This window comes from Vombatus ursinus, unplaced genomic scaffold (genome assembly GCF_900497805.2).
Source record: "Vombatus ursinus unplaced genomic scaffold, bare-nosed wombat genome assembly UNPS02014792.1, whole genome shotgun sequence".
In the NCBI taxonomy this organism is placed as follows: Eukaryota; Metazoa; Chordata; class Mammalia; order Diprotodontia; family Vombatidae; genus Vombatus; species Vombatus ursinus.
In genome coordinates, this window is record NW_020954570.1 from 3,564,348 (window position 1) to 3,636,436 (window position 72,089).

The 72,089-nt window shown below is 34.5% G+C and overlaps 1 pseudogene; it reads right to left on the reverse strand.

Moving 5' to 3' along the window:
- Positions 1 to 7,314: 7,314 nt before the first annotated feature.
- Positions 7,315 to 33,489, reverse strand: LOC114048293 (annotated as a pseudogene).
- Between the last annotated feature and the right edge of the window lie 38,600 nt (positions 33,490 to 72,089).

Consider the following 72,089-nt stretch of genomic DNA (forward strand, 5'->3'; position numbering starts at 1 on the left):
ATGTACAAAAATTTACTGATAAAAGCAACTCCTTAAAAAGTAGAATTTGCCAAATGGAAAAGGAGATACAAAAATTCACAGAAGAAAAGAACTCTTTAAAAAGTAAAATTGGCCAAAGGGAAAAGGAGATACCAAAGTTAAAAAAAAGAAAATGATCACTTAAGTTCCACTTCTGGGAGCCAAGATGGTGGAGTAAGAAGTAAGTTGCTCTTACTGTCCCTTCTTAACCTCTGAAAGCCCAGAAAATATCACCCCAGGAAAAACCTGAAACAAGTGAACCAGCAGAAAGATGGGGTGCAGCAGTCCAGTAGCTTAGCCCAGGTAGCTTGAGGGATTGATGGGAAAGGCTCCTTTTGCCCTGGGGGAAGGGGAGCAGTATAGAATGGGAGTCATCCCAGCAAGCTAGTAGAAAGTCCCACCTCAGCATAACACCTAAACCCCAGGTGATGGAGCAACCAAACACCAACTCCCGAGTGCTTCAGTATGGGCAGGGGAACCAGTGGAAACCAGATAGGAAAATCACCATGTGCCTTGGTGTTCTATAGCAGTCAAGTCTCCCAGTGCCTCGCAAAACTCTGGGAAGTGCTCCAAGGGGGAAAGCCCCAGGCAGAGAAACATCCTGCAGCAGTGAAACATCCATCTGAAAAGAGCCAAAGAAAGTGAAAGGAAGGAAAGGAAAGGCTGGGGTAAGCAGGCAATATCCAGGGACCAGACTACCCAATCTTATTCCTAGAGTTCCAGTGTTGCTGATTCTAGCCCAACACCAGGTAACCTGCCTGAACCCTACAGCCTCCAATGGCCAGCAGTTGAGGCCCCAGCACACAAATCCAGTGACCAGGCCCTGGGCTCCTAGAACAAGAAGCTTGGTTCAGTGACCCCTGCTCCCCAGCAGGAGAGCTCAATTTTTTTAAAGGCCAGGAAATAAGCAAATGCCATGAGCAAAAAGAAATGTACCATAGATTCTTACTATGGGGACAGTGAAGATCAAGGCAGAAATTCTGAAGAGGACAACATTGTCAACAAAGTCCCATCTGGAACCTCAAAAGGGAATATGAAGTCCAAAAAGCCTTCTTGGAAGAGCTCAAGAAGGATTTTAAAAGTCAAATAAGAGAGGTAGAAGAAAAATTGGGAAGAGAAATGAGAGGTATGCAAGAGAGAGTCAATAGCTTAGAAAGGGAAGGACAAAAATTAACTGTTGAAAGCAAGTCCTTAAAAAATACAATTGGCCAAATGGAAAAAAAATTACACAGAAGAAAACAACTCCTGAAGAAGCAGAATTGGCCAAAAGGAAACAGAACAAAAACTCACTGAAGAGAAGAATTCTTTTAAAAAATAAAATGGGTCAAATGGGAAAGGAGGTACAAAATCTAATAGAAGAAAACACTTTGTTAAAAATCAGAATTGGGCAAATGGAAGCCAATAACTGTATGAGAGAGAGAGATAATCAGTCAAACAGAAATAAAAGAATGAAAAAATAGATGAAAACATAAAATACCTCATTGGTAAAAGAGCTGACCTGGAAAAAAAAAGTTAAGGGATGAGAAAGAAGATTGTACTGGGAGAAGAAGGAAGGGAGAAGTAGAATGGAGTAAACTATCTTACAAGAAGAGGTACACAAGACCTATTACAACAGAGGGAGCAATGGGAGGAGATGGATACCTTGAACATTACTATCATTGAAATTGTCTCAAAGAGAATAAAATATAATATATTTGAATATAGAAATCTCTCTCACCATGAAGGAAAGTAGGAGAAGAGGGGGATAAGAGAGTGGGTGAACAGATAGAAGGGAAAGCAAATTGGGGTAGGTGGTGGTTGGAAGTAAAACACAGGTTAGGAAGAACAGTGTGAAAGGAGAAAGAGAGAGAATTATAAATGGAAAAATAAAATGGAAGGACTGGTATTCATAAATGTGAATATGAATGGGATGAACTCATCCATAAAAAGGAAGCAGATAGTAGAGTGGATTAAAAACCAGAATTTTACAACATGTTCTTTACAAGAAACACATTTGAAGCACACAAACACACATAGAATAAAAGTAAGGAGCAGGAACAAAATCCATTATGCTTCAGCGGAAGAAAAAAAAAGCAGAGGTAGCAATCATGATCTCAGACAAGGTAAAAGCAAAAATAAATCACATAAAGAAGGAAAGAAACTACATTTTGCTAAAAGATACTATAGACAATAAAGTAATGTCTATACTAAACATGTACACATGAAATGGTATAATATTCAAATTTTTAAGGGAGAAAAATCATTAACAGGAGGAAATAGATAGTAATAATGCCAATATGCCAAAACCTATGAGATGCAGCCAAAACATGATGTTAAATAAAACATAAGGTTAAATTTATATCCCTAAATGCTTAAATCACTCAGAAAGTGAAAGAGCAGTTCAATGAACTGAGCATGTAACAACAGCAGCAACAACAACAACAACAACTGCATTAAAACTGAGAAAAAGAGCAAATTAAAATTCTCCAATAAAACACCAAACATTGAAGTAATGGACAAAAATAAAAGCTGCTTTATTGGAAAAAAAACCCAAAAACAAAAATGTATGGATAAATCCTTGGTTAATTTAATTAAAACAAAAAGAAAGAAGAAATCAAATTGAAAGAGGTGAATTTACCACCCATACAGAAAAACAATAAACAATTATTTGGAAATATTTTGCCCAATTATGCGACAATGAATCTGACAATATGAGTGAAATGTATGAATATTTACAAAAGATATAAATTTCTCACATTAAAAAGAAGAAATACAACACTTAAGTAACCCAACCTTAGAAAAAAAGATATTGAACAAGCCATCAATGAACTTCCTTAAAAAAAAAATCACCAGGGCCAGTGAACTTGTGTTCACAAGTGAATTCTATCAAATTTTTAATGAAAAGTTATTTCAAATACTATAAAAAACTATTTGAAAAAAATAAGTAAAGGAAGATTCCTACCAAATTTCTCTTTTCCTCTTTTTTAAAATTATTTTTAGTTTTCAACGTTCACTTCCATAAGATTTTGATTTGTAAATTTCCTCCCCCTCTCTCTCCTTTTCTGACCCCAAAATGACATACAGTCTAATATAGGCTCTACTTATCCATTCTTATTAAACATATTTTCACATTAATCATGAAGTAAAGAAGAATTAGAACTAATGAGAGGAACCACAAGAAAGAAGAAACAAAACAAAATAACAAAAGAAAAGGAGAGCAAAGAGTGTACTTCCATCTGCATTCAGACTCCTAAGGTTTTTCTGTGTTTCTGTCATGAGTCTTTTGGAGGTTTTTTAGATCCTTGCATTGCTGAGAAGAGCTAAGTCTATCAAAGTCAGTCATCATATAATGTGGCTGTTGCTACATACAGTGTTCCCCTAGTTCAGATCACATCACTCAGCTTCAGGGCATATAAGTCTTCCCAATTTTTTCTAAAGTCAGCCTGCTCATTATTTCTTATGACACAATAGTATTCCATTACATTCATATATCACAACTCATTCAGCAATGCCCCAGTGGATGGATATCCCCTCAATTTCTAATTCTTTGCCCCCCAAAAAAGAGTTGCTATAAATATTTTTGTACATTTGGATGCTTTTTCTCATTTTTATGATTTCTTTAGGATATAGACCTAGTCATGGTATTTCTGGGTCAGAGGGTATGGGGTCAAAAATATTTTATAGCCCCTTGGGCATAGTTCCAAATTGCCCTCCAGAATGGTAGGTTCAGTTCACAACTCCACCAACAATGCAATAATGCTCCAATTTTCCCACATCTTCTCCACCTTTAAAGTTTTCCTGTTTTGTCATGTTGGCCAATCTGTGATGAGATAGTTCAGAGTTGTTTTGATTTGCCTTTCTCTAATCAATTTTAATTTAGAACATTTTTGTATGACTACAGATAGCTTTAATTTCTTCCTCTGAAAACTACCTGTTCATATCTTTTGACCATTTACCAATTGGGGAATGACTTGTATTCTTATAAATTTGACTCAGTTCTCTGTATATTTTAGAAATGAGGCCTTTATCAGAGATACTGACTGTAAAAATTGGTTCCAAGCTTTCTGCTTCCCTTCTAATCTTGGTTACATTGGCTTTGTGCAAAAACCTTTCAATTTAATGTAATCAAAATCATCCATTTTGCATTTCATAATGTTCTCTATCTCTTGTTTGGTCATAAAGTCTTCCCTTCTCCATAGATCTGACAGGTAGACTGATCCTTTCTCTCCTACATTGCCAATAGTATCAGCTTTTATATCTAAATCATGTCCCCATGTTGACTTTATCTTGGTATAGGGTATACCACATTTTTTTATGACACATATTGATACTGATACATAAATCAGGAAAAGCCAAAAGAGAGAAAGGAAACAAAAGACCAATTTACCTAATTAATAACAAAGCAAAAAATTTAAGAAAAATACTAGCAAGGAGATTACAACAATATAGCACAAGAATTGTACACTATGAACAGGAAGGATTTATTTCAAGAATTCAGGGCTGGTTCAATATTAGGAAAACTATCAGCATAATTGACCATATCGATAACTAAACCAACAGAAATCATATGATTATCTCAATAACCCCAGAAAAAGTTTTTGTGTCAAAATAAAACACCCATTACTATCAAAAAAAAAACACTAGAGAGCATAAGACTAATTGAAACTTTCCTTAAAATGATAAGAGCTATTTATGTAAAGACATCAGCAAACATTATCTGTCAGGGGATAAGCTAGAAGGCTTCCCAGTAAGATCAGGAGTAAAGCAAGGATGTCCTTAATCACCACTATTATTCAATATTGTACTAGAAATATTAGATACAGCAATTAAAGAAGAAAAAGAAATTGAAAGAATTAGAATGGACAATGAGGAAACAAAACTATCACTCTGCAGATGATATCATAGAATATTTAGATAAACCTAGAGAATCAACTGAAAAAAAAACTAGTCAAAATAATTAACTTTAGCAAAATTGCAGGATACAAAATAAATCCACATAAATCATCAGAATTTTTTACATATTACCAAAAAAAAAAACCCAGTAGCAAAAGATAGAAAGAGAAATTCAATTTAAAATAACTGTAGACAATATGAAATACTTGGGAGTCTCCCTGCCAAGACAAAGCTAGGAAGAATATGAACACAATTGCAAAACACTTTTCACACAAATAAAATCAGATCTAAACAATTAGAAAAATATCACTTACTTATGGGTAGACTGAACCAATATAATAAAAAGACAATAAATACTACCTAAATTAAGTTATTTATGCAGTGCCATACCAAACTACCTAAAACTATTTTATAGAGTTAGAAAAAAATAATAAAATTTGTGTAGAAGAACAAAAATCTAGATTACCAAGGGAATTAATGAAAAAAATTAAAATAATATGGCCTAGTTGTACCATATTTCAAACAATATTATAAAGTGATAATCATCAAAACTATTTGGTATTGGCTAAGAAATACAGTGGTGGATTAGTGAAATAAATTAGATACACAAAGCACAATGGTAAATGATAATAGTAATTTAGTCTTTAATAAACCCAAAGACCCCAGTTTCTGGCATAAGACCTCAATATTTAACAAAAACTAGAAAAACAGGATGGTGGAAACTAGGTATAGACCAACATCTTACAAGATAAGGTCAAAATAAGATACGTGATTTAGACATAAAGGGTGATACTGTTTGCAAAGTAGGAGAGCAAAGTAGTTTCTGTCAAATCTATGGAGAAGTGAAGAGTTTTTTACCTAACAATAGATAGAGATCAATACAAAATGTAAAAATAGATCATTTTGATCACATTAAATTAAAAAGTTAAAAAATTAAATGACGCATATACATACATACACACATATATAGAAATACATAGAAATATGTATTTATATTTATGTGTAAATATATAGAGAGAAATATATGAGGATACAAATAATTCTTCAATTGATAAATAGTAAAAGGATATGACCAGGCAGTTTCAGATAAAAAAGAATCAAAGCTATCTATAATCATATTAAAAAGAACACTAAACCACTACTGATTAAAATAAGTCAAATTAAAACACTGCCAAGGTACCACCTAATACCTATCAGATTGTCTAATATGACAGAAAAGAAAAATAATAAATGTTTGAGATTATGTGGGAAGACTGAGACACCAACTACCATCTCACCACCACCAGTCAGAGAGCATTTGACACTGGCCCAGGCTTCAGCCTCAAATTGTAAACTCCACATCATGCCACAGAATGAAACAAACCCTGACTAAGTTGCAGTCCAGCTATGACTATAAGCACATGTGGACAGGAAGGTTGTAGTGGCTACAGGATTTGCCTCTCCACTGCCTGTCAGCTTCCATGGAAACACATTCACCTGAGGGCCAAGAGGATAGGATGTCCAAAAGAACTGGGAGCTTCATTCTGGGAACCTGTGTGTTTTGTTCCAGGTATACCATATTATATTAGTAAACTTAAATTACAAGCAATAATAAGACTTTGGCCTGAGGAGTGAGGATCACATCTTTCTATAAAATTTAAAAAAAAAAGAAACAAAACATGGGTTTTGTGACAACAGCTATTTTTCTTCTTAAACCTGATATTTATTCAATCATTTGAAGCTTTATGCATTCCAAGTTAATCTAGATAAATAACCATCTACGAGAAATATTGCAAATGGTACATTGGAGAAGAAATTTGATTAGATAAACTTTCAGGCAAATTTCCAATTGAATTTTAGTGCCAATAAACTTTTTTCTTAAATACACTCTGGAAAAAACTATATTTTAATATTTTATTTTTTGTAAATGTATATTTAAAGACAATTTTTAACATTCATGTTTAAAAAATTTGAGTTCCAAATTCTCTCTCTCTCTCTCTCTCTCCTCTGCCTCCCCTCTCCCTTAGACAGTAAGCAGTTTGATATGGGTTATTCATGTGCAATTCTGTAAAATGTATTTCCATATTACTCAGCTTATGAAAGAAGACAGACAAAATACAAAAAAAAATAAAGTGAAAAATAGTATTATTTATCTGGATTCAAATTTCATTAGTTCTTTTTCTGTATATGGATAACATTTTTCATCATGATACTTTGAAATTGTCTGGGATCATTGTATATAATCAAGTCAAGAGTAACCAAATCATTCACAGTTGACCATTACAAAATATTGCTGTTACTATGTACATTGTTTTCCTGATTCTGCTTACTTCACTTTGCATCAGTTCATGTAGATCTTTCTAGGTTTTTCTGAAATCATCCTGTTCATCATTTATTTTTTTTAATTAGTATTTTCCCAATTACATATATAGACAATTTTTAATGTCATTCCCCAGTCTGGCTGTAGCCAAGTCCTCCTTCTGGAGGACAGAGGCTGGTGCCTTGCTTAACTTTCTACTCCTTGCTCTTGGCCAGCCACATCAGAAAACATGGAAAAGTTGATTGGAAAAGAGGTTTCTAGAAGTACTCATGCTTCAGGCCCTCTTGTGCATTGATCCTCTGTCAGGGATAATAGATTAAGAATTCATTTATCAGGTATAAGCACTGGTCATAAAGGAGACCCCTAATCTTTTCTGCAAGTTATTATAGAGATCTTCTGTCAAAGTCATTTTCTTCACTGCTTGTTGTTCAATCAGGTCAAATCTTCTCACTTGGAGTTCTCAGGTTATTAAGAATTTTGTTTGTCTGGTTAATCTCCAATTTCCCTGGAAATAATGAGTCCTGAGTTACCAGGTTTCTGAAAATACACCCCACTGGCCATGTGTTTCACAGTGGAATATTCCTTTGCTCCTGGGGTCCATTACCATAAGGTTACCACCACTTGCATGTAAGCTTTTAACAGGGAGCTATATTCTCTGGCTAGCCCCAGATGACCAACTTGTAAAATGTCCATGTGACTGAGAAGGAGGTTGGAAGTTCTCAGGTCTTGGTGGAGGTTCCCAAGTGGCATGAATATGTTTCACCACTCCATGCCCTCCCTGCAGGAGCTGGGTAATCAATGTCTTTACTTCCCCTTACAGGAAGGATTCCTTCATGGTGCTCCACATAATTCATCATTATATAGATCATGTCCATGTTGCTGCCTGCCACAGTTTCCCAGAAAGTGACAATGTTTGGGTGCTGAGCTTTTGGAATGGTATTTGTTGCCCTGAGGGAGGTAATTGGGAAGCCTTTCTCATTTTCCATTTTAAACCATTGCAGAGCCACAATTTCATATTTTTTTTTTGTTCTTTGCTCTGTATACCACATCATACATGCATTCTTCGATCCTGTTCAGACACTGGAATTCTTCAGGCAGGCAGGTATTTGGGGAGCTCCTGCTTCAGCTGGATGGGAGCTAAGGCTGGAGAGTCAGGGACATAACCTCCTTCCATCATGGTGTTGGATTGCTGAGTCCCCTCTCCCACTTCTTTTTTACCTTCTTTATTTTCTCTCTTCCTCCTCAACTCCCTCCCCAAAACAGCAATCTAGGTTTATATAATCCATAAACATATAAGTTTATAGGTTATGTATGTGCAATCATGTAAAACATTTCCATATTAGTCATATTGTGAAAGAAAAAAAAAGAACAAAAGAAAACACAGAAAGAAAGAAAAAAAAGATGAAAACAGTATGCTTGCAAACATTCCTGATAAAAAGAACAGACCTAAACAGAAAATTTGACTTGCTGAATCAAGAAGCAAAAGAGACATAAAAAAGTAAATGGGAAAGAAAAAAAAATATTAAGTTATTCAATAAGATTAAGCTGTTTACATCTGTTAAATGGACAGAACTAGTCTCTAACCTGTGGATAGCTGCAACTAAACAAAGCAGGCTAGAGACAAGAGAGTCAGGAATCAAAGAGAAGTTTAATTTCAAAGTGAGAGAAATGGCTTACAAGCAAGGACACATGTGTTGAAGACCCATGTCTAGTGGGAGAGGGACCTGCTTTGGTGTGGCTAAATCTCAGTACTTGTACTCACTTGCACAGTGAGCTGTGATACAACACATAAAACAAGTTTGATTGAGAGCAGGATTTCATGACCAGAAGATGGATACAACAGGTGCTTTTTCAAGTTCAGAGAAAACCTGGTGCTGGTCAAAGCAACACAATAATTATGTGATTTTGCCAGAGGGTAGGATCACTCAGAGGGTGAAAAGAAAGGATTATTGTTATGCCAAGCTCAGGATACAGCTTGCTTGCTGTTTTTATTTTTCTTTTTGGCCTATTTCTTCTTTCACAACACAACTAATATGGAAATATAACTTACATGATTGCACATATATAATCTGTATCAAATTTCTTTTTGTTTTAGGTTTCTTTTAAATGAATTAAATTAAATTAAAAGTTTCTTTTAATGAATGTTAACATTATCTTTGTAATAGGAAAAAATAAAATTCAATTCAAAAAACAAATTCCTCTGTTATCTTTTAAGTGAGGGAGATCTATGCCCAAAGTAGAAGGTTCAGCATCCATCCATACTCCTGTCTGGCATCCCCCTTTCATACTGGTTACAGTTGGGACAAGCCTTAAAGGGGAATACACTACAGTATAATACTTATATGTTGCAGCCCCTCCATAATAGATTGCCAATAGAACACTGCTATTTTTTTATTCACTGTGTATATGTGTTTTGAATTTATGCTTTAGTATCAGTCATCCATAGTGCTTCATGTTTGCTTAAATGAACATATTCATTCCATAGTTAAAACACATTCTACATAGAATTCTTTGAGAGAAATGTTTGAATCTTCAGATCAAGAAAATATTCTAAAACTACACAACTTTGGTTTTAAATGGAGATTCACTTGAAAAATCATTTACATACATTTATTTTGTTACATACAATCTTACTTATCACTGGGTACCAGGGACTGAAATATCAATGCCACTGATCTAATCTGAACCATTAAGATGGTGTCTGGAAACTCTTAATATGCTTGATCCAATCAAAACTCTTAATTTTAACATCACCAAGGTTTATTTTCAATATGAATTTTAGATTTCAACATTTGATATAAAATGGTATTGAAAAATTGTCACCACTGTCTTCGCACTAAATTTAGTGGGATTCATAAATTTAGCACAAAATTATGTGAACTTGGAACCATAATATTTTAAAAGGGTTAGGATTTATTAAAACATTTCAATCAGCTAACACAGTACTTCCCCGTACCTCTTATACAATGCCATGAAATATCAAAGGGATTTACCTTCTCATTGATTCATGCAATAAGTTCACTGTAAAAATTGGACTCACTGTTTATTCAATTTCATAATCATGCAAGAAAAGTTAGATCTACATTGCATACCTTACATTAAATTACATTAAATTACATTAAATATTTCAAGCAAAAATAGTCATTAGACACACACACATTTATACACACACAATAGAAAAAAACATTTATAAGAAGGTTATACCATTTTTTTGCTGGTAGGACATTGCTCAAAGGTAAACATAAAATATGTATTTTCAATATTGATAGAAATAACTTTAATTTATATAGTCCCTTAAAGTTACAAAGTGCTATACATATTCTGTCTTTTGAGCCTTACAAGAATTCTGTGAGGTATTTTAAAAAGTAATAACAAAACCCAGTTAGTTTAAATTACTTGTTCAATTATATACAAGGACAATCAGAACCAAAGTCCACATTTTCCTCCCTTCTCTGCCTCTCCCCATGTGATGTTATATGCCCTCTTCATAGTCACATATAGCCAAAGCATTAATAATTTTGTTAGAATTACTTAGATGTATTTGGTGATAGATACATCTCAGCACAGTCGTGGTATCATTTCTACAGAATCATAGGCATAGGGATGGAAAGTTTGGTGTGACTTTAGGTGTTATCCAACACACAGATAAGGAAGGAAAGGCTTGAAGATATTAATTGATTTTTCCAAGTTCAGACAATTAGTGAATAGCAGAGAAGGGATTTTAAATCTTGATGCCCTGATTCTAAATGTAGTACTCATTCCACTCTACCACCTTGTCATCTGTATGTTAATTTTTAATTCATAAATTCTTTCAGCTGGATCCTAGTAATGGTAGCAATTTTTCAGTAAATAAATTGACTAAATAATTATTCAAGTTTATTTAGCTCTTAGAAGTTTAAAAGATACTTTCTTCCTAGCAACAGTAGGAGTTGAGGAGTGAGCCATATGGCATTGTGGTCATCATATTAGAGTCAAAAGACCTGGATTCAAATCTGGCTATAGATATTTGCTAGCTATGTGACTCTGGGTAAGTCGCTTAATCTTTCTCTGTCTCATTTTCCTAATTTGTATGGGTATGATCTCCTACAGCATAAGCCTATTGGGAGAATCAAGTTTAATAACATTTCTCAAAGGACTTTGAGAAATTAAGGGCTTTATGTAGATGTGAGCAAGTATTATTATTATTATTATTATTATTATTTTATCCCCAGTCTTCAGTGGTTTGTCTTTTTCAATTTAACTTTTAATAGCCTGCTAATCAATTCATTTTGAAATATAACTTTTACTTAAATTTGCTTTTTTTCAAAGAACAAACATTGATTTCTCTCCCCCCCAAACACCTCCCTTTAGAACTGGGGAAAAAAAAGAAAAACAAAACTTTTGTAAGAAATAGCATATTTAATTTTTTTTTCAAATTGGACAAATATGACTTATTCTTCCTGTTGAGTTTACCACCTCTCTCTCTCAGAATATGGATAATTTTTTTCATCAGTGAACAAATCACATTTTATGAATGTAGTGTAATGCTACTGTTCCATAAGAAATATCAAAAGGGCTGGTTAGAGATAAACATGATAAGGCTTGTATTCACTGTATGATCCACAGAGCTAAGTGATAAGATTAAGAAGAAGAGAATATACAAATACATCTAAAGACAAACAACTTTTAAAAACTTAAGCACTCTGCAATGAAGTGGTATTTTCAAAAGTCAAGAGAATATTTTTATTTCCCAAATCCTGTGTCATTAAATATCGTAGTTGAGATTTGAACCCAAGTGTCCTCATTCTGTGTCTTGCACACCTTCAACCCATCATTAGCAAGATCAATAATCACCTTGGTTTTGTACAACATATGTCACATAATATTTTAAACTTTTGAGGTGATTCTTATTAATCATTAATCTGTCAAACTTTTATGTAAATAGGAATACCTGGAGAGTACATATTATGCCAGTTATGCTTACTTTCTATAGGGACTAGGGCAACCTCATACAAATGCTTATTAAATTTGTTTTCTAGTGACATTAATGATGTTGCATGATGATTGAATAGTTATCACTCTGGATGTTTCTGTCATAGAATCTTATATGAACTTTTTTTTTAATCTTATACGACCTTAACATAAACATGGGAGACACTTTAAATCTTTTAAAGATATACTTTGTTTGACCATATAAAACAATTAAGATTTGCTTTGTGATCTGCAAAGAAATATAGTAGGTTTTATGTTGCTTGCACCTTAGTAAATAGTATAACCATGAATCACACTGGGGTTGTTGTTTGTCTTTTGTTTTTGAAGAGGATGAATGCCATCATGGGGGTAATGTCTTGACTTGTACAAATTGTATTTAAGTGAGGCAGAGTGGCACAAAGCTGTCAGCTCCCTCTCTCTTCCAGAGTCATAGAAATTCTGTGATAAGACAGAAGTCAGTACTACCGGTAATATCCTAGAATATAGTGGATGACCTTGATGTCTTTGATGTCTGACCAAGCTCTAAGTGCTCCAGAGCTCTAAGTGCTCCAGAGCACCTTCTTCTGCTGCCTTAATGGCCATTGTAATAAACTATTCTCATCTTCCCATTCCACCAGGAGAAGTCTTTACCTGCTTGAAGTAGACATCACTGCAATTCTCTGATGTTTTTGAGGTCTTTGGGTTATGCTCAACCTTCTTTATCCTGCCTGTCAAGATAGTTCACTAGAATGTAGCTGCTGTACATCCTACAGTTCCTTGGACCTGCAGGTGAGATTTGGGTGAAGGTGAACACCAAAGGTGGATAAACAGCCATGAAAAGGGCTCAGCAAGTCATCACACCAGTGATGTTAGTTCTTCCTGAATACCCTATCACACTGGGATATGAGTATAGAGTACATAGTTTTTTAGAAGCTATGATAAGAAGTGGAAAAAATACAGATTACTATGAAAGTCCTATTCAATGACTGCTGGGTCATGTAGCTAACAAGTTAGAATACTAGACATTTTCTATGACCTTTACACCTCCTCAAACCTCTTCAAAATAGGAATGTGCACAAGATATAAAACAATTTTAGCTGTCTCTCTAGTCTAAGGCATCAAGAATCTTAATAATTAATTTTAAAATAAAAGAGGGACATTCATTAAAAAGAGACATTTGTAGCATTACTACAAAGTAAATCAGACCAGACTAGATTATTTACTTTGCAAAAGTGACAGGTAATAGAAATAAAGGAAAGATAATCAAATAGAACTACTAAGGAAGGTACCAATAATGCAATAAATTACAGTGGATAAAAGGAGGGGGGAATCTAGAAAGATACCTATAGAGTTAACAGCATAACAGAGGAGTCATTCTGACATATCTTCCAAAATGCACAAGAAAAAAAGCAGAAATCAAATAGAAGGGATGGTACAGGGTAAGGCATGAAATAACAGCATGGACTAAACTTCAAAATACCCTGACTGTAGGTGAATCAGTGTTTTTGACCATTTAACTTAGAAAAAAATAAAAGAGAAGAATGAGATGACTAGATAAACAAAAAAGAAATTACAAACAAAACTAAGGAAAGGGGTGAACCATTAGCCTACTTGTCTGAAAAGAAGACAGAAAATCAAATCAACAAAATAGCAAACAAGTCACAACAAAATGAGAAGAATTAAAATAATTTTCAGAATGTAGTATGAACAGTAATGTGCTGATGAAAATGAGAACATGAAATAGAGTATATTCAAAATGTAAAGTACCCAAATTAATAAAATACCAAAAGAAATCTGAAATAATACAACTCAGAATAAAAAGTCAAACTACATGTCTTGGAACGTCAAAAGAAAACAAAATGAAATTTCATGGTCCTTATGAATTCACAAGACCACTTAAAAAATAGCACTAGTACTGCACAATTTGTTGTAAAAAAGTGGGAAATAATGTATTCTATCTGATCTATTTAAAAGACAAATATAGACCCAATATCTAAATAAAGGAAGGTGAAATCACACAAGAAGACCTCTAGACCAATGTCATTAATGAATATTATTTTTTTAATTCTTGTTAAATAAACTACAGTAATTGATTGAAGAAATTATTCATTTTGACTTAGTTGGTAGAATTTAAAAGATGATTCAACATTAGGAAAATAATCAACATAATAATTTCAAACTCTTGCATGTTGATAAGTTTTTTTATTTTTTTCTACAAAATATTATCATGCTCTCTCCGATTGAAGAGAGAGAGGGATAGTGGGGGGAATCTTGGTGATATAAATGAAAAAAAATTATCGATTAAAAATGAAGCATTATTTGAAAATAAAGAAAAAAAGGAAAAGAAAGTCATTGATAAATTTGTTCTCTTCTTGGGCACTTTTATTCATAAAGCATCTGTGTGTTTATTTTTCATAATAGGTTTCCTTTTGTAAATAGTTTCTGCCTAATTTGTAATTATTTTTATATTTGACATATATTTGATACTAATTTTTAAAGAAAAGGCATATATAAACCAAAAAAGACAATAAAAATTCACTCTTAAAGTATTTCCTTATACAATGATTTTCCCAGATAAAAATTAAATATAAAATAGTATAACTGAGACAATTACATATATCTCTGTGTTTTATTCTATATTTTTGTATAGTATGCAATGTATATGCATATATGTATAGATGTGTACAACTATGTATGCATATATATTGCATCACACACACGCTCATATATATGGGGGCTTGTTCTGAACATTCCCAGGTCACAACATTGAGGAATGCTGCTTATATGAGTTCCCCCACCACATGGGTAGGAGTAGCCTCCTTTGGATACATTCTAAGGACAGGTTATATCACTAAAAACTGTTCAGTCTGGGAAAATCTTTCTTTTTCTCGAGTTCTCTTTTCTGTTACTCCCAAAGAGTCAATGTCATAATTCACTCACAGAACCTGCATTGTAAACTATACCAGTGAATGAAAAGGATGGCTTCCTTTGTTCACTGATCTCTCTTTTACCCCACTGATGACAAGAAATAGGTCTGGGATTTCTTTTTCTGTTCTGTTTTGTTTGTCAAATGCAAGGGTTAATGTCCACTAGAACCAGGAATTTTAACCAAGGAAACCTTGGAGATAAGATTCCACGGAGAAGTACGAAAAAGCCTGGGTGCTTGGGACTTGGGGTCAAGAGTGCTTTAGAGTTGTATTTAGGACTATACTTAACAGGCAATAACCTAAGCTATGAACCTAATTCCTTTTTTCTTTCCAGAACTAAGATGGTTTAAGGAAGGAGGAGGATTATGTCTCTTGTGTATTGTAGAGTGCTTTTTAATAATTTTGAAGTAAATACTTCTTTGGAAAAGCTAATCTTATGATTAGTGATTATATAGAATTGAAGTAAATTGGATAAACTTCTACACTTGAGAAAACACTATTTCAGGGAGCCAGAGCCATTGGTGGAGAGGCTGCATATCTCCAATTCCCTTACATTTACTGGATAACCTTGGAGGAAGGATGACATGTAACATACGGGACCTTCAAGAAGTGGGGGCTAGAATAGACAGTATTATATATGTACAAAATTACATAACTATACACAAACATTTAAATAATATATAATCTCTCTCCAACTCTCATTCTCTATCTCTTTCTCTCTGTTTCTGTCTCTGTCTTTGTTTCTCTGTCTCTGTCTCTGTTTCTCTCTCTCACACACACACACACACACACACACACACATAGACACACCGAGGTTGAGAGATAGAGGGGTACATTTCTACATTTCATATGAACAAAAAAGAGAAATATGTTCACATAGGGCAGCCAGAATGTATGCTGACCTAGATAAGCTTGAAGATGAATAAGCAAACAAACAAAAAAGAGCTTAACCATGAAAAGATGCAATGGTGGCAGGGAAGACCAAGACACAAACTCAGAAGAAGACAAAAATGTGAAAACAACTACAAGCAAAGGCTCAAAGAAAAATGCTAATTAGGCACAAGCCAAACGAGAATTCCTGAAATTATTAAAGAAAGAATTTACTGATAAGGAAAAAAAATTTGGGAAAATAAATGATTGATGCAAGAAAATTATGAAAAGAGAAATAACACCTTGGTAAAAGAGGTACAAAAATACTGAGAAAATAACATTTAAAAAAACAGAGTTGGCCTAAATGATCAAAGAGGCATAAAGATTATTAAAGGAAAAAAAATCTTTAAAAGACAGAATTAGCCAAATGGAGAAAAGAGATACAAAAATCTCACTGAAGAAAATTGTTCCTTAAAAATTAGAATTGGATAAGTGGAAGCTTTTGACTCTATGAGACACCGAGAAAAAATGAAAAAAATAAATAGAAGAAAATGTGGAATACCTTATTGGAAAAAAAAAAAAAAACAACTGAACTGAAAATGGATCAAGAAGTGATAACTTAAGAATTGTTGGACTACCAGAAAGCCATCATCAAATAAAGAACTAAGTAACCATGTTTCATGAAATTATAACAGAAAACTGTACCAGGTAAGATCTTAAATCCAAAGGGTAAAATAGAAATTGAAAGAATACAACAATTGCCTGCTGAAAGTGATCCCAAAATGTAAATTCCCAGGAATATCATAGCCAAATTTCAGATACCCTAGGTTAAGGAGAAAATATTGAAAACATCTAGAAAGAAAAAAAATTCAAATATCTTGGAGCCACATTCATGATCATATGAGTTTTAGTGGCTTTAATGTTAAAAGATCAGAAGACTTGGCACATGATATACCAGAAGACAAAGTAGCTAGGCTTACAACCAAGAATAACCTACCCAGCAAAACTAAGTATAATCCAGTAGGGGGTAGAATTTATCTGTTCATATGTATATGTATATATGTATGTATGTGTGTGTTTATAAAATGAAATAAAAGATTATTAAGTATTCCTGATGAAAAGACCACAGGTGTTTCTGTGCAATATTTCTCACATGCTTTCAGAAGAAATACATGAAATCCCACTCTTTAGTCTGCAACTTCACTATTACCTTATTATTTCACATTGAATTCAAAGGATACCAAAATGTATGTTCCATACACTCATTATATTCATTATGCTTCATACATATTTATTTATTGTACTTCCATATACTCATTATTTTTATTATGCTTCAGCTGATGCAAAAATTTCAGAGGTAGCAATCATGATTGTAGGCAAAGTTAAGGTTAAAACAGATTTAATTAAAGAGATAAACAGGGAAACTATAACATGATTAAAGATACCATAGATAATGAAGTAATAGCAATACTAACCTATACGCACCAAATGCTATAGCACCTAAATTTTAAAATGAAAAGCTAAATGAATTTTAGATACCAATAAGTACCAAAACCATAATAGTGGGGAAATCCAACCTACTCCTCTCAGAACTAGATAAATCCAAACAAAAAACATATAAAAAAGTCAAGGAGATAAGCTAGATATGATAGATCTCCAAAAAAGAAGAAAATGAGAATAGAAAGGAATATACTTTTTTCTAAGTGGCACATGGTACCTTTATAAAAGTTAACCACATGTTAAGGCATAAAAATTTTGTTGTTTTGTTTTTGCACATAATATTTTTCCCAATTACATATAAAAATAGTTTTCAACATTCATTATTGTAAGATTTTGAGTTCCAAAGTTTTCTCCTACTCACCCTTTACTCTTCACCCACAAGATAGCAAACAATTTGATACAGGTTATACATGTACAATCATGTTAAGAATGTTTCCACATTAATCATATTGTGAAAGAAGAATCAGAACAAAAGAAACAAATAGAAAACAGAAAATACACACAAAAACTAAAAAGTGAAAATAATTTACTTCAATCTGCATTCAGACTCCATAGTTCTTTCTCTGAATGTGGATAGCATTTTTAATCACAAGTCTTTTGGAATTATCTTGAATCATTGTATTGATCAGAAGAGCTAAGTCTAGCATAGTTTATTGTCACATAATGTTGCTGTTACCATGTAAAATGTTCCTGTGGTTCTGCTCACTTCACTCAGCATCAGTTGATGTCAAGGTTCTTTATAATTCTGAGAAGATGATTGAGTAGGTCAGAAAATTCCAAGCTCCCAAGATTTCCTCCATGAACAAGACAAAAGAGCACCTCAGGGTCAACATATAGCAGCAAAAATAAATAAGAGTTGGGGCAGAACAGTGATCCCCCTGGGACAACTGGAGAAGATACAAAGAAATATCCCAGGACAAAGGTTTGACCTGAGTGAAGTGTAAACACTTCCAGGCTAGCTCTACTGAAACAGTAAGCAATGAGCCCTGCAGCAAGCTGGGTGAGGAGATAGCCTGAACCTCAGTCACAGAAACTTTTACTTCCTGGACTGTGTGAGGGATCAGATGGCTGAGCAAGGGAAGTCTGAGGGAGCCTCTGCTAACAAGGAACACTAGGCCCAGCTGTACTTTGGAGAGGTAGTGCCAGATGAGAAAGAACCAATAGATATCTAATGAGCAGTTAGTGGAGAAGCAGTGGGGGATGGGGACACTGAGGGGCACTTACTATGGGTACTTGCAGGAGAGCTAAACTCTTGGTATTGACTATAGGTCACAAGGAAGAGTTGAAGGTCATAGCCACTGAAGGGTTCTCAGGGAGCAAGAAAAATTTGAGAATAGTGTGCCAGGGTCTGTAGCTATGGCTTGGTGGGGGGAGAGAAGTACACAGGTTGGGCCCAGGATAAAGCTTAAAAATAGCAGTAAGAAGGATCTTAGGCCAGAGGCACCATCCCCCACACCTCAGGATTAGAGGTGATTATAATAATTAGCTTCTAATTATTTTTAAAAGAATGAACAGGCAAAAGAGAAGGAACGCAACCATAGACAGTTATTATGGAAATGGAAGTGACTGGGGTTCATATTCAGAGGAGGATACTGAAGAAAAAACCCTCCTAACTTAAAGTGTAATGTCAAATGGTCATCTACCCAAAAAGAATTCATAGAATTCAAAAAGACTTCAAAAATCAAATAAGAGAGATTGAGGGAATTAAAAAAAATTCCAAGAGAAATAAGATTATGAAAAGAAAGTCAACCAATGGAAAAGGAGATTCAGAATCTTTAGAAAAAAACTCCTTGAAAATTAGAATTGGGCAAGACAAATCCAGTGAAGTTATAAGAGACCAAGAAATAATAAAACAAAATGTAAAGAATGAAAAAAAAGCGAGAGAGTGTGTGTGAAACATCTTATAAGAAAAACAATTGATCTGGAGAACACAGCAAGTAAAGAAAACATAATAATAATTGGACTATTTGAAAGCTACAATCAAGAAAGAAAAAGAATCTTGATACAATAATACAAGAAATAATTAAAGAAAATTGTCTTGAAGTGGTAGAACAAAGAGGGGACAGGAGAAATAGAAAAAAAAATCTACTGATCACCACGTGAAAGAAATCCTCAGAGGAAAACTTACAGGAATATCAGAGCCAAATCTGAATCCCTTAGATTAAGGAGAAAATATTATTAGCAACAAGAAAAAAATCAAATATGGTGGAGCCATAATTAGAATTACATAAAAACTATCACTGGCTACACTAAAAGATTGTAGGTCTTAGAACACTATATATTGAAGAATAAAAGAACTGGAGTTATGGCTGAAAATAACATATCCAGCAAAGTTAAGTATAATTCTGAACAACAACAACAATAACAACAACAAATGGACATTCAACGAATTGACAGACTTTCAGGACTTTAGTGCAAAAAGACCAGAATTAAATAGAAAATATGACGTATAAGATCCAAGAGAAATATTAGGTAAATATAAATGACCAATTACAGAGGACTCATTAAGGGCAAATTGTTTACTTTTAATGAGTGAAAATGTAAACCCTATGTCTAAGATTGTTATTAATTTGGTAGTTTGAAAAAAAAGAGTGGAATAGAGCTGAGTATGATGTGTTTCTAAAAAGTAAAATGATGTAGGAAAAGGTAAAAAAGGGTAATTATCACACACAAATGAGGTATGAAAGGAAGAACTAATACAGAGGAATTGGATGGAGGAGGAGACCAGGTAGTTCTGGAAACCCACTCTCATCATATATATACATACATACATATATACATATACACACAAACACACACAAGTGTGTGTGTGTGTATTTAGAAGGGTATAAAAATCTAAATTCAGAAAGAAATAAAAAAGTAAGAGAGGATAAGGTGGAGGGAGAGGATAAGGTAGGGATTCTTGAAGGGGAGGGCAAAGTAGCAGGGAGAAAAAAAGTAGAGGAGTGTGGGAGGATATGAATAGGTTGAGATTGATAGTGAAGAAAATAGGAAGGAGGAAAATATATAAGTAATTATACTTTAGAATTAGAATGGGATGAATTTAACCACAAAATGGAAACTGGTAGCAGATTAAAATTTTGAATTCAACAATATGTTACATTTAAGAAATGCTATAAAAGTTAGAGATACACAAAAACACACATAATAAAGTCTAAAAGTCAAATTTATTTTGTAAAAAAAAAAAAAGCTGGGATAGTAACCCTGATCTTAGATAACAGTTAAACATAAAATCAGTTTTGCTCGAAAGAGAAAAAAGACAAACTACACTATGTGTCAGTCATATTAATCAGTAGTTTTAGACCACATAAAAATAGCTAGATAACATAAAAAAAAATGAGTATGCTTGCCAAAACAGACACAGGAGCTATACAACTATAAACACAAAATACCTTTTACACAAAAAAAGTTATATCTAAATAATTGAGTAATATTTATTGTGCATGGGTAGGTAAAGCTAACAATGGTTAAAAATGACATTTTTACCTAACTAATCTAATTATGTAATACTATTCCAATTAAATTACTAAAATATGTCTTACTGAGTCAGGAAAAAAATTATAACAGGGTTCATTTGGAAGAACAGAGGGTCAGAACTTCAAGGAAATCAAGGGGAAAAGATGTGAAGGAACTAGATTCAGTAATATCAGACTTTAAACCATGTTATAAGTTGAGAGCAGTGTTGAAGTGTAAAATGAATAACTTTGATTATTTTAAATTAAAATTTTTCTGTGTAAATAAAACCTATGTAGCCAAGAATAGAGAGGATATAGAAAAATTAGGGAAAAAAAACTCTCATAAACAATCTACCAGATAGAATGTGATTGGGTTGGAATATTTTTGTGGGATAGGAAATGAAGAGCTAGTAGATTTAGAAAAATAGGGAAAGACTTGGACTTATAAAAAAAAGATGCTATTTACCTTCAGAAAAACAGTTATAAGTGGAAATAAGCATAATATGCTCTTGTGTATAAGCATTTGAGTGTACATGTGTATTTCTGTGTATGTTTATTTTGTATTTCTGAAAGAATCCACCAATCACCTCCTGAAAGATATCCCCAAAGGAAAACTCCTAGGAATATTGTAGCCAAATTCCAGAATTCACAGGTCAAGGAGAAAATATTGCAGGCAACTAGAAAGAAACAATTCAAGTATTGTGGAAACACCATCAGGATACACAAGATTTAATAGCTTTTACATTAAGGGTCCGGAGGGCATGGAGTACAATATTCTGGAGGGCAAAGGCGATAGGATTACAACCAAGAATCACTTGGTTGTAACACAGCAAAACTGAGTACAATCCTTCAGGGTAAAAAATGGTCATTCAATGAAATAGAGGACTTTCAAGCATTTCTGTGGAAAAGACCAGAGCTGAATAGAAAATTTGACCTTCAAATACAAGACTCAAGTGAAACATGGAACAGGTAAACAGGAAAGAGAAATCATAAGAGACTTATTAAGGTTGAACTGTTTACATTCCTGCAGGGAAAGATGATATTTGTAACTCATGAGTCCTTTTTCAGTATTAGGGTAGTGGGAGGGAAAAAATTATATGTATGTATAGATAGAGAGCACAGGATGAGTTAAAGATGATGGGGTGATATCTGGAAAATAAAATTAAGGGATGAGAGAGGATTATACTGGGAGAAGGAGAAAGGGAGAAGTAGAATGGGGTAAATTATCTCACATGAAACATTCAAGAAAAGGTTTTTACAGTGGAGGGGAAATGGGGGAAGGTGAGAGGGAATGAATGAATCTTATTCTCCTAGGATTTGGCTTAAGGAGGGAATAACATACACAGTGGGGTATGGACATCTCTCTTACCCTACAGGAAAATAAGGGGGGAGGGACACAAAAGATCAGGGGGTTGCTAGAGGAAAGGGCAGGTTGGGGGAGGGGGTAATCAAAAGCAAAAACTTCTGAGAAGGGACAGGGTCAAAAGAGAGATAGAACAAATGGGGGGGTAGGATAGGATGAAGGGAAATTTACTTAGTTTTTCACAACATGACTACTATGGAAGTGTTTTGCATGACTACACATCTATATCCTGTTTCAAGATGCTTGCTTTTTCAATGAGGGTGGGTAGGGAGGGAGGAAGGGAGAAAATTTGTAACCCAAAGTTTTGAAAACACATGTTAAAAATAAAAATTAAAAAAGCCCCTCTCTATTCTGACTTAAAAAAAAAGAAAGTAGATGGGTAACTCTACAGAATTATTCTCCTTGAATAAAATAAAGGAATTCTCCCTTCTCCACTCTATCATGTACTTTTATTCCAAATCACAATGATAATCAACCACTATACACCATTCACTATCCATCACTATCAAAGACCTTATGGTATCAAGGATTCAGAATATAAAAAAAAAATTAAAAAAAGAAAATAGTTGAACATTCTACACATTATGTATCTAATTTATTTTAAACATGTTTGATATTTTTTGGTTTTATATCACAGTATTTTATAAATATGCTTAGACACACACAAACACAAAAAAGGGAGCCTACTCCTGTAACAAAGAAAACCATCCAACCAAAATCAATGGACACATTAACCACATAGGACAGTGGCAACATTCCACACCTTGAAGTTTCTCCCCTCGCCAATGACACAAGTGCATTTCCTCATCAAACAAACAATAACTCAACAAACATTTAACATTTACCACATCTCAGACACTGCTCACTAGAGATAAAAAGAAAAACAAAACATTCCCTAATCTTAAGCTCCCATTCTACTGGGGAAGACAAAATATACATGTACTATATACATCCAACATATGTGTGTATATATATGTATATTTATATATGCACAAACATCTTTATATATATATATACACACATATGCACACATATGTACATAAAAGAAAAATACAAAATATTTGTATTTTAAAATGGGAATACACAAACAATTGGAAGACCAAGAAATACCTCCTGCACAAAGTGGGGCTTGAATCATCTTCATGAAGGAAGCCAAGGACTCTAACAGGTAGAAATGAGGAAAGAGACCATTCCAGAAATGGGATGGGAGGTTAGTCAGTTCAAAGGTGAAGACATGCAAGATATCATAATGCTTGAAGAATACTAAGAAGGATAGTATGGGTGCATCATGTTGGGGTGGGGGTGGAGGGAGCATGACTCTACTAAGCACCTACTCTGCGTTAGGTACTGCATTCACAATTACAGCAATTCTGAGAGGTAGATGCTATTATGATTCCAATTTTACAGGTGAGGAAACTGAGGTGCAATATGTGACTTACTTAGGATCAACTGTCTAAAGGCAAATTTAATTCTGGTCTTCCTGATTCCAGGCTCAGTGCTCTATCTACTTTGCCTTTTAGTTGCTACACTGCATGCCAACAGATAAGAATATTGGAATTATAGGAAGAGTTTGGAATGTGAACAGATTTAAATGCCAAGAAAGCAATTTATATTTCATCCAATAGTAATGAAGAACCAATACTTATCGAATGGGAAGGGGTGACATGTTCTGTCACACACTTTAAGAAAATAATTTTGAAATCTGTGTGGATGGATTGAAGAAGGGTGGTACTGAAAGTTCATAGAACACATCTATTTCATCAAACACTTTTTTCATAGAACAATAGTGTAGCTTAGAGTTCATGTGGGCTTCAACTAGAGTGATGACTATGAGTGTAGAAAGAAAAGAAATATAAAAACCATTTTGATATGGTAATGTCAAGGGGTCAGCAAATTATGTCCTAAGGCAATGGGCTGGATTTGGACCAAAAGGCTGTTGTTTGTTCTCAACAGTGATGAGGAAGTTGAGAAGAATGATGAGATTGGAGGTAAATAAAATAAGTTATGCTCTGGAGGAAAGATAATGAGTTCTAATTTGGAAAACATGAATTTGATGATTTTGCAGGACATGCAGTTGTAAATATCCAATAGGCAGAAGACAGAATATGGGGGAGGGTAAATATGCCATGTAAGAAGACTAGAAATATAAGAAGAGGCCAGGTTATGAATGGCTTTGAATGCTAAACAGTGTATCGTATATTTGTACCTGGGGTTTATAGGGAGCCAATGAAGCTTATTTATATGATCAGACATGCTTTAAGAAGATCGATTTCATAAGCTGACTATAGGATGGATAGACATAAGTGAAGAGAAACTTGAGACTAGGTAGAAGTGACAAAGGAAAGGAGACATGTACATGAGATGCAATAAAGGTAGAATTGAAAGTACTTGGTAACAGATTCTATGGTGGGTGTAGTTTATAGAGTGCCTTTCTTTGTATCCCCAGTGCTTAGCACAGTGACTAAGAGTTAATAAATGCCATCCTGACACAGAAGCCTGTGGTTGTGTAAGATATTGTAGTTCAGGGTATGGGTTGAAACTTAAAGTACTTAATTCTCTGAAATGTTTCCACTTACATTTTACGGTGTTTAATGCCTCCTCTCTTTTGATTATCTCTAATTTACCCAGCATATGTGGGTGGGTCTGGGCATCAGTGTGTATGAGCACACATATGTATATGTGTGTATGTATGTCTATATGTGAAATTAGGCCTTGGGATTAATGAAATGGTAGAGTAGTTGTTTTCAGCATAACCTCATCAAACTAATACATTTTTTTAAAAAAAAAAGTAAATAAACCAAATACGTAGTAATAGTAATTAAAGTTGAATTGACAAGATAAGTCAACAGTCATTAATTAATTTTTTTATTGTTCAGTCAATTTTCAGTCATGTCCAACCCTTTATGACTTCATTTTACATTTTCTTGGCAAAGATATTGAAGTGGTTTGCCATTTCCTTTTGCAGCTCATTTGACGGATGAGGAAACTGAGGCAAAAAAGGTTAAGTGACTTGTCCAGGGTTACACAGCTAGGAAGTGTCTGGAGTAAAATTTGAAATCAAGAAGATGTGTCTTCCTGATGCCAGACACAGCACTCTAACCACTTCACCATCTAGCTTCCTAGCCACCTAAGTATTTACTAAATACCTACCTACATACACACACACCCCTTTATATACACATATATATTATTATTATAAAATATATTATTGTATTATGTATCATATTTCAATATAATGTAGTCATATCATATCATATCATGTCATACCATATCATATTATGTTTCTCCCATTAGACTATGAGATCATTGAAAGTAGGGACTATCCTTTTCCTTTGAATGTTTAGTGCTTGGTAGGTGGCTGATACATTGTTTTTGTTGTCATTTTTTAGTCTTGTCTGATTCTTCACAAGACAATTTGGAGTTTTCTTGGCAATAATAATGGACTAGTTTGCCATTTCCTTCTTCAGTTCATATTACAGATGAGGAAACTGATGCAACTAGGGTAAAGTGACTTGTCCAGGATCATGCAGCTAGTAAGTGTATGTTTTGTTTTGTTTGCTTTTTGGTGAGGCAATCAGGGTTAAGAGACTTGCCCAGAGTCACACAACTAGTGAGTGTTATTTGTCTGAGGCCTGATTTGAACTCAGGTCCTCCTAACTCTGAGGCCAGAGCTCTATCCACTGTGCCACCTAGTTGCCCCTTAGCTAGTAAATGTCTGAAGCCAAATTTGAACTCAGGTCCTCCTGTCTCTGGCACTCTATCCATTGTGCCACCTAACTTCCCTGCCTGATATATAGTAGGTGTTTAAATGATTATTGACTTGACTTATTTTGTTGATTCAACTTTAATTGCTATGTATTTGCCTATTTGATGTATTCCCTACTTTTGAGGTTATTAGATTGGCAAAATGATGCTGAAAGCCTCTACTCTACCATCTCATTAATTACGAGACCTGTCCATCTAATTTCTTTCCTGGGGAAGTTGTGATGATCATTGCTTTCATAAATTGCTTCCAAAATGTTTATATACTCAGTTTACTGAAAGTATAGCTATGGGAAAATTTATAGGAGATATAAAAAGAGCAGAGAATAAAGCCACATGTGTTAGGGAAGGTATACATTATGCAAAAGATAAATAGACCAAAGAAAAATAAAATGAGTTCTGTAGCAAAACATGACCAATACATGAGAATGCATCTGTGTTCTTAAAGTAAGTATAAGGCTGCTGTCCCAAAAGCCAAATCTTTCCTGACTTGGACTTAGTAGAGCAGTATGGTTTTTTTTTTGGTTTTTGTTCATCATCATCATCATCATCATCATCATCATCATCATCATCATCATCAATAACATCAGTAACATCAAAGAAAATAGCAAGTGGTCCTTATGCTGAAACACCAAGGTGCTTCAGATCCTAGAGTGCCACTGTTCTGTAATCTGACTGCAATTAGAATGGTAGCTGTGGGATGCTGGAAAGAACCCTGAGTTTTTGGGCATAATGTTTGGATTTGAGTTCTGGTTTGAAATTGTGACTGTGAGTAGATGAACTGAACTCTTTAAGCTTCATTTTTAACTGAAAAAAAATCTTTTTAATAATTTCCTCACATGATTGTGAGGAATGCAGTCTAGAAAATTTGTACTATTACTATTATGCCTTCCAATGATCTCTCTGGAGATATTTTTGGGTATGGGATCCAGTCTCCTTTTATGTATGTTAGTCACATTGTGCATGTGTGTGTGCATGTGTGTGTGCAGTGTGTGTGTGTTTGTATGTTTTGTTTCATCTGAGGATGAATTCATTTCACTTTCTGTCATCAGAGAATGTCTCCTGTAAATAGGTAATAATCCCATAACTTCATCTATCACTGTGAGATCCTGGATATAGCACATATTCCCTGCATAATGCAAAGGGCTGAGTAATTTTTTTTGAAATTATATTTCCAACTACCACTAGAGTTCTTCACATACGTAGGTAAAAGATCTTACCTTACAATCCTCATCAAAATAAAGCCTCTCAAAGTCTGAAAACAACCCACCTATTTCTTTGTTAACATTCTCAGTTTGTTAAATCTTCTATTTTCTCCCCAATTCCCTAATTAAATGTGACTTTAGCCCCCTAAAGATATCTTCTTGTTTTTAACTTTCTCCGTTACTCAGTCATTACTTTTGCTCCCACGGCTAGAAATTTTGAAATCATTCTTCATTTTGAACTTTTCTTTTACCCCATCTCTTGCTCCTCCCATGTACATTTATTTCCCTTATCTACTTATCATTACCTTTGAAACATTGCCCGGAATTGTCCTACCTTTACCTTCTATCTTCTGAATCTTTATGCATTAATCACCTCATCCTCTGCTATTGTACTTCTCTCTTTTATGGTCTTCCTAAATTCCAGTTCTATATACTTCAAAGACACCACAGGGTCATGATTTTCCTTTTCTTCCTCTTATTTAAGAATAACTTCTTTCAGCATTATACAATGAACACAGTAACTACATAAAAGATCTATTTTTGTTATATAGGAAAGTTTATAAGATAGAAGAGTTATAGAGATAACAATAAGAATGAAAAAGAAGAAATGGAATAAGACAACTGAAAATAAACTTAAAAATGACATAGGAAAGAAGTAATTAAAATAAACAAATGATAAAGCCAAATACAATAGAAATAAATATACATTATAATATACTGTATATGCAGTATATTATACTACATTGTATGCAAGAGGAAAGCACATAAGAGGAAAAAATGTAGGAAGACTGGTCAAAATGTAATTGAAATATATGCAATGAATATGAAATGAAAAATATATATGCCTGCTTTTGTGCACTTCTGACTTCATTAGTGTAAGGAGCTCTTCCCATTTTTGAAACTCCTTCAACTAGTAGAGTTGAAGGGCCACTCTTCTGTACTGTATCTCCTAATATTCTGGAAGGGGAATTGCAATGCTAAATGACTTGCCAATAATCACATAGCTTAGCTATGTCAAAGACACATATAATAACAAAAAACTCTAAAGAAAAATTAAGTTGAGGAAGAGATAATTGATATAGGCTGTGAAAAGATCTTTTGTACTTGGAGTGCAATAGTTGGTACAATAGCTAGGGTAGACTGCATAGAAATTCTATCACGGCCAACACATCCAAATCTTACAATAATTCTCAGAAATGGAAAAGGTTTCCTTCCTTCTGGAGGCATCCATGCAACATATAGGCTTTAGTAAAGCATGAAAAGCTATTGCTACAAGGGGGGGGGCAGCTAGGTGGCACAGTGGATAGAGCTCCGGCCTTGGAGTCAGGAGGACCCGAGTTCAAATCTGGCCTCAGATACATAACGGTTACTAGCTGTGTGACCCTGGTCAAGTCACTTAACCCCATTGCCTAACAAAAAAACAGAAAAGCTATTACTACACATGTATACATGCATATGGATAAGCTTTGATAACAATGTGAGTTCCTAAAAAGTGTGTGTAAAGGAACTTAATAGAAACTTTCACATGATGTTGCTTCTGTCATGCATAATTCATGAAGAATTCAGAAAGAAGAATGAGCACATTGACTTGACATTTTGTTTTGGATTTTTCTGACTTTTAATTTATTCTTTTGGAAAATTGCTTCTTTTATGCTCTATTGATATTGTTGGAGTAAGCTTTAAGTGTTATCCAGATTTCCTTGTTCAATTTGAAATTATATTTTATATGTAAATTTTACCCTGCATTGTTTGTTCTGTGGTTTGTTTTTAATCATCATTTTTCAGAGAAACTGGTTCAGAATCCAAGCAATAATTATACCTCAGTGATTCTATAAGATAATGAACTATATTTGCAACACAATATTTTTCCTTAAATCCATGGATATTATTATCATATGTAATTTCAAAGACTTTTAGAAGGTTTTTGTGTAACTGAATTAAATATAGTTTAATTAAATTAAAGTAAATTAAATTACTCATTAGCAATAATAACTTTAAGCTTCAGATTGCATTTGAATCAGAAAAAAAGATTTGAATACCTGGCTTAACAGCTCTAATGTGGTACAAAATTAATTAGCATTATACATATTTTATTTCTTTTCAGTAGATGCATAGATGGGATAACATAACTAAAAAGATAAGGCCTCTGGAAAAAAAATCATTTTACATTTACTAATTAAAGAAGGTATTTGCTATTGTGAGCAATAGAACTAAAACAAAATTACTTTTAAAAACTTTTCATTCTCCTAGATGCAGTAAGGATGAAATCATAAGTTATCTGACAACATTGTTTTGTTGGAGGTCAAATAATTTTCATTGTAATGAAAGCTGCACAGGTATAAGTGATAATGGTCTTAATCTCAGTAATGTTTTTCTGTGAGAACCAGTTTATATGATTAAAAAATACATATATGTTATAGCTATGTGTATTACTTTATCATTTGACATATATCTAATGTCACTTTTTAAAATTTTCATTTAGGGTTTTTGTCTTTATGTCATAATTATTTCTGGAAATTTACTCCTTTTGCCTTCCAAAATGAACTTCTTATAACAAATAAAAATACTTAAGCAAGAAACACCCATTAGACAAACTGTGTAGCAATATATAAAATATTTTATTCTTATAATCTCCCAAATCCTTTCTGAGAGAGGGAGATACGTTTCATCATTTTTCCTGAACCAGTACAAGTTTTTATATCTACTAAGAATTTGGTTTTCTTTTCAGTGATATTTATAGTGTAAAAATTATAGGGTTTATTTTTCTTTTGTATTTTTTCACAAATTTCCCTCTACATCAATTAATAAGAATTCCTGACATTTCTCTCAATAGCCTTTTCATTCTACATCAAGTCATAAAAATCCTCCCATTTTCTCTGAATTCCCCCTATTTCTCGTTTCCTACTACTTGATAAAGTTGCATCACATTCATATTCTATATTTAATTTTTTCCCCCAGGCATTTTCTAACTGTTGGTCAACCACTTTTTTTTCAATTCTTTACTAATACCAAAAATGTTGCTATGAATATTTTGAGGATATGTTTGATGTTTATTTTTACCTTTGACCTCTTTGGGAGTACATGGAAAGTTGTGCAAGTAATGACCTGGAGCAACAGGTAAGAGCAGATTAGTTTTTTTTTTCCCCCTAATCTTAATTTCCTTTTTTTCTTTTTTAGGGAGGGGATTGGGGCAAAGTGACTTGCCCAGAATCACACAGATAGTAAGTGTCTGAGGTTATATTTGAACTGAAGTCCTCATGACTCAAAGGCTCTATCCACAATGCCATCTACTTGCCCCTTCCAACTCTTAATGTCTAAACAGAATTATGGGATCAATGAACAGCTCCATTAATAGTACTTAATGTGATTTGTTCCCCAGGGCCCCCTTCCCATTGATTTTGTGTTTTGCTCCAAATTTACAGGATATAAGATGAAATCTTAGAAGTTTGTTTTTTTTAATCTTTGTTTCTGTAGGACAAAATATAATGGTTTTGTCCTGCTTTATTCCATACTCAAACACAAAGGATGCACTTAAGGAATGTTTGCTCTAGTAGATTGGAATGCCTCTGTCTGTGTGTGTGTGCGTGAGTGTGTGATGAAGAGAAAGATAGAAAGAGAGAGAGACAGAGACACACAGAGAGAGAGAGAGAGAGAGAGTAACAGACAGAGATGCAAAGAAAAAGAGAGAGAAATGGAAGAGAGAGATGTAGATGATACTTTGGTGTTAGCATTGATAATTAAAGCTTGAATATTTTAAGGAGGAAAAGTCCCTCAATATTTTTGATACATTAATCTTGAGAATATCCCTGTGGTATTTTGGAATGGTATAACAACAGGGAAAGCAATCAAAGCAAGAGGAAAAGGTCCTTTATAAACAATAATATTTATTGCCACTCTTTTTGAGGTGACAAAAAACAAACATACTTGGAAATAAAAAATTATCTATTAATTGAGGAATGTCTGAACAAATTTTGATATATGAATGTGGTAGAATATTTTTTTGCTGTAGAAAGGAAATACATGATTTCAAAGAAATTTCTTTTCTTCCATATTTCTACTCTAGTTCTCTTATATATAGAATCTCCCAGGAAAACATATTTGGAAAATTCAGGCTGGTAACTTTTACTTTCCTAGCTGATTTTCAGTTCCCTGTCTATAACTTTAAGGAAAAGGCAAACCAGTATGACTCACTTAGCAGAACCCCTTGTATGCCTTTAAAAAAACATGTAAGAAGCCTTCAGATGCCAATACTGCAGATTGAGGAAGGAACTCCTAGAAATCTCCCAAATTCCACTCAAAACAACCTTGAAAAATGTCTCAGAACCAATTCTTATTGGGGAAGCAACTTACCAGCTTAGTACGAGAAAGGTCTGTCTCACTGGGGTAGGAGGGGAGCCCAATAAACAAGCAGCAGTATCAGTGTCAGCAGGCTGCACAGTAGGAAACCTGTAGCTAGGCTCTGAGCCCCAGGGAAAGCCACCAGTAAGGCCTCACACACACACAAGCCAGCAGCCCCAGAGGCAAACCAGCAGTTCTAGACCAGTAGCACAGCAAGGGTCAATCCCAATTGCTAATCCTAATACTCTGGCATAGCCAATCGTTAGACTCTGCCCCCAGGGCAAGCCACCAGGGTCCCCTCTCCCCAACCACAGCAAGCTGCAAGGAGGCATCACCTCCATAGGAAGATTCAGTGAGGCCTTGATCCCAATATAAACCAAAAGAAAGACCCCTGCCCTTCTTGTGTAAGCCAGCAGCTAGACCCTGAGGCCCAGTGAAAGTAAGCAGCAGGGTCCCAAGCTACAGCACATGAACTTTGGGACAGTGCAGGAACAGAGGTCAAATCTTTCATAAAAACACAAAGTCACAAAATAGGCAGAAAAAAATGAGAAAAAAAAACTTGGCTGTAGAAAGTTACTATGGTGACAGGGAGAATCAAGGCATAAGTTTAAAAGAGGACAGTAGTGTCAAAATGGTTAAATGTAAAGCCTCAAAAGAAAAAGTAAATTGGTGTCAGGCCCACAAAGAACTGCTGGAAGAGCTAAATCAGATAGTCTGACACTTTTTAAAAATCTCTCCTGGATCTATTTTCCTGGTCAGTTGTTTTTCCCATGAAATATTTCACATTGTCTTCTATATTTTTTTCATTCTTTTCATTTTGTTTTATTGCTTCTTGATTTCTCATAATGTCATTATCTTCTATTTGCTCAATTCTAATTTGTAAGAAATTATTGTCTTCAGTGAGTTTTTGTATCTCCTTTTCCATTTGACCAATTTTACTTTTTAAGGAGTTCTTCTCTTCAGTGAATTTTTGTGCCTCTTTTTTTTCCACTTGACCAATTCTGCTTTTTAAAGGATTCTTTTCCTCATTGACTTTTTGGACCTCTTTTACCATTTATCCTAATCTGTTTTTTAAGGTGTTATTTTCTTCAGCATTTTTTGTGTCTTTTTTACCAAGTTGTTGACAAATCTTTCATGATTTTCTTACAACTCTCTCATTTCTCTTCCAAATTTTTCCTCTACCTTAAAATACTTTTTGAGCTCTTCCATGGCCTGAGACCAATTCATATTTTTCTTGGAGGCTTTGGATTTAAGAACTTTGACTTTACTCTTTTCTTCTTAGTTTGTGTTTTTATCTTCCTTGTTACCATAATAACTTTCTATGATCAGAATTGTTTTCCATTCTTTGCTCATTTTCCCAGCCTATTAGTTGACTTTTAACTTTCTGTCAAAGTTGGACTTTTCTTCCAGGATGGGGGCACAGTGTTTCAAGCTTCAGGGAGTTTTGTAGCTGTTTTCAGAGATGTATCCTGTGACTTGCAAGTTTTCAGTTTTTTAAAGGTGAAAAAATGATATAAGGAGAAGTGTTTACTACTCTCCTGGCCTGTGCTCCGGTCTGTGAGTGACAACTAACACTCTTTTTCTGCCCTGAAACTATAAGAAGGGCCTGCACTCCACTGTGGCCACAAGCTGTGATGTGTTAGTGCTCCTTCTCATCCTATGATTGCCACCCAGCATTGAGAACCAGATCTGAGTTGTGGTCAAAGTAATAAAGTCCTGCCTTCAGTGCTAGCAAAGAGACCCCTGTAATCTTCTTCTGACCAGTTGTTCAACCCCTTTATAGTCTGTGGGCTGTGAGCTCTGTAAGCTGCTCCTGCCATGGCTAAGTCAGTGGCTCCCAAGGCCTACTTCTGGTTTGCTGGCACTGGAGCAGTGCTGACATGGCCCTGGTTGGACTCTGCTCCACCCTCACTGTGGTGTGACAGACCATTCTTGCTAGTCTTCTCAGTTGTCTGTGGGCTGAGAGGTCTGAAAACTGTGACTTCTGCCATTAATTCAATTGCCCTGAGGCCTGGCCCTGGTTTGCAGCAGTCCATTCTGTGCTGGTACAACCTATACTTTTCTTTTTTTTTATTTTTTAGTGAGGCAATCAGGGTTAAGTGACTTGCCCAAGGTCACACAGCTAGTATGTGTCAAGTGTTTGGTCTGAGGCCGGATTTGAACTCAGGTCCTCCTGACTTCAGGGCCGGTGCTCTGTCCACTGTACCACCTAGCTGCCCCCAACCTACACTTTTCTATGCTCCTCTCTCACCCTGGTGCAACAGTTGTTACAAGCCAATCTTCTAAGATGTCTTGGGCTGGAAAACTGTTTCACTCCATATTTTGTGTGTTCTGCCACTCTAAAATTTGTTTACAGTAATTGTTTCAAGGTATTTGGAAGAGTTAAGGGGAGAGGTCATGTGAGTCACTGTTTTTTACTCTGCCATCTTTACTCCCCTTAAAGCTATTATTGAACAAAAAAGGCCTGGACATCATCCTTCAAGAAATTATCAATGAAAACTATGGTATCCTAGGACCAAAGGGTAAAATAGAAATGGAAAGAATCTACCGGTCACCACCTGAAAAAGATCCCAAAATGAAAACTCTAGAAATATGATAGCCAAACTCCAGTGTTCCCAGGTCAAGGAAAAAGTACTGCATGCAGCAATAAAGAAACAAGGCAAACATCATGGAGTTAGAGTCAAGAATACACAGAATTCAACATCTTCTACATTAAAGAACCAGAGGGTTTGGGATATGATATTCCAGAAGGTAAATTAATTAGGATTACAGCCAAGAATGATATGCCCAGACAAACTGAGTATAACTCCTCAGAGGGAAAATGGATATTTAATGAAATAGAGGATTTTTAAGCATTTTTAATTAAAAGACCAGAGCTAAATTAAAAAAAGGAAACTATGTCTTCCTAAAGGTACTATAGACAATGAATTAATAGCAATACTAAACATATATGCACCAAATAGTATAGCATTCAAATTGTTAAGAAGTTAAATGAGTTACAGAAGGAAATAGACAATAAAATTATACTAGTGTGGGACCTCAAATTACTCTCTCAAAACTAGATAAATCTAACCACAAAATAAACAAGAAACAAGTTAAGGAGGTGAATAGAATTTGAGAAAAGATACATATGATAGCCTCTGGAAAAAAAATGAATGGCAATAGAAAAAAAAATCTTTTCCTCAATAAGTACATGGCACCTACAAAAAAAATGACTATTTATTAGGTCATAAAAACATCACAAAAAATGCAGAAAAGCAGAAATATTAAATGCATCCTCTTCAGATTATGATGTATAAAAAATGCATTTAATAAAGGGCATCGTTAGATTAAAATTAATTGAACACTAAATAATCTCATCCTAAAGAATGATTGGGTCTAAGAACAAATCATAGAAACTAAGAGTAATTTCATCAAAGAAAATGAGAAAAATGAGACAACATACAAAAATTTGTGGAATGCAGCCAAAACAGTACTTACGGGAAAATTTATATCTCTAAAAATTTACATTAATAAAACAAATTTACAACCCCCCAATTAAACACCAAATTGGAAATCCAGAAAACCTGAGAAGAGATTAATAAAGTGGAAAATAAGAAAACTATTGAACTAATAAATAAATTTAGTACTTCATTTTATGGGGGAGGGAACTTAGATAAATGATTGGCAAATTTAACTTTAAAAAGGAAAAGTAAAAAAAAAAACCAAAAATTGATTACCAGGATCAAAAATGAGAGAGATGAATTCACCACCAATGAGGAGGAAATTAAAATAATTATTAAGAGCTATTTTGCCAAATTATATGCCAATAAATCTGACAATCTAAGTGAAATAGGTAAATATTTACAAAAAAATATATAAATTGCTCATGTTGATAGAAGAGGAAATAGAATACTTAAACCCATTTTAGAAAAAAAAGAAATTGAACAAACCATCAATGAACTCCCTAAGAACAAATCCCTAGGGCCAGCCAGATGAATTCATAAATAAATTCTGCAAAACATTGAAAGAATAATTAATCCTAATACTAGATAAACTATTTGGGAAAAAAAATCAAAGAAGGAATCTGACACAAATATGGTGCTGATACCAAACCCAAGAAGGGTGAAAAAAAGAGAAATAAAACTAAAGAACAATTTCCCTAATGAATATTGATGCAATGATTTTGAGTAAAATACTAGCAACAAGATTGCAGCAATGTATGACAAGGATAATACATTATTGCCAGTAGAGATTTATACCAGGAATACAGAGCTGATTCAGTGTTACGGAAACTATCAACATCATTGGTCATATCAATAATAAAATTAATAAAAATCTTATGATTATTTCAATAGATGCAGAAAAAGCTTTTGACAAAACATAGCAGGCATTTATATGAAAAACACTAGAAAGGATAAGTATAAATGAAGCTTTCCTGAAACTTATAAATCATATTTACACAAAACTATCAGCAAGTATTCTTTTTAATGTGGATGAGCTAAAATCCTTACCCATAAGATCAGGAGTAAAGCAAGGATGCCCATTGTCACCACTATTATTGAATATTTTTACTAGAAATGCTAGCTATAGCAATGAGAAGAAAAATAAATTGAAGGAAATAGATTAGGCAAGGAGGAAACAAAATTATCAGTCTTTGCAAATGATATGATGAGAATCCTAGAGAATCAACTAAAAAACTAGTTGAAATAATTAACAACTTTAGCAAAGTTGCAGGATACAAAATAAACCCACATATAAAGTCATATCATCTTCACTTAAATAATTCAAGTCAAAGGATATCTTGTGTGTAACACTGGCTAACCCACCTAATACTGCTGTGAAGTTGGATGGATGATGACAGTATCTGTAAAATAAAAAGCTTACCCCAAATGTATTTAAGACCTGTACTTAAAGTATTATGTTTCTCCTGGATAGCCAGGCTTTGTGAATTGTACCCAAAAAAGTAATCATAGAATTTTAGACATAGAAGATAGGAAAAGATACCTAGCATTCTGTTTACCAACCGTTCTGTATTAGAAGAATACACACAGACACACACACAGACACACACAGACACATACACACATGAATATATGTGCATATATACACATGCACACATTTATATATGCATGCATTTACACATACACATATATGTACTAATATATGTATATATATATATATATGCACAACTGCTTCAATTTTATGAATATGAATTGTGTATTTCTCTTAACCTTCTTTTCTTCTGTTTAGTCTCTCTTTTAGTCCTGTCCGTCCTCAAACGTCTATTTTGCTTCTATTTCCTCCCTTAATCTGTCCTCCCTTTTATCATTCTCCCACTTTATTTGGTCCCTTTCCCTTCCTATTTACTTATTGGGTAAGTTATATTTCTATACACAACTGACAGATAGATGGATAGATAGATAGACAGATAAATAGATAGACAGATAGTCAGTCTATCCACTTTGTACCAATTCTAAGGAATTAGGTTCAAACACTGCCTGCCACCTCCTTCATTTCACCTTCCATTTTAAAAACACTTCCCTGTGTGAGTCTTAAATGTGAAAAAAAATTCCCATTCTACCTTTCTCATTTTCCTTCTCCCACTGAATTCCTCTTTATTATGTCTTAATATTTTGGAAGTCATTCCAACATAATTGATTCACTCCCATGTCCTTTGTCTATATACACTCCTTAATTGCCCTAATGACTATAAAGTTCTTAGAAGTTAGAAATATAACCTTTCCATATAAGAATGCAAACAGCTAAATCTCATTGAGTTCCTTATGTTTATTCATTCAAGTTTAACTGTTTATGCTTCTCTTGAGTCTTTGTGTTTGAATGTTTAATTTTCCTTTCACTTCTGGGTTGTTGGTTTTTTTTTTTCATCAGCAATGCTTAAAAGCAGGGGTAACAATCCTGATCTCACACAAAGTGAAAACAAAAATAGACCTAATTGAAAAAGATAATGAAGGAAACTACATATTGCTAAAAATTATCATAAAGAATGAAGTAATATCAATACTAAACATATATTCACCAAGTGGTAGAGCATCCAAATTCTTAGAGAAGTTGAGTGAGTTACAGGAAGAAATAGACAGCAAAACTGTATTAGTGGAGGACCTCAATCTCCCCCTTTAAGAATTAGATAAATGTAACCACAAAATAAAAAAAGAAAGAAGTTAAGGATGTGAATAGAATATTGAAAAAGTTTGATATGGTAGACCTCTGGAGAAAATTGAATGGGAATAGAAAATAATATATCTTTTTCTCAGTAGTGTTTGGCACCTAGAGAAAAACTGAACATGTATTGAGCATAAAAACCTTACAATGAAATGCAGAAAGGCAGAAATATTAACGGCATTTTTTTCAGATCATGATGCATAAAAATTAGGTGTAAAAAAGCCATCAAAAGATAGACTAAAATTAAATAGAAACTAAACAATCTGATACTATACAATGAGTGGGTCAAACAACAAATCATACAAACAATCATTCATTTCATCAAAGAGAATGTCAATAATGAGGCAACATACTAAAACTTATGGGATAGAGTCAAAGCAGTTCTTAGGGGAAATTTTATATCTCTAAATGCTTACATGAATAAAATAGATAAAGAGAAGATCAATGAACTGGAAATGCAACTGAAAAAGCTAAAAAAAGGAACAAACTAAAGACCGCCTCTTCTCAAAAAAAAAAAAAAAACAGATTAGAAATTTTGAAAATCAAAGGAGAGATCAATAGAATTGAAAGTAAAAAAAAAAACCTATTGATCTAATAAAGAAAACTAAAGCTAGTTTTATGAGGAAACTAATAAAATAGATAAGCCTTTGCTTAATTTGTTTAAAGAAAAGAAAAAGGAAAACCAAATTACTAGTGTCAAAATTGAAAAAGGTGAATTCACCACCAATGAAGAGAAAATTTTTAAAAAGTAATTAGGGACTATTTTGACCAATCGTATGTCACAAAATCTGACAATCTAAGTGAAATTTTATTTTAAAATGTTGCATCAATATTCATTAAAGAAATTGGTCTATAACTTTCTATATCTATTTTGGCTCTTCCTGGTTTAGGCATCAGTAACATATCTGTGTCCCCTTCTATTTTCCTGTAGGGCAGGATAGATTTCTATACCCCATTTCCTGTATTTGTTATTTCCCAGTTGCATGTGAAAACATTTTTTTTTAAACATGTGTTTCAAAACTTCGGGTTCCAAATTTTCTCCCTTCCTCCCTCCCCACCCACCCTCATTGAAAAGGCAAGCAACTTAATATAAGTTATACATGTGTAGTTATGTAAAATGTTTCCATAGTAGACATGCTATGAAAAATTAACTCTATTTCCCTTAATCCTATCCTGCCCCCCCCCACTTATTCTATTCTTTCTTTTGACTCTGTTTCCCTCCAACTACCCTAATACTGACAAAGGTCTCATGAGTCACAAATATCATCTTTCCATGCAGGAATATAAACAGTTCAACCTTAATAAGTCGATTATGATTTCTCTTTCCTGTTTACCTCTTCATGTTCCACTTGAGTCTTGTATTGGAAAGTCAAATTTTCTATTCAGCTCTGGTCTTTTCATCAAGAATGCTTGAAAGTCCTCTATGTCACTGAATGAACATTTTTTCCCCTGAAGGATTATACTCAGTTTTGCTTGGTAGGTGATTCTTGGTTGTAATCCTATCTCCTTTGTTCTCTGGAATATTATATTCCATGCCCTGCGATCCCTTAATGTAGAAGCTGCTAAATCTTGTGTTATCCTGATTGTGTTTCCACAATACTTGAATTGTTTCTTTCTGGCTGCTTGCAATATTTTCTCCTTGACCTGGGAACTCTGGAATTTGGCTACAATATTCCTAGGAGTTTTCCTTTAGGGATCTCTTTCAGGAGGAGATTAGTGGATTCTTTCAATTTCTATTTTCCCCTCTGGTTCTAGAATATCAGGGCAGTTTTCCTTGATAATTTCTTGAAAGATGATGTCTAGGCTCTTTTTTTGATCATGGCTTTCAGATAGTCCAATAATGTTTAAATTCTCTCTTCTGGATCTATTTTCCAGGTCAGTTGTTTTTCCGATGAGATATTTCACATTGTTTTCTAATTTTTCATTCTTTCAGATTTGTTTTACAGTGTCTTGATTTCTTATAAAGTCACTAGCTTCCAATTGCTCTATTCTAATTTTTAAGGAAGTATTTTCTTCAGTAAGGTTTTGGACTTCCTTTTCCACTTGGCCAATTTTGCTTTTTAGGGCATTCTTCTCCTCATTGGCTTTTTGGACCTCTTTTGCCATTTGGGCTAGGCTATTTTTTAAGGTGTTATTTTCTTCAGTATTTTTTTGGGTCTCCTTTAGCAAGCTGTTGACTTGTTTTTCATGATTTTCTTGCATTACTCTCATTTCTCTTCCCAGTTTTTCCTCTACTTCTCTTACTTGCTTCTCAAAATCCCTTTTGAGCTCTTCCAAGCCCTGGGACTGATTCATATTTTTCTTGGAGGTTTTGGATGTAGGAGGTTTGACTTTGTTGTCTTCTTCTGGTTGTATGTTTTGATCTTCTTTGTCACCAAAGTAAGGTAAAATAGTCTGACTCTTTTTGTGTTGCTTACTCATGATCCCAGTCAATTACTTGAGTTTTAAACTCTTTGTTAAGGTAAGAGTCTGCTTCCAATGTGGAAAATGTACTATCCCAAGCTTTGGGGGTTTGTATAGATGTTTTCAGAGGTACTTCTAGGGACCTGAAAAGTGTCAGTTCTTCCAAGATGGTATGATAAGGGACGGAGTGTTTCCTCTCCACTGCCACAACAAGCTCCACCAGGCCAGCACTCCTTCTCGCCCCAGGACCACCCCTCAGACCTGCGAACCATATCCAAGCACAGGCACAGCAAGAGATTCCTGCCTCAGTACTGGCAGAGAGATCACTACAATCCCCCTCTTATCAGCCACTCAATTCCACCTCAGTCTGTGGGCCAGGAGCTCAGGAGGTAGCTGCTGCCCCCGAGGCTGCTCTCAGGACTTGTGGCTGAGACCTAGCTCCTCTCTCACCACAGTCACAGACTTTTCCCACTGACCTTCTAAGTTGTCTTTCTCTTTCATGGGTTGAGAAGTCTGGAAACTGCCACAGCTTCCCGTGATTCAGTCCTCTGAGGCCTTCTCCAGGTTCGCTGCAGCCTGCCCGCCCAGGCCAAACTGCACTCCTCACTCTGACCAGCATGATATACCTTTCTGATCAACCATCCAGTCTGTCTTTGGCTGGAAATTTGTTTCATTCTGTCTTTTTGTGGATTCTGCTGCTTTAGAATTTGTTTAGTGCAATTTTTACAGGTATTTGGAGGGGGTTGGGACAAAGCTGAAGCAAGTCACTGCTTTTACTCTGCCATCTTGGCTCTGCCTCTCCGCTATTTTTCTGTAGAAAGCTCATTGATGGTTTGTTCAATTTCTTTTTCTATAATGGGGTATTTAAGCATTTCATTTCTAAGCTGAAGTAAAAGAAGCAAGGATAGCAATCCTGGTCTCAGACAAATTAAAAGAAAAATGGACCTAATTAAAAGAGATAAGGGAATGAACTACATCTTGCTAAAAAGGTACCATAGACAATGAAGCAATATCAATACTAAACATATATGTACCAAGTGGTATAGCATCCAAATTCTTAAAGGAGAAGTTAAGTGAGTTACAGAAAGATATAAACAGCAAAATTATACTATTGAAGGACCTAAACTTTCCTCTCTTAGAACTCAATAAATTCAACCAAAAATAAATAAGAAAGAAACTAAAGAGGTAAATAGAATATTAGAAAATTTAGATATGACAGGTCTTTGGCATGATTTAGACATAAAGGATGACATCATAAGCAAATTACAAGATCAAGCAGTAGTCTACCTGTCAAATCTATGGAAAGGGAAGAAATTCATGATCAAAAAAAGATAGAGACTGTTACAAAATGTAAAATTGATAATTTTGATTACATTAAATTAAAAAACTTTTGGACAAATAAAACTGATGCAAGTAAGATTAAAAGGAAAGCAGAAAGCTAGGAAACAATTGTTATAATTAGTTTCTCTGATAAAGGTCTCATTTCTCAAATATATAGAGAACTCAGTCAAATTTATAAGAATATAAGCCATTCCCCAATTGACAAGTAGTCAAAGGACCGAATAGGCATCAAAGCTATCTATAGGATTGTGAAGAAGTTCTCTAAATCACTCTTGATTAGGGAAAGGCAAATTAAAACAACTCTGAGGTACCATCTCACAACTAGATTGACTAATATGATAAAAAAAAAGAAAATGATAAATGCTGGAGAGAATGTGGGAACATTGGGACTACTGGTGGAGTTGTGAATGGATCTAACCATTTTGTAGAGCAATTTGGAACTATGTCCAAGGGCAACCAAACTGTGCATACCCTTTGATCCTGCCATACCAATACTAGTTCTGTATCCCAAAGAGTTCATAAAAAGGGGAAAATTTCCAAATGTAGAAAAATATTTATAGCAGCCCTTTTATCATGCCCAAGAATTAATAATTATGTCTATCAATTGAGGAATGGCTGAACAAGGTGTGGTTTATGAATGTAATGAGATACTATTTTTCAATAAGAAATCTGAATAGGCAGATTTCAGAAAAGCCTGGAAAGATTTATAAAAATTGATGCAAAATGAAATGAGCAGAATCAGGAAAACATTGTACACAATATGAGCAATATTGTGTGATGATCAACTATGCATGACTCAATTCTTCTCAGAAACAGAATGATGCAAGACAAATACAAAAGACTCCTGAAGGAAACTCTTCTCCATATCAAGATAAAGAACTGTTGTACTCTGATTGGAGATTGAAACTTTTTCAATTACTTTACTTATTTTATTCTTTCTCATTTTTTTCTTTTGATCTATTTCTTCTTTCACAACTGTGACTAATGTGGAAAACTTTTTACATGATACCATATATATACATTACGTGAAACTGCCTACCATTTTCTGAAGAGGGGAGAGAAGGGAGGGAGAAAAATTTGGAACTCAAATCTTGTCAAAATGAATGCTAAAACTTTTCTTGACATGTAACTGGGGAAAAAATAGAATACTACTAAAAATATCTCCCTCCCTCCTCTCCTCCACTCATTGAGAAGGCAAACAATTTGGCATAGGTTATCCATGTGTAGTCATGCAAAACACATTTCCATGTAAGTCATTCTGTAAAGGAAAACATAGACAAAAGAAACCAAGAAAATTAATGAAAGAAAAGAAATAGTATCTTTGATCTTCATTCAGGCTCTACCAGTTCTTTCTCCGGAGACAGACAGCACCTTTCATCATAAGTCCTACAGAACTGTCTTGGGTCATTGCATTGTTGAAATTAGCTGTTATACATAGTAGATCATCATACTATATTGCTGTTACTGTGTACAGTGAACTCTTTTCTGGTTCTGTTCATTGCACTTTGAATCAGTTTGTGTAAATCTTTCCATGTCTTTTTTTTCTGATAGTATCCTGCTCATCATTTTTGAAAGCACAATAGTACTCCATCACAAATATTTACAACTTGTTCAGCCATTTCCCAATTGATGGACATTCCCTCAATTTTCAATTCTTTGCCACCACTAAAAGCCTTGCTATAAACATTTTTGTCCTTTTCTTTTTTAAAAAATCTCATTAGGATAAAGATCTAGTATTGGTATGGCCTAGTCAAAGGGTGTGCATGGTTTTATAGCCCCTTTCTCATAGTTCCAAATTGTTTTCCAGAATGGTTGAATCAATATACTGTGAGGGATTGTCTGATGTTGGCTACGTGCCACATGGGGGTTGTGGCAAGATGGGGCAGGGACAAGATATTAGGAAGTAACTGGAGCTCAAGCTCCCGAGGCAGGGGGCTGTGCCATGTGGAGTTGTGGTGAACTGAGGTAGGAACAGGATACGGGGAAGTAGCCGGAGCATGTGCTCCTGAGGCAGGGGGCTGTGCCACGTGGGAGTGGGATGGCAGAGAACGAGCTCCCTTTGTCTAGTCCTCTCCCTAGGTGCAGCGCTAACCCTAGACGTCTCCTTCCTGTATCTGGGCCTAGCTTCCTTTGTCACGTCTTCTCCCTAGGTGCAGTGCTAACCCCAGATGTCTCCTTCCGGTATCTGATCCTACAATCATTCACTGGTAGGCAGTCTGAGGAGGAGGGGCTAGGAAGTTATATAGGTGCAGTAGGGGTCGGAGCTCGCTCTCTCTTGCTCCTGCTCTCTTGCTCTTGCTTTCTTGCTTGGCCTTGCTGTGATGGCCTCTGAATAAAGTTCGAGTGTTTGCACCTCCTGATCGGCTCATCTCTGTGTTTATCCGGGTGGGCTCCAAAGACTGGTAAGTATGACCTTGGCAGCCTGCTCCTTATAGGAGGAGAGTGCACGGCGCAACCGGCACAGTATACAATTTCAACAATGGTAAATTGGTATTTTAGTTTTCTCACTTCTCCTCCAACATTTGTCATTTTTTTCCCATTGTATTAGCCAATCTGACAGTATTAATGCAGTAGCTCAGAGTTGATTTTGCATTTGTCTCATCGATAGTGATTTACAGCATTTTTATGACTATAGATAGCTTTTATCATTTTGTCTGAAAACTGCCTGTTCATATCCTTTGACCCTTTATCATTTGAGAAATGGCTCTTATTTCTATAAATTTAACTCAGTTTTCTATGTTTGAGAAATTATGTCTTTATCAGAGAAACTCACTGTAAAAAGTTTTTTTTTTCCTACAGTAATGATTACCAACTATATATTTCCTTCCATCTTATTTTTCCTTATTTATTCTACTCTTTCTCTTCTTTTACCCTGTCTATTCTCTGAAGTGTTTTGTTTTTGACTCTTACCTCCCCCAAACTGCCCTCCCTTCCTTCAGCTCTCCAATCTTTTCTCCTGTCTCCTTCCCTTCCTACTTTCCTGTATGTTAAGATAGATTTCTATAGCCAACTGAGTGCATATATTGTTCCCTCTTTGAGCCAATTCTGATGAGAGTAGGGTTCATGCAATCCCTTCCCCACTTCCTCCATTTCCTCCTCCATTGTAAAATCTCTTTCAGGCCTCTTTTATGTCAGATAATTTATCTCATTCTACCTCTCTCTTCCCCTGCTTCCAGTGTGTTTGTCTTTCTCATACCTTAACTTTATTTTTTTAGATAATCATGCCATCACATTCAACCCACAATTAAGATGCTATTTTCTTTAATATTTTTTGTGTCTCCTTTACCAAGCTGTTGACTCTTTTGATGATTTTCTTGAATCACTCATTTCTCTTCCCAATTTTTCTTCTACCTCTCTTATTTTATTTCTTTTAAATCCTTTTGGAGCTCTTCCAGTAATACTTTTTTATAGGCCTGAGACCAATTCACATTTTTTCTTTGAGGCTTTGCATGCAGCTGTTTTGATTTTGTTGTCTTTTTTTTTTTAGTTTATATTTTGATCTTCCTTGTCAGTCAAGGAAATTTTCTACAGTCAGATTCTTTTTGGTGTTGTTTGCTCATTTTTCCAGCTTGCTTCTCAACTTTTAATTTTATGTTAAAATTTGGCTTAGTTCTCAGGGTAAGAGGGGCACTATCTCAAGATTCATGTTTTTCATGCTGCTATTTTCATTGTTATTTTGGGGGGTTTATAAGTTTTCAGTTCTTCCAAGATGATATGATCTAAGGAGAGGTGTGGTCACTTTTCTCCTGGCCCATTCTCTGTACACATGCCCTCTTTTGTAACCTGCAGCTGCACATTCTAGGGCACTAATTCTCCTCCTCACCTTGGCATTGGGACTGGGAACTGTATATTTGCAATGTGACAGAGTCTTGTCTTCAGTGTCAACTAAGGGTGTCCAGTAATCGCCTTACCAATTGCCCAACCCCCTTATTGTCAGTGGGCTGAAAGCTTCCAAAACTGCAACTGTGGCTGATTCAGTCTCACACATACACACACACACACATGCATACCACACCAAGGCCCACTACTGGCTTTTGGAGCTTGCCCTGCTTCTAGCTTTCTAGGTTTGGCCTGTGCTGGACTACACCACAAACTCTCCCCAGTGACATGGACCTTTCCTGCTGATCTATGTTATCCTGGTCTGGAAAATTGCTTCACCCCCATCCTTTTGTTGGTTCTGCCATTATAGAAGTCATTTTGAAGTGTTACTTTAAATTTTTTTTTGTACTGGAATTTGAGAGAGCTCAGGCAATTAGCTACTCTACCATCTTGGTTCTGTCCCTGGCTAACCCATCTCTTAATAATACCTAGTTCTACTTGTACAAATAAAGAGTTTTCATTCAGCCAAGAGAGAGTAAATATTCAAATGATCATCTAGAGGATTTCAACTGGCAGCAGAATACTCTGAAGGAGCATGTGATGTTGCCATACTCAAGTGATCCATAAACAAATCCTTGAAGTAGCATGAAGATAAATGGCCAAGAAGTAAATGAATTGGAATAAAAAAGGTCCAAATGGATGGTTTAAAAATATTTGGAGGCTATAGGTAGATGATTTTTTGTTTTAATAATGCTTGAGAAGTTACCAAATGTTTTTAAAGGTCAGCAGATGGACATCACAAATTTTTTTTTCCAATATGCTCAGACATCCCATTAACATCAATGATGTCACTTTCTCAAGGAGTCAGCATGTCATTTCCAGTGTGTTGGATTTATATCAACTTCTGCATTAATACCAACTAAGCCTTTTATAATTTTAGTGTTAGTTATGTTAATCCTATTCCCGATATTTATTTGTACAAAGCAGAACTTTTCTCGATGCAATTGTTATGTTGGAAGGAACACAATTCATTGATGTTACCTTAATTTCTGTACTAGAGAGCAAAGTTAAAGCAGGATTCCATACTTTTCATTTTTCATTTTATGTTGAAAATAATTTGTAGAGTGTTCTTTTTTATGACCTTCAGTGTAGAAACAGATAATTAGCTTTGAAGCCAAGAAAACCTGGTTTCCAGCCTTGTCTCTGATGACTATATGACTCAGCTACTTTACGTTTTCTTGACAGTGATCAAGAAAGATTTTTAAGACTCTAAGTTCAATAGAAGGTTTGACCTACAATGGTAGGATAAGTTTCATCTGAGAGTTCTTTATACTAATGAAAGTACAGATTCAGTTCCTACCCACATCATTTTCATTTTTAATATGTTTTGTTCATACTTTTTGTTTCCTATATATCCCTCCCCATTGCCATCCCCAAGAACCATTCTGTATAACAAAGAGTATTTTTAAAGAGGAAAAAAAGCAGCATAATTCACTAATACATTGGAAAAATCCAAAAGCATGTAGAATGTGTACCACCTGTGGACCTCCCATCTCCATGAAAGTGTAGGGTAGGAGTGTCTTCTCATATGTCTTAATTCAAGTCCTGCTTGATCTTAATAATTTTATTGCATTTATTTTTTTTAATTTTAGTTGTATAGTTCTTTACATTTATATTGTTTTCTGGGTCCTGCTTACTTCATTTTCCATCAATTCATATACATATTTCTATGCTTCTTTGTATTCATCATACACACCATTTCTCACAGCAAAGTAATAACCACTACATTCATGTTCTACAATTTGTTTAACCATTCTGAAACTGATAGGCTTCTACTTTGTTTCCAATTCTTTGCTACCACAAAAAGTGCCACTATAAATACTTTAGAGTACCCATATTATTTTTTTACAGTAGACTGCAGTTTGACAGAAAGGCTCATTTTATGATGTGGAAGAATAAGTCATGTTCTTATCATTTTCTTAAAAATTGAGTTTTTTTAATCTCAATTCATTAGTCAAGGGGCAAGGGGTAATCAATGGCATGTTTTATGTCATACAATTACTTAAATAGGATAATTTTTTCTCTCCAACAAAATCTTCAGAAGAAATGATCAGTTTCCATTTTTTATGCAAAATTCATTTTCACTAAATGATCCTGACCCATAATAATATTAAAAAAAAACATAAAATGGATTTTTATTAGAAACATTGAAACTGATAGTGGTAGGTTTTTTTAATATGTTGAATATTGCAAATTTTCAATCTGCAGAATATCTTCTAGTTATTCCAAGTGTAAATTGAAAAGTTTAAAAGCTGATGTCATGCCTTTTGACACTCTTCCAATCATTTAATTTTACCAGAAGTAGAAAGAGATATGCTATTAAATATCAAGGTGCTCTCAATGGTATACTACTATGTTTAGCATTTAAATTTTGTGGAGAAAAATAATAATTATCTTTCATATATACTACACAAATCTTCACATAGACAAATGTCTCATGGGAAACGAAAGCATGTATGGATTGCAATCTATATCACCAATATTAATTGGATCATAGATCCATTGATGCATTAAAATAAGTACTCAAAAAACATAGAAACAGAAAATATTCAATTAGCAATCATCTTCAACTCTTCACTTTAAAAATTATTAATAATGATAATAACTAAAATTGATATAATGCTTACTCTATGTCAAGTGCAGTGCTAAGTGCCTTACAATTATGTCATTTGATCCTTAGAACAACCCTTGGAATTATGTGCTATTTTTACCCTCATTTTACTGATGATGAAACTGAAGCAAATCTGGGCTTAATTAACGACTTACCCAGAGTCATTACACAGAGCCACACAGCTAGTAAGTATCAGAGCCTAGTTTTGAACTTAGGTCTTCCTGACTATGGTCTCAGTTCTATATCCACTGAGCCATCTATTGAAGGAGAATTGTTATTTTCCTATCTCAGAGTCATTTGCTTCACTACCAAAAGTGTCCTTTAAAAAAAATATCTTTTGGAATTTTAATTTTTTGTTGTTGCTATTCTAATGTTAATCTCAAACAAGTTAATCTCAGATATACTGCTCAATGACAAAATTTGAGACACAAATTAAGTTTCCCTGAAAGTTCACATAATCATTTATATCTTGGATATAATTTTGTCACAAATCCATATCCCTTACCTCCTTGAAATTCAGCTTAAAACTCACTTCCTGCAGGAGAAGCTTTATGCATCCCTGTTTCTCCTGTAAACAAAGGTTTGAATTGTTCCATTCATTTTCAACTATACTAATTGTACTTGTGGAATTATTGCTTTATAAAAAATTGTTTAGAAATTCCTTATTATACCAATCACTTACTGAATCTAGATTGATCCCTCCAGCCCCAGATGAAAATTACAGATTAGAAAGATTGAAAGCACAAAGCCAGGGAGCTCAAATTATAGAACTTCCTCGGACAATGACCTACAAATGGATTAAGTATAAGTCCTAGTTAACCTAATTTGTAACTATAGATAATGATTTCACTCTACTTATGTTGGTCCTGCCTTATGTATGGTTATAGATTAACTTCTTTTTCTGATTCATTGCAAAGTTTTAAAATACATGCATATGTATATGCATATATATTTATACATCCATATATTTGTATGTATATTTGTAAGTACATTTGCATGCTTACATGCAGAGAAGGAGAGAAAAAGGATGATGAATACCACATGGAATTAGAAGATCTGGGTTTTAGTCCTGGCTCTACCACTATTTAACTCTTTGTAACCTTTGTCAAGCCTTTGAACCTCTCTTAGACTGAGGTTTAAAATAGCTATGTTCTCTCCTTCACAGAGTCTTTGTGAGGAAAAAACTTTGCAAAATAAGGTTACTTAAAATATGCAAGAATGTAAGCTACTATTGTTTCAATTTCTTTTCCTCTCATAATGTAGTCTCTGAGAAACCAACTGTCTTACCACATGTTTAGATTGGATTGGTCAGATTATTTTGACTGTTTATTTAGCCGATTTGTATCATCCATGTGGTGCTCCAATCTGTCACTCAGCAACTGACCCAAAACCAGGCAGCCAGGTCAATATATAGAATTGGCTGAAATTCATGGATGATCTGTTCTCTTTATAGGAACAATAGCTACAATTTCTAGTGGCTCTCAGTATTCTTGGAAATCATAGAATTATGAGTCCTCTCAAAGGACATTTAACTGAGTAGGAACTCTGTCTGTAGCATTTTGACAAAAGGAGTTCAACCTAGTCCCTCTGAAGGACTTCTGTCTAATTGCTCCGTATTAGATATATCTCTATGGACTTTATGTGTTGCCCACAAACTTTCCTCTATACAGAATCTGTCTGTATCTACCTGTCTAAGTCTTCCATTTAATACTTCTAGTTCTGCCTTTTCAGGCATGACTTGGAGTCTTGTTACCATCATGCTTATCTACTCTCAATACTCAGTTTACTGACATCCTTTCTAAAATGTGGTGCCCAGAACTGCACACAATGCTACAAATGTGCAATGACCAAGGCAGAATGACTGAGCAAAATTACAACTACTTCTCTGATCAGTAAATGTTAAGTTTGCTTTCATGTAGTTTGTGCTGCCAAGAAGTCTATGGCTCCACTGCACTGCTTGAAGTTGTGATTTCATTTGTTACTGGACACTGAGAGTCTGGGCGACAGGACTACATAGTTTTTGTGACTTATTTTTTCTGTGAATACATACAGATGTTCCCTTGGAGTCTCTATGTCGGCTACCAAGAACACCATTCTTACAGGCCTAAGCCCTTAGTAAGTGTCAGTAGTAGTTGTAACATTTTCCCCCCTTGCTTTTAAACATGTTTCCCAGGAGGTCCTGTCCTATCAATGAAAACATGGTCCCTTCTCAGCCCAGCCCACTAACAGCTGTAGCCTAGGTTTCAGCCACTATGTTGTCTGAAAATGAACTAGATAAATGCTCTTCCCCCAAAGGACATAAAAGTTCCTCATTACAAGGGGAGATCTAAACCTTGGATAAAAGTTGTTCCAGGCTCAAGGGTTATTTATACCTTTGGGTGTGACCTCCAGGAACCTTTTTTTTAAATTTAAAAGCTGCTATTTATTTTTGGTGCCATACACAGATTTCCCAAGAATTGTTAACATGTTTATAGAGGTCCTTTATTGCTCTAGTTCACTCCATGGTTATTTTTTTCTATGGAGAAGAGAAGGAAGTGAGCTTTTTAGTATCTATGCACTTCATTTGATTCAGCTTTATTCATATTTAGTTCCAAGTGTATAACTTATGCTACTAGTTTAAGAGTGGAATATCACATTAATCATAAGATTTTGCTAATCAAGCATCTACAATACCAGAAATTCTTCCAGTTATTATTGCCCTTCCCTGAACTACCAGAATTCATTTTACTTTTCCTCATACCCCATATATGGAGTTAATTATTCCAGTGTCTTTTTTAAATATATTCTCCTTCTACCAGGATGATTTAGCCACAATGACTAACATTGTTTTCTGATGGATTCAGTTCATATTCACACCTCTTTCTAATGCTAGTTACAACCACTAAAGTCCTTTCTCTTCTTTCCCAGCACCAATTTATTGGCTGAACAATAAACTTGGCACAACTATTTTAAAGGCAGCTTTACTTACCACTATCTCACTGGGCCCACAAGATTAACCAGTGTTTTGTTGGTTGCTTTTACAATGGAGGGGAAAAAAGGAGGTGGCAGGCAGTGCTTGAACTTCATTCTCATTGAATTGGTTCAAAGAGAGTAATACACACACATATTCAGTTGTTTATAGAAATATATCTTGTTGAACAGAGAAATAGGAGAGAAGAGATAAGAGGAAAGAAGGAGTGATAAATGGGAGGGCAGATTAAGGGAGGCAGTGGTCAGAAGCAAAAGGAGGAACATGATAAAGAGAGAAAGAGAGTAACAAACAGAAGAAAAGAGAATGGAGGAAAATATACAGTTAGTAATCATAATGGTGAATGTGAATGAATGGGATGAACTCAATATATGAATAGTCAGTTTTCTGAAGAAGAAATCAAAGGTATCTATAGCCTTTTAAAAATGTTCTAAATTATTATTGAATAAAGAGATGCAAATTAAAACAATTCTCAGGTACCATCTCATACATATCAGAAATGACATGCTGTAGAGGTTGTGGGAAAACAGGTATACTATCAAGAAGTTGGTCGAGTTGTGAACTTTTCCAACCATTCTAAAGAATTATTAAGAGCTATGCCAAGAGAGCTATAAAACTGAGCATACCCTTTGACTTAATAAAATCACTACTCAGTCTGTATCCCAAGGAGATTAAAAAAAAGGAAAAAAGACTTATGGGTACACACATATTTATAAGAGTTCCTTTTTTGTGATGGCAAAGAATTGAAAATTTAGAGGATGCCCATCAAATGAGGAATGACTGAACAAAATATTTTATATGATTGTGATGGAATACAATTTTCAAAGGCTATGGTTTCAAAAAAACCTGGAATGGTTTACGTGAACTGATGCTAAGAAAAGTGAGCAGAACTAAGATTTGGTTTTACACAGCAACATTGTAACAATCAACTGGGAAAAAAACTTAGATAATCTGATCAATATAATGATCAAAGACAATTCTGAAAGACTTATGATGAAAAATGTTACCTACCTCCAGAGAGAAAATTGATGAGCTCTAAATGCAAATTGAAATATATTTTTTTACTTTGTTTTTCTTGCATTTTTCACAACATGGCTAATATGAAAATGTTTTGTGTGATTTCACATGTATAACTGACAACTTTTCACTTGCTTTCTCATTGGGTGGAGGGACTACAAGAGGAAAGATAATTTGCAAGTCAACATTTTAAAAAAAGAAAATATGTGCAGGAGTTGAAAAAGAGAGAATTATTGTAAGCTAAATACTGAACTTGGAGTTCAATGAATTGCCAAGTGGCTCCTAAAGAACTGTTGGAGGCATTCTCTTCTTCCTATCATCAATATTTCTTTTTTCTCTTCTGTCCATTTTGCTTTTCTCTCCTATTCAGCTTTCCCCACACCCAACATGCCCCATTTTTGGCTAAGCATTAAGATCTACTAAAAGTGTCATTGATAACCTAAACATTATGCTTTATTCTAAAGTCTGATATCCATAATGGACATTGATGCTTGTCTTATATAAATGCCATGAAGAACCATAAACATCAGTAGTGAACATCATTGTGAGAGGGTTATACTAATTTATGACTTAAAAGCATGTCTTATTACCAAAGCTTGATAAAACTATTCAATATAATTTTGATGATTTTGGCTGAGTTCCTGTGCTTCAGAGAAAATAAACTAGTTCCATGACTGTTGCAATGCTTATGTAGTCTGCAATCAGATCCAGCACTGATATCACTTTTGTATGTATTAACAATGGATTTATTTGGTTATTTTAGTGTGTGTATATAGCTATATCATCAATAGGTCCATATCTGTTACCCATCTACATATAGATATGCATACATGTATACAAAAGATTAGGTGTTTCATAAATGACACACATATGATCTTGGAAGATTTAGGGTATGAAACATGCATTTTCAACAAGTTGCCTCTGTAATTTTGATAGAAAATTATGAGAGTCAAAATTGTTAATATGTTAATAATGCTTTTACTATAAGTATTGATTATATCTCTTTGATTTTAGTTCAAGATCTTTATGTATTTCTTGAGCTCAAATACCAATTATAACTTATCCATCTTCTCCTTCCATAAAAGTTAAAGCAAGAGTAATATTTATATTTCTCCCTGAAAAAAAAGTCAGTCCCAGACAATATCTTACCCATAAGAAATTATGAAAAAATGTATTGAGAAAAATTCTGGAAAATGTGTCTTCTAACATATGTAAAAATCACACTAAAACAAGTTCATTTTCTAAAACTTTCAGTTACAATTTCCTAGTTTTCCTGAGTGCACAATATTCCAATAAATAATGTAGTTTCAGTATAAGAAAATGATAAAGAGGAATTAGCCTACTGCCCCAATTGATTCAGTTTCTTAATGGATAATGATGAATAGCATTGGATTTTACCTACAAATAAGCATGTTTATTTCTATTATGCAGTATATTATAGTTAAATACTATGAAATAAAGCTTAAGGTATTTTCAAGCCTCATTTCGTAAACTCATTACACACCAATGTGGGAAGAAATCTAAAACTGAAGCATCAGTAGGCTTATGATTGAAAAAGTGGTTTGCAAATTTATCCATAACTTGTTAGTATGATGAGATGAATAAGAATAGTCATGGAAGTGTTTGGAGAGGAACTGGTGTGGAAAAAAAATGCTACGTGCTTAGCAGTCTTTGCAAACAGTCATTTCTACTTAAGGAAATCTAAGCAATTTGAATGAGACAAACTGCCTTATAATACCTCCAGCTCTGACACTTTGACACTTAAATATTTTGTTAGAAAGTTTCTCAGCAGCTTGCATCATTCACACAAGGCTAATTTTTTTTATAAATAAATCAAATAGAATGTATTTTCCAGGTCTATGGGGAATTTCATGGGATATTTGTGTCTATACATACATACATACATATATATATATAGAGAGAGAGAGAGATAGAGAGAGAGAGACATATATATGTGTGTATGTACATGTGTATATGTGTGTGTGTGTTTATGTGATCCCAGTGATGTCAGGAAAGTATTGCATTTGACACAAATTGAGTTTTCATGATTTTTTAAAAATTCAAACTGTGAATGGAAAACACTTTAAGATCTGGCAAAAGTCATTCAATATAGCTGTGGCATCCTGCATGAAGTTCATACCCATTCTAAGGATCATTTATTTATTTGGTAAGCCCTCTCTCTCCTTTTAAATGGAAACAAAAGTTGAAGTCAGGAAAAATAAGTAATATTAGAAACTGTGTAAGTATTTTGAATTGATAGAATTCATAGGATTTGGCAATCTAAACTTATATTGAGAACAAGACTATCAGAAATCCTACTGGTTTTCCTACAAGGAATAGGAGGGGACAAAACTATGTAGAAAGCTTCTGAAGCTAAAATAGCCTGAAGGATGTAGACTTGTATGCCTCTCTCTTCCACCTGCTCTTTCCTGCCCTAAACACTGAATATGCCATTGACTCTGAACCTTATGTTGTTTTACTCCTCCCTATTCCATTTCCTAACTCTACCAAATATTTGCTCTATATTTCCCAGGTGGTGCTAATAATATGTTAATTTAACAAGCCAAATTCTGTTGTTGTGCTAGTAGAAAAAGCTTAGGGCAACAAATACTAAGACACTACTCTTCTTTCTGTCTCCCTAGTATAGGTAAGGGAAATACATTTTAAAGATGACCTTCTGGAAATTATTAGAGGAAATTATTATTATCTACTTTAAAAAAAATTAGACCTAAAGGATGGTACTAATAATAGGAAGTCAATATTAGATTAAAAGAAAAAGACATGACATGTAAAACAGGTGGGGTTTTAGAACAGCTTTCAATTTTTGCATTTTCCTAAGGCTAAATCATTTTTAAATAGCTCAATCAGAACATCAGAACCAATGTATTAAAGTTTGGTAGGCAATTCTGTAATCAAAGTAATCTTTCAGAAATAGTATTTGATGACTTTTAAAATATATTATCACTTAAAACTAACAAAACTTAGGAAACTATTTCCAGAGGAAATTAAAAAAAATAAGACTTCAACCAAAATTCCTCTCTTTCTTTTAAAATAAGAAAATGTCATAGGTGCAAGAAGGGTTGATCATGGGATTTCCCAGATCAATATGATGAGTTTGCAGATCAGTGAAACTTTATTTGGAATCTTAGATTATACATGACTCTTCCTGCAGGATATGAACATGTCTAATCTCATCTTTTTAAAAGAAAAAAAAATTCCTGAATAAGTCTAAATGCTTGAAGGTTACCCCAAGATTGGTTGGCTCAGGCTCTTAGAAGGTTAGACTCTTAGAAGAGAAAACAGACATTAATGCTAAGCCATAAAAGTGAAATGATAGACCTGTTTAGTCCTCTTTGTCTTCTGTCCTTATATAAATATGGAGTAGAATGATTCTCTGAACCAACTTAACCCACCTCATGCAAAGTAAATAAGATGACCCATCACACTCAATTACAGATCTTAGACCAAGTACTTAAAGTACTTGGAACTAGAATAGTATTACATAGACAGAAAGGTTTAGATAGGTCAAGGAAACTTGGCCATGACCCAGGGTTATTTAAAAATCATCAAGACTTGAAGCAAATATGTTTTTCAAAAAAACAAAAAAACAAACAAACAAACAAACCTTGAAGAGGTTTGTCTGGTAGGGGCAGGAGAAAAAACAAATCTTGGACTCAGCCTTATCTAGGTCACCTTTACTGATCTCCACACAACCCTCTCACTCCCTGGACAACTTTGGATAGAAGAGGGAGGTCTTGTGAAATTTGAAGTTTCCCCCAATATTGTCCCATCAGTGTCCTAGTAGTATCATCAGGTCAGTTGATGACAGTACCTATATTGAGACCCAAAGATGAACTGGACATAGGAAAGGAAATATATCATGTTTAAAGGGAACTTCCTGAGTTCCCTATGAATAGAAGAAAACTACTTCCTGCAATGAGGAACTTTGAGTTACCTCTTTGCTACAAGTTTCCTTGTGTAATTGAGCCTACTACTTTAGACTAGACTTGGTATTAGATTATGGCAGAATGTCATAACTTTTTTTTTGGGGGGGGGAGGATGCTGTATCAACTTTTATTACTACACCACTATATTAAATACCCATTTCTAAAAGCTACTTAAGGCTAGCTGGCTAAAATGATTCTAAATGGACATTGTTTATGTGAAGAACATCACTAAGTATTTGACTTGACTATGTTACAGAATCACTTTCAACTCCTCAAGGATATACCTAGAACTCTGAGGGGATGATGTGGCTTTGTTTGAGGAACCAACACTTGTCTGTGAGAGTGGGAGCAGGATAGTGAGGTCTGGAGAGGGTAGCAGATATAATACATTGTTATTAAAATTAACTAAATGTTCACATTATTCTAGGGATCATGAACAACACTTACATTTGGTAAAGTTTACATGAATTAAATGAATGATAGTTTCAGAATAGGTAAAGAAAAAAAGTACACAAATTTTTATAAAGGTTAATATATATTCAGTCCATTCTTTGTCCCAGGGGTAATAAAAATAAAACTCTTCATCATAATAAAAAGTAGGAGAGAGAGAACACAGGGGAAAAAAGCTGGGCATATACAGACATTTTTAAGAAATAGTAGGGGTGGGGTCAAACGATATTAATATTATTGTTGGAAATTATAATCTTATATAAGCTGTAAAGCCAGGGCAGGTCACTTGTAAACAATTGTGCTTTAGTTATTATTATTTAGAGAGAATCCAAAATTTTGTACCAATGTAAAAACCTAAAACAAATTGAAGATATTCAGTTAGCTTTGATTTAAATGTTTTATAAATATATGAATATAAAAGAATGGATTTGGATTGGGTATTTCATTAGGATATTAAACCAAGAGAATTATCTCATGGAAAAAATTAAAAATCATCATCTCCTCCTTCCCTGAATCCTCTTCCTTCTCTTTTTTCTTTTTGTTCTCCTTTTTCTTCAAAAAATATACATAAATACCTATATGTAGTACATATATATAATGTGTGTGTAAATATACATGTATGTGTGCATGCATGTGTGTTTTTTCCTCTGAACTATTTTTGCAATGGTCTCTGTTTACCTGGGGAAGGAAATATTCCAAATAAGTTGTGAAAGATAACTCATTTTCTTGGTAATTTCAATACCTATACACAGGGAGAAATTTCCAGTTGCCCTAAATTATGCATTCTGATTATCTTAAACAGATTACTAACAATGCTCTTACAATGTCTTTTACAAAGGAATCCTTGGAATGGCTGCAAAATATTTGTTTCTGTTCTTTTATCCTTCCTAATAACTGCCTGATCAATGTCCTTATCAATTGACCAAAGGATTGTTTATTATTAAAATAGACATGATATCGTTTGAATAAACTGAAGCATGCTATTTTCACTGTCTTTTTTATTCAAGTCTTCTTCTAATATGGAAATGTTTTATGTGATTGCACATGTATAACATATATCTGCATATGGTCTCAAGAAGCAGGGAGGGAAGGGAAAGAATTTGGAACTCAAAACTTAAAAAATGTTAAAAATTATTTTAATATATATTTAGGTGAAATTATATATACATATATACTATATATATATACACGTATTTATTAGAAACAAGTATGTTTATATATAAACACATGTTTATTAGAAACAAGAATGAGATATCTCTGTATGAAAATAGCTACAGTAAAAATAATTTTATGGCTATAAGATGGGTAGCAAGAGTAGAAATATCTCATATATGATTAAAAATATAGCCACTCTTTCATTCTTCACCAGTGTCTCCCTATGATTTGAATTGAAGAATGATATCCCAAACACTAGAAATAGGGAAAAGGATTGATACCCAAACAAGGATTAAGGCAGAGTATAACTAGATTGCTTTTGAAAAACTACAAAGTTGAGGGTGGCGGAGTCAAGATAGCAGAGTAAAAGCAATGACTTGCTTGAGCTGTCCCCCAAACCCCTCCAAATGCCTATAAAAATGACCATAAACAAATTCTAAAGCAGCAAAGAGACATAATGAAACAAATTTACAGCCCAACACAACCTGGATGGTTGATCAGAAAGGTACATCTTGCTAAGCAGGGAGAGAGCACAGTTCAGCGTGGGTACACAGGCAAGGCAGGTCAAAGCAAACCAGGAGTAGGCCTCAGAGGATTGAATCACAGGTAGCTGCGGTGGTTTCCAGATTTCTCAACCCAAAAACACCAAAGACGACTTAGAAGGTCAGTGGGAAAAGTCTGTGTCTGTGGTGAGAGAGAGACAAATGTGGAGCCAGCCCCAGTACCCTAGCTCAGCCCCGGGGCAGTGGCTGCCTCTGGAGCTTCTGGGCCACTGACTGAGGGGGAATTGAGTGGCTGATCAGAGGGAAATTGCAGGGATTACAGAGATCTCTCTGTTGGTGTAAGATTCTCTTGCTTTGTCCTGCTTGGATCTGGGTCACAGTTCTGGGTGGTGGTCCTGGGGCAAGGAGAAATGCTGGTGTGGTGGAGCTTGTATTGATGGTGGAGAGGAAATCCTCCTCACACTTCCAAGACAGAAAAGAGTGCTTGTGGTCACTCATAGACCAGAGCACAGGCCAAGAAAGGAGTAAACACCTCGTCCCTTATCCTACTACCTTGGAAGAATTGAAAATTTACAGGTCCCTAAAAATACCTCTGAAAATAGCTGCACAAAACCCCTGAAGCTTGGGACAGTACATTCTCCATGTTGGAAGCAGACTCCTACCTTAACAAAGAGTTTATACCACAAGCAATTGGCTGAGATCATTAGCAAGCAGAGCAAAAATAGTCAGACAATTGAATCTTGCTTTGGGGACAAAGAAGAGCAAAACATACAACCAGAAGAAGACAACAAAGTCAAACCTCCTACATCCAAAGCCTCCAAGAAAAATATGAATTGGTCTCAGTCCCAGCTCAAAAAGGATTTTGAGAAACAAGTAAGAGAAGTAGAGGAAAAACTGAGAGTGAAAAAAGAAAATCATGAAAAACAAGTCAATGGCTTGCTAAAGGAGACCCAAAAAATACTGAAGAAAATAACACCTTAAAAAATAGCCTAACCCAAATGGCAAAAGAGGTCCAAAAAGTCAATGAAGAGAAGAATGCCCTAAAAAGCAAAATTGGCCAAATGGAAAAGGAAGTCCAAAAACTTACTGAAGAAAATACTTCCTTGAAAATTAGAATAGAGTGGGGCAGCTAGGTGGCACAGTAGATAGAGCACCGGCCCTGAAGTCAGGAGGACCTGAGTTCAAATCTGGCCTCAGACACATAACACTTACTAGCTGTGTGACACTGGGCAAGTCACTTAACCCCATTGCCTAGCCAAAAAAAAAATTAAAAAAAAAATATGGAATTGCTGATACAAAGGAAAAAGGAACTCCTCTGTTTAGGGGCAGCTAGGTGGCAGGACCTGAGTTCTAATCTGTCCTCAGACCAAACACTTGACACTAGCTGTGTGACCCCGGGCAAGTCACTTAACCCCAATTGCCAGAAAAGGAAAAAAAAATACAAAAAAAATTAGAATAGAGCAATTGGAAGCTAGTGACTTTATGAGAAATCAAGACACTGTAAATCAAATCCAAAAGAACGAAAAAATAGAAAACAATGTGAAATATCTCATTGGAAAAACAACTGACCTGGAAAATAGATCCAGGAGAGAGAATTTAAAAATTATTGGACTATCTAAAAGCAATGATCAAAAAAAGATCCTAGACATCATCTTTCAAGAAATTATTAAGGAAAACTGCCCTGATATTTTAGAACCAGAAGGTAAAATAGAAATGGAAAGAATCCACCGATCACCTCCTGAAAGAGTTCCCCAAAGGAAAACTCCTAGGAATATTGTAGCCAAATTCCAGAGTTCCCAGGTCAAGGAGAAAATATTGCAAGCAGTCAGAAAGAAACAATTCAAGTATTGTGGAAACACAATCAGGATAACACAAGCTTCATCTCCATTTAAAGTGTCTAAGGATCATTTAGCACTTTAAATGGAAAATAATGTGGAAGGTCATTTTAGTAAAAATAAGTGTTTGTTTAATGGCCTCTACATCTGTGTCACTCTGAGAGACTACAATCATTAATCACTTCCAGTTCTATTATAGTCAAACAAGAAAACATAGATAACTAAACTATTTCCAAGGTCTGGATTTCAATTGTCAAATTTTAGCCAAACCACTAAAAATATTACATGGGGATCAAAGAAGAAATTATAGAAACAACAAATAATTTCACTAAAGAGAATGACAGTAAGACAATGCACCAACATTTATGGGATGCCGCCAAAGCAGTACTTAGGGGAAATTTGTATCTGTAAATGTTTATATCAATAAAAAGAAGATGAGCAGATCAATGAATTGGGTATGCAACAACAACAAAAAAAAAACTAGAAAAAGAACAAATTAACAATCCCCAATTGAACATGAAATGAGAAATCCTAAAAAATGACAAGACAGATTAATAAAATTGAAAGTAGGAAAAAAAACATTGAACTAATATTGTAAAATTATGAAGGGGCTTTATGAAAAACTAATAAAATATAAAAACAATTAGTTTTTTTTTTTTGTTTTAGGCAATGGGGTTAAGTGACTTGCCCAAGGTCAAACGGCTAGCAAGTGTTATGTGTCTGAGGCCAGATTTGAACCCAGGTTTCCTGACTCCAGGGCCTGTGCTCTATCCACTGCGCCACCTAGCTGCCCCTTTTTTTTTCTTTTTTAGAAGTGTTTTGAAAGAAAAGTTCTGGAAATCATCTTCTCCTAGAATAAATGTATTTCACTAACCTTAAAATGTTGCTAATAAGCGTATCCAGTTTCTTTGATTATTTTCTGCAAAATATCAGGATATTTACCTGTTAGGTCTTAGTCTACACTGTTCACCTCTTCAGGATCTTTCATATTATGGAAATAAAACCAGTTTTAAAGTAATTGAACTAGCCAATGCTTTCATTAAAAGTTTATTCATTATCCATTTCATCTCCATTTTCTTTCACTGTCATAAATAAACTTTACACTTTTGTCAGAGCGACATCTCTGCTAATGGAATGAAATTCTTATTAGAGTCTTCTATCCCTGAAAATTAAAAGATGCCCATTTCTATCATTGCAATGCTTCTATTCCTTTTAATTATTTGCAAACCACAAAAAGCTGATACAACTAATTGCTTTTACCTGCTTGTTACATATATATAAAACAATTCAGGCATTCCTACATTTTATCCTATTTTCAAAAATTAGTATAACCATGTGCATTTATATAATTTTTGTTCTTTTGTAATAATAAGCATCTTTTTGTTATACTGACAATGTTTCCTTCTAATGATTTTTTCTTTCTGTCTATTTTGTTAAGAGCTAAAAAAAAACTGTTCATAATATGATATGCAGAAGCACATCACATCGACACACAAAGTCAGACAAGTACAAATTGTTAATATAGCAACATGTTAAAACACTTCACTAGCTCTCATATATCCCATTCTTTAACTGTTGGCTCCCAATAAATGTGACCTGGTATCATTTCCTGTAGCACCTTAAAGTACATTAAAGACAGATTAGACACTCAACAATTATGTAGATAAATAGATAGATATACAAATAAGTGAGTAAATAAGTCAGTGAAGAGATAAATGAATGAAATAAATGAATCAATGAATATGTATACATATAAAAATGAAAAATAATTATAAATGTCATATATTTATAAATTATTATAAAATATTTTTTCTGTCAAATTTGAAAATTCAAATGAAATTTTAATGATAGTCTACTTATCAAAAAATAATTTTTAAAAATATAGCACATTTGTTTTACAAATACTGGAAAGCATGGGAGCAAATAACATTCTTTAATGTTGGAAACAGTATCTGTCAAAAATCAAGAGATAGCATTATCTGTAACAGAAACATACTAAAAGGCTTTATGATAAGGTCAGGATTAAGGTAAAAATATCCACCGACACCACTATGATTTCATATAGGAATAAGACAAGAAAATAATTGAGGTAATAAACATTGGCAAAGGAAAAATAATGTTTTTCTGATATTATGATTTACTTAGAGAATCCTAGAAATTAAATATTAACTGATACAATAACTTCAGCAGCTAGGTGGTGCAGTGGAAGGAGTGCAAGGTCTGGAGTGAGGAAGACTAATCTTTCTGAGTTCAAATCTAGCCTCACAGATTTACTAGCTGTGTGATCCTGGAAAAGTCACTTAACCCTGTTTATCTCAGTTTTCTCCTTTACACAATGAGTTAGAGAAGGAAATGAGAAATCACTCCAGTATCTTTGCCAAGAATATCCCAAATGGGGTCATGAACAGTTGGACATGACTGAAATGACTGAACAACCTTCACAAAAAAAAAAACAAAACCAACAATAAAATATTAGAAATGTTCAGTAACTTCAGTAAAGTAGATGGACATAAAATAACCACCCAAAATCATCAACTTTTCTACATTTTACCAAAAAGTAACATGCCTTGACTCTTACTCCTCTCTCAGGATCATGTCTATTTCATCACCACCCGAGAGTTCTCTGGTGTTCTTTGTGTTTCTCTATTGCTATTGGCTTGATTTCCAGCTGGCCATTTTTAACACTCCCACTTCCATTTAACCACTTAATATTAAATTAGCTCTCACAGACATGTTTACTTAAAAAAAAATGTAGGAGGAACAATTCCTCCCAACACTTTAGGAGTATTTTTTCCTCAGTATAATCAGAAGGTTTTTTTTTTTAATATTATTTTGTTGGTGAGATTGAAACGTATCTTGAAACTTAACTTAGTTCCTACATAAGATTTGGTCTCTCCAAGATCACATCAAGATTCATCATGACTTTTATTTGGGCCTGTATCTCAGCTACTGCTGTAATGGGGTTCTAAAAGCCACTCTCAAATGTTATTCCTTGACCTTTGGGGAGCTGATGTTCTGCTGAATGAAAAATCCAAATTTTGAAACAATGAGATGCCAAAGGAGGCTCTACTTTCTTAATTTTTCAGGACAAAGGCGTTACATTGCCTGCAAACCATAATGCTAGGATGCCTAGGAGTCTTTTGGACCTTTTGAATCCATAAGATTATAGGCTGCAATCCTTTCAGTAGGTAAGGAGATTCCCCAAGAGCAATAAGAAAGAATATTACTGAAATTAAACTGATTGGGCTTTTTGACTACCTCGCAACCAAATCAAAGAGACTCCTCTTTAGCACATGGTTTTCTGACTGGGGCCAGCTACAGAATGTCTATGCATAATAGATGTGTAGACAGAAAATGTATCTTCAAGATACTTTACTTATGTGTCATCTTGATTCTCTTGAAAGCAGTTCCCAAGAATCCTACATTCGGAAGATATCACCTTAGTGGAGTGTGGACATGTTCCACAAGCTCATTGCATATTTATATGTACATATTCGTGTGTGTTGAGGATTCTATAGTTAATCATAAAAAATAATGCTTCCTCAAGTACTAGATATGCTTTGAGTGAAAATTACTTGAACTTTGTCTTTTGTGAAAATTGACACTGAATATAGTCTTTCAGTTTGGTTCAGATTTTCACAGACTTAATAGTAAATACATCAAATTAAAATATTTTTATTCTATGAAAATGCTACATTTTATATGGAGAGATAAAATGTTAATATGTTTGCCATTTCTTTTGCAAGAAGGATAAGCTAAAGACTGATTGTATTAAGAAGGAGAAAAAATCCTAATCATGCTACCAGGAACATTTAAAAATTATAGTGAGGATTAAATCAGAAAAAAAAAACTTATATAATGTCAATGGCATTCATGTTTATTAGTTAGGAGAAATTGTTTTCTCAAGACAAGTTCTCTGTGCCTGTCATTAAAAATTGAGTATTTTTTCAGAAGGGAAAAATGCAGAGAAGCTCCAATATTTGAGTAATGTCTTAGGGTAAGTGACCCTGAAAGCTTTAGGTCAAATCATAGCAGGGAAAAATAATTTAGAGTCTATTTTCTACAAAGTATTCATAATTCCTTGACTAATTTATGCTTATGCCCTAGTTTTATGTAGGGAAAAGTAACTCACCTCTACCCTGTTTGGTATCCAGTTCCATGTAGTCACTAGGAGAAGATTTAAGGGAAGACATAGGTACTTAGTTTAATGCAAAAGGAGGATCAATATTTTAAGCTCAGTATCAATTTTATATGCAACTCACTGACTACTCAAGAGTTAGAACAAAAGGATTTACAGAGACAATTTTAAAGGTCTAATCATCAGATATCATTTATGACAAAATTATATGTCTGTAATATATCTTTTTTTCTCACTAATGCCAAATAATATGCATCGTGCTTTGTATTTTAATTTTTTTTTTAGTGAGGCAATCGGGGTTAAGTGACTTGCCCAGGGTCACACAGCTAGTACATGTCAAGTGTTTGGTCTGAGGCCAGATTTGAACTCAGGTCCTCCTGACTTCAGGGCCGGTGCTCTATCCACTGTACCACCTAGCTGCCCCCATTTTAAAATTCTTAAAGTATTTATCAATATTCCTGTTTTATGCTATCTTTTGGTGAAGATTTTTAGTTATGTATACAGCACAAATTTTTAAAATGAGATTTTTCCCCTCTACACTACCTTCTGAAAGGAAGTATCAAGAATGCCTTACTTTTAATATGGACTCAATTATGTCTATTTTTTCCTTTTCTTTTGATATGAAAAAGATTAGGTTTGCAATCATTTCTCTTCTGGAAAAAATATTTTATATTGACTTCTGGGTTTCCAAGAGTATTGAAGGGATAATGAAATTTTAAAATTTGAATAAAAAATATAGTGTTTTAACTTCTCACTACCTATTTCGAATGAATCAGTAATCTAAATGATAACTTCTAAGTGATATTGCATAACATCACCTTTATTCTATAAAAGAGAGATATAGTTGTCCATCTAGTAAGGGCTATATCAATTTTATCTTTCAAGAAAACCAGGTTGAGGAGCTTAGTTTTATAAAACAATCCTAAGTCCTTGTTGATTTAAGTAGAAACTGATTCTGTACTTTGGAAATATGATTCTACATCTTATGAATTGCTGGATTAATAAGATTGATAAGAAGTGCTCAGACAAGGCATTTTTAATACTCATTTGTTTTTTGAAAATTTAAGGATTAGGCCACACAGTTTAATCCTCTTCTCATTACTTTTTGTGGTAACAATCTGGACTTATTTCAAGACAAATTTTCAATTTTTAAAGCAAATAATAAACTCCAAAAAATTGATCTCCCAAAGTAGGTTTCCTTCTGCAGGTACTCAATGGCAATTTATGGCATGTTTCAATAGTGCGTGATTTTTCACAAATTTCATTAGCACACCATTGATTGCTCATTTTTCAGCTCTCAAAACAATTTAACATAGTCTCTTTCATGCAGAGGATAACATATTCATATTATTTGATTTTTGATGAAACCAAATGACCCTTTAAATTTGCAATAGGGTTCTTTAATTTTGTATGAGTTTCTTTACTGCTGTTCATTTAATTTTCTGTTTCCATTAACCATCTGCAAGCATTTGACTCTATGACAATTATTCAGCTGCACTACATCATGACTGACATATTTTATAAACTCAAAAAAAGAGAGAGAAATCATGAGGAGATGGGGGTGTGGAATCAGCTGAACAAAAAGTCACGGTTTAGAATAGTATATTTCCATACAGCTGAAACATCTGAGTGGTAATTATTGGCCCAACTGTAAATCTAGTCTAATTGCATTTTGTCTTTTTTTCTGATAAGCACTTCGTGATGAGGATGATTACTCGGCTAAACACATTCGTTCCATGACTTTTTTTCCCCCCACACTGATGGCCAGGGGGCCCTTCAGATAAAAAGACTATGCAGAGAAAATGACTCAATTCTATCTCTACTAAATCAATCATGATTTTTTTTTCAAGGGAGAGAGGGTCCCAGTCTATGTGCCTTTCATTTTTCAGCTTACTCTCCTTATAGGGGGATTTGGTTAGTATTTATTAGAAAGTGTTTTAATTAACCAACATGACTGAGAGGCCAAGCCAGGGCAATTAGTGCTGATTAACTGTGTCGCCTGTCAGACAAATAAAGAAAATTACTTCTTGCCCATTTTCTTTAAAGGCTTAAATTTAAAAGACTCCTACTGATTGATTTATTTTTTCTTTGTGCCACAAAACCTTTTTCCACATCAATTTAAATATAATTTTTTCCTCTTCATGCCTAGTTTATTATTATTATTTTTGAATATCCAGAGAGCTTTTAAATGACAGCAATAGGGCAGACAGTTAATACCTTCTCATAAATATCTGTATTTCCTAGCCAGGCAATTAAGCTGAGCATTTAGATTACAGTTACAAACTCAAATGTTTAAGTGGAACCAAATGGCTATAGAATTGAAGGCCTTCATATTACTCCCTCAGTATATTTCATATTTAAATCATAGTGGAGACTTGACAAAGAAATCCTAGAAAAATAGTAGCTTTATAGAGAAATATATTAGTAATGTTCTGAGAAAGTCACACTAATGTCACTTTGAACTCCAGGTCAAAGTAACGGTTTATTGAGAGGCAAGGATACCTAACTTTCTATATGGATACCACAGATGCCAAGTGTAACTTCTAACTTGTTTTCATACTCAAAGCCCTACTTAACATTGTGACAAGAGAGTATCATTGCCAATAAATTCCTGTTACTGAACAAAGCTATTCTGTGCTGATACATAGTTCTGGTAGGCTAAACATCTATAAAGCATAAATAGTAATAGGACAGCAAAGTAGATCATCTGGTGAACAATAAGAGTATCATAAGTTCAAACAGGCAGAAGAAAGTTACGGATCCAGAAATGCAACTTCCAACAGTATACTGTAAAGCTTTTCAGTGTTGAGAATCAAATCCTCTAGATAAAACTGATCTATAATAATCAGAAAACCAAGTGACTCAATTTGAATGAAATTTAGGTTCAGCTTAAGAATTAAATACTGTAGACAGGGTTAAATGCAGTTGACCCCACCCATCAGCTAAAACACTTCCAATCCAATGGATTCATTATGTGTGTGCATTATAGAAAAGACTTGTAGGCACACATCCACATTTTCAATTGCACCAAAATACGCATCTAGCAACATCTCAAGACACAAAAGATGAAATAGACAAATTACAATTCGGCATTTAAAATCTTCATCTTTTAAAGCCAAAGTTTATTCTTTATCATATACATAAACCTGCATTTATTCATTTGCTAGTTGCTTTCATTTCCCTCAAACAATTTTGATTGAAGCCTTTGTTTCATCTGTGCCACTAAACTTTTCCAGGCCCTAATCTTCAAAAATGGTGCCCCTGCATCTGCTTTTCCTCTACTCTATTGTGACTTACATACAATTTCAAGGCCAACGCCCCCCTCCACAATGCACACTGGAGGTCATTTAAAATAATTTTAATATCTTTGTTTTTTACATATCCCAATGTATCCCTCATACCTCTCCCCCTTGAAGAGCTATCTCATATAAGAATAAAAGAAGAAAAGGAGAAAGTTCAGGAGAACTAACAAAAATATAGAAAAAGTTCTCCATTATGTACAGTGTTCTACAACCAGAATGCCTGGTTCTTGCAAATAAGAGTGGGGAAATATCTTCGACTATCAATTCTTTAGGGCCAAGCTAGATCATTTTAATTTCATAGCATTCATCTTCCTTTTAGGAGGTGGGGTAGGGAGGGAGAATGCTGTTATACTTTCTATTTATATTGTCGTAATCATGTTTTCTTGGTTCTGCTTATTTTATTGGGTTATGTGTTAGTCTTCACATGCTTCTCTATCTTCTCCAAAGATTTTGTTGTATATGGGCTCTATTTTTTCCTATCAACTTTATCCAACTTTACATACATGAGATCTTATAATTTATCTGTTCCAAAACCTTCAATTTTTCCATTAACCAATACATAAAGCCCAAACTCCTTAGCTTTAGTTATCAAGGTCTCTCATCCCAACTTACCATTAGTGTCTAATATCTGATTTTTTACTTTTATAGGATCCAAACTTCTCACAAACCACCAGGTCTACTTTCAGCCCAGCCCTCACAGCCATTGTTGAGAATTCCAGGAAATCCCTTTAGGGAAAGAGCCCACCAGCAATAGCCACAGCAAGAAACATATGCTGATTAACACCCACAAACACAACAAAAACAAACAGCCACAAAAGGTAAACACAAGACCCATCAAAGTGGCAGCACTCCCCAGAAGCATTCTGATTCCACCCAAGCATTCACAGTCATCATCTGTGGAATAAACTCCTGGGAAGACATATTCAGTCATCCCCACCTGCTAACCAAGTGTCACTCTTCAGGAAAAGCAAGTCAGTGTAGCTGAGGCAGAAAATACCCTGAAGGAGAGACAGGAGTCAACATTTGCCAAGCAAATTGAAACACCACCACCATCACTTTGACCATGACCTTCCCTCAAGTCCTGAAAGCCCAAGATCCTGAACCAAAGAATCTTGTTGTAATAAAAGTGTTCCCAGCCCAACTGCCATAACTACTATCCAGCAACTGTCCCTATAGTTGCTATACCCATACTCACTGAAGACCCAGAAAAGAAAACTCTTGCCACCAAAGTCTTCAGTATTGTCAAGTGTTTCAGCATCAGCAACTGACATGGCTCTATTGTGGGAAATTACATTAAGGAAGCGTTATTAATCTCTCCTTTGCCTCTGATGGTTAAGGAATCTTCGCATTCAACTTGAAGCCAAAACCTTCCATATGCATTATCTCGTCCATCAGAATTTGAACTTGGGAATGGGGACTTTCTTACTATTCTATTTGTATTTACAATGCCTAACACATAGTAAGTGCTTAATAAGTGCTTTTCCATTTATTCATTTGTTCCCCATTTCTATGCCTTTGTTTACACTGCTAACTATGGCCTACTCTCCATTTCTACCTGTTTAAATCATTCTCTTTCTCTAGGACAATCTCAAAAGGTGCCTACTTCACAAAGTCTTTCTTGTACTACCTTAGCATGATACAATCCTTTGAATTCTTTAATAGTACTCAATTTAAATTTCAATTATGCATTTAATCATGTGCAGTTTTGTATAACATTGATTGCTTTCTTTAAGCGTGGAGTGGGGGAACAATCATTATTAATTAATCATTATTAATCAAAATTGGTACTGGCTAAGAAAGAGAGTGGTGGATCAGTGGAATAAGTTAGGTACACAAGACACAGTAGTCAATGACTATGGCAATCTGCTGTTTGATAAACCCAAAGACTCCAGATTCTGGGATAAGAACTCAGTATTTGACAAAAACTGCTAGAAAAGCTGGAAAATACTATGTAGAAACTAGGCAGAGACCAACATCTTACACTGTATATCAAGATAAAATCAAAATGGGTGCAAAATTTAGATATAAAGGCTGATTCTATAAGCAAACTGGGAGAGGAAGAAGTAGTTTACCTGCCAGATTTATGGAGAACAGAAGAATTTATGACCAAATAAGAGATAGAGAACATTATGAAATGCAAAATGGATGCTTTTGATTATGTTAAATTGAAAATTTTTTGCACAAATAAAGCCAATGCAGCCAAAATTTTGAGGAAAGGAGAAAACTGGGAAAGAATTTTTACAAACAGTGTCTCTGGTAAGGGCCACATTTCTAAAATATATAGAGAACTAAGTCAAATTTATAATAATACCAGTTATTCCCCAATTGATAAATGGTCAAAAGATATGAACAGGTGATTTTCAGATGAAGAAATTAAAGCTCTCTATAGTCATATGAAAAAATGCTCTAAATCACTATTGATTACAGAAATGCAAATCGAAACTTGTAATTCTGGGTGAATTTAATATTAGACAAGGCACAAACTATCAGACATGACAGCGAATCCTTGGGAGGAATGGAGTCAGAATAACAGCAACACTCACTTACTACTGAAGATTTGTGCATCTCATGACCTTTTCATCACCAATTCTGTATTCCATTTACTTAAATGAAATAAAACTCCATGTATGCACAATCACAACAAACAATGGCATTTGATAGACTGAGTTATTGTAAGAAGAGAGGATGTGAGCGAAAAGGAGGCAATGTGTAGTGTAGAGTGTTACACTGATCATGGACTTATCCCTCCAAAGTAAACATTTCCTTTCAATAAAAGAAGTGGCTGAAGGCATGATAAACTTAATGTCAATACGTTAAAGTATTTCTCCAAGCATTTGTTATTAACTTGGAGAAAAAGCTCAACCAATAGATGGTTTGCAACAGTGGAACAGAAAATAAGTGGGTAGCTTTCAGATTGATATGCAGCACGGCATTTACTTAGCTGGACCAGGAAACTTGAAACATCAAGATTGGTTTGATGAAAATGATGTGGAATTTCAGAAGCTATCAAAGAAAAGTGAAGACTCTATAGGACTTACCAGCATTATAGTTTGTCTCTAAGAAGGCAGCATTTAACTGTTATCAAAAGTACCCAGCAAAGATTAGAGAGGTGTGGGATTTTTGACTCAGTAAGAAGGCAGATGAAATTTAGTTTTACAGAGATTGTAACAATCCAAAGGGTTTTTATGATGCTCTGAAGACTATTTATAGGCCAAAGACCTTTTGTGCATCTCAAATACTCATCATCAACTACACATTGATTAGTAATAAGGACATGAGCCTGGAAAGAGGGGCTGAACACTTTCATAGTATTTTCAACAGACCATCACCAATCAATGCTGAAGTCATTAATCATTTACCTCAGGTTTAAATTAATCCCTCTCTAGCTGAACTTCCAACTGAAGAAAAGGTTTTGAATGTGTTTAGGATGAACTCAAATGCAAAGCACCTGTAGCTAAGTCTATTCCAGCTGAGATTTACAAGGCAAGAGGTCTACTGCTCATATGAAAGCTTAGTGAAATCTTCCGCGTTATGTGGCAAGAAGAGGTTACCCCACAGGAGTGCAAGGATGCCTCCATTATCCATTTCTATAAAGGAAAATGAAATAAGTTGTCCTATGATAACCATTGTGGGGCAGGGGGAAGTTTTTTCTTTTAATCATTGCTGACAAGATTCTTGCCAGAGTCCTCCTTAATAAGCTGATCCTTCACCTGGAATATGACCCTCTATCTATCTATCTATCTGAGAGCCAGTGTAGCTTCAGAAAGAGGTCAAGCAATAGTCAATATGGTGTTTGCTGCCTGACAACTCCAAGCAAAATGCCAGGAGCAGAACAAAGGTCTGTACATAACATTTGCTGATCTGACCAAGGTCTTTGATACTGTTAGTCATGGGAGCTTGTGAAAAATCATGGCAAAATTTGGGCACCTGAAGAAGTTCATCAGTACTATGCCAGTTTCATGATGTCATGCTTTCAAAGGTTCTGGATAATGATCAATGTTCTCTGCTTTCCCACTCACCAATGGAGTGAAGTAGCACCCATACTTTTTAGCATAATGTTTTCAGCAATATTGTCAGATACCTTCAACTAGGATGGAAATAGCATCATGGTCAGCTAACACTGATGATAAATCATGTAATTTGAGAAGGCTGCAAGCCAAAACTAAAGTGAAGGGAGAGTTGTTGCACAACTTTTTGTTCAAAAATGATTGTGCACTCAATGCACCCTCTGAGGCTGAGATGCAACAGAATATGGATCAATTCAATTCTCTGCCACTTAAGCTAATTTTTTCCAGATAATAACACCATGAAAACAGAAGTTCTCCATTAGCCAGCACCACACCATCCATATGTAGAACCAACAGTTACAATAAATGAAGAAATTTTGAATAATGTGGATAAGTTCACCTTCCTTGACAGTATTCTTTCCAGGAATGTACACATAGATGATGAGGTTGATGCATGCAACACCAGAGATAGCTCAGTGTTTGTGAGGCTCTGAAGAAAAGTATGGGTGAGAAGTGGCATTAGGCTGACTACTAAACTGAAATTCTGCAGAGTTGTTGTGCTGTCTTCATTGTTATGTGCCTGTAAAACCTGAACAGTCTAGCTGCCTGACAACCCCAGGCCATTCCAGGAAACTAAATCATTTCCATTTGAACTGTCTAAGGTAATTTATAAATATAACCTGGCAAGATAAGGTATCTGACACTGAGGTCCTTTCTTGAGCTGAACAGCCAAGCATTCATACTCTATTGCAGAAAGTGTAACCCCAGTGAATTCTGATAGGCTGACCACTTTATTCAAATACCAAACATAT